This window comes from Lepisma saccharinum, chromosome 1 (assembly GCF_977018435.1).
Source record: "Lepisma saccharinum chromosome 1, izLepSacc3.1, whole genome shotgun sequence".
NCBI classification, from domain to species: domain Eukaryota; kingdom Metazoa; phylum Arthropoda; class Insecta; order Zygentoma; family Lepismatidae; genus Lepisma; species Lepisma saccharinum.
The window spans coordinates 142,761,922-142,834,010 of record NC_139229.1 but is presented as its reverse complement, the minus strand read 5'-3'; the positions used below and the strand labels follow the sequence as shown (position 1 = coordinate 142,834,010).

General features: G+C 39.2%; 1 protein-coding gene across 2 annotated transcripts; it reads right to left on the bottom strand.

Annotated features, from left to right (window-relative positions):
- Positions 1-15,500: 15,500 nt before the first annotated feature.
- LOC145989234 (uncharacterized) lies at positions 15,501-65,560 on the bottom strand. 2 transcript variants are annotated; one of them, XM_083124558.1, is made up of 6 exons: positions 65,541-65,560; positions 45,410-45,595; positions 42,695-42,886; positions 40,266-40,642; positions 28,445-28,595; positions 15,501-17,859 (listed from the first exon to the last, which is right to left on the bottom strand). In XM_083124558.1, the coding sequence occupies exons 2-6, from the start codon at positions 45,588-45,590 to the stop codon at positions 17,597-17,599; spliced, it is 1,164 nt and encodes a 387-aa protein (XP_082980684.1). In that variant the 5' UTR covers positions 45,591-45,595; positions 65,541-65,560; the 3' UTR covers positions 15,501-17,596. The 2 variants fall into 2 exon arrangements, with proteins under 2 accessions (XP_082980684.1, XP_082980675.1); XM_083124549.1 differs by lacking the exon at positions 65,541-65,560 and adding an exon at positions 65,121-65,256.
- Positions 65,561-72,089: the final 6,529 nt, after the last annotated feature.

The window sequence follows — 72,089 nt, the reverse complement described above, 5'->3', positions numbered from 1 at the left end:
ATGACACCCTCCTCTATGCCATTTCTACAAGAACACGTGCCGGAGCCAAGAGTTGAAATGCTGTTGGAGCCACATAATTTATTTATTTTGAACAATTCCAATATTATGAAATATGAACAATATGTGAATTAAACCTGTTGAAATATGTAAAATTAAGTATATTTTCCTTAAATATGTAAAAGTAAGTATTTATTAAAGTTAGAAATTTGGAAAAATATTGACAATAAAATGTACCTTAAATCACTACAAACATTACTATTCGCAAAGATATCACAAAATTTCAGCGATATTTCGTCAAACTAAAAGCAGAGCGTATAGACGGAATAGTGTGCACACTCCCTGAGTTGCCGTGGTCCACCGCCTAGATGGCAGTGGTGACGTTTGAGACGGAGCGGAAGATGCCTGCGTTGCTTACATAACTAAGTACATAAGAAACAAAAATGCATGTTACTTACGTTTGGATAAGAACTCAGCGTGATTGTGAATGGTTTGCTTTAGATCAAATGCTTCCGAGACGATTTTGCTGTCTTCGAAGCACTTAATTCCTTCCTTATCTCCTTGGTGCGGAAGAAAAATCGACATTTCAGATAGTGAAATACGAGTTTAGGTAGCGTACGCAGCACATGATCTTCACAGCATCCTAATTGCGAAGTTTTTACAGCAATTATATTTAAATTGTCCGAACACTCAAAAAATATATCACCCCATAAACTATTAGCACATGATAACTTTTCTGCAACAACTTGTTCCACTCGTAACAGCACATCATAAACACTTTTCGATGCATACATAGGTAAGGTATTTACAGCCGTCGCCCGAACCATAGTCTTGGATTAGCGTAAGTGAGGCAGGTACATGAGTTGGTTCCCCGTGCAGAAAAGTTGTACACAGTTTACAATCCGTCACTTTTGAAATATACCGCACTATGTATCCTGCCAAATGATACACCAAGTATTCTTTACCAACACTTTGTTCATTTAAGTTCGGTATGTTGTTTTCCCAGTCCGGTATTTGAATTTCACCTTCAACAATGGAAATGTTTTCCCTTATTTTATTTTCAGCTTGCTTCTTCACCGAAAGATTTTTATTTTCTCTTGCTCTTCCCAGAGTTCGCATTTGATTAACAAAAGACGTCAAAGGAGATTCAGTCCTGTATTCACAGTTTCCGCCCGAAAATAAAGCAAGTTTTGCTGTTACGTAAATTGATATCAGCATATGTAAGTGCAGAAAATCCACAGTGGAGGGATGATCATCGCAAGTGAACGACCGCAATATACCAAAATGGAGTTCTAGGGGATCTTGATTAAATTTTCCTGTCAAAACGTACTTGTAATTATTCTTCCACAAATATTCGGACACTTCTAAAATACTTTCTTAAGTCACTCTTAAGGACTCTAGCGTTTTTTCTGAAGCGAAGGAATTTCGATTATCTCTATGGACAGCATTCCATTTTATTAAAGTTGTATCTGCTTCTGATCCTTTATATACTAGTACCTGTGCAGGAGTGAATGAATTTAATGCGCCAACCAGGAAGTTTAGGTCCCTTGTGAAATTTTCCGTTGTTTTACTGCCTTCTAACCCCTCTGCATTAATACTCCGATAAAATTTTATTCCATTAGCCACAGATCTGCTGAACATCTGCAGTGCGAGTCTTACATTCATTCGTTGGAACGAATTAGGATCCAAATGAGCAAGAGGTCACTTTGTAGCAAGCTTTCATACCGGAAAATTCAGTAGATGAATCATGTTCACACACTTTTATGTAAAATGAATAATCAACAATATCACCATTATAGTACACCTGCACTTTATGATGGAAGTTATTCCTTATGCATTTAAATATATGTGGTGCGTCTGAAAATGCCCAAAGCTTTCTACTAGAGTCAGCTGGATTGGGTATAGAGCACTTAAGATTGTTTCTTTTTCCGGAAATTCCTAAGCATTTCCATAACTTTTTGTTAGATTGGCTACCGTCAGATGTATTACCAATAATTCTGATCCTTTCTTTTTCCAAATGTATGATAACCTGGATAAGTATTTTTGTGAGAATGTCACCAGGGGTGGCATTCCTGCTAGCATATACTGCTATGGGTTGAATTTAATTATACAGAAAAGGAACAATCATAATTGATTGATTGATTGATTTGGTGTTTTAGATCCACTTTATGCACAGTAAGGTTAATCGGGACTGGACCTACAGTTTAAAGTGGGATCCGAACCACTGTGCCATGTGCCTCCGCCAGGTATCGAACCCGGAACCCCTTGATTACAAGGCTACGACGCTACCACTGCGCCATCTGGGAGGCCCTAGGAACAAACATAAAAACTAGAGCATGATTTGCTAATTGATTCTTGCTTTCGTCTGGAGTAAGATTTCCCAAATCAACAAAGCCGTCTATGTTTAAGGAATTCGAGTTAAACTGAATTGCTTCACTAAGTTTGGTTTTAATTTCCACCTTTGTCGTGGAATTTCTACTGTATCGCCATCCACTATGAACGAATCCACTTTCACTAAAAGGTCAGTGGAAAAATGAATATCACACACACATAGAAACTGTGACTTAGTTTTTTATATTTTCTAGGAATGGCACTCTCTCATTTTGAGAAACCATTACTGTCTTTTGGTGGCCTAAAAAAATGTCTACTACCTTAAGAACCGCGGTCATATCCAGATCTACAGCCGGGTACGAAACACGTAGGCATCTTGTAGTTTTCGATCAAACTAGTCACAACGGATCAATCCCAAATCTAACGACACTAAACTGAATAACGTAACAACGTTGTCATTAATAAAAGTACACAATGTTATTCTAGCACAACTAAACACAACGCTCTACATAAAGCGCGGCCGCACTGCAAGCAGAAGACGCTCGTCGCAAGCGAAGGTGCTGCCAGTGTTTCGGTGGGGCACCGCTCTATTCACTTGGCTTACGGGAAGAAACCGAAGTGCGCACACTTTCTCTTGTATACGCTCTGCTAAAAGTATGTATTTACCTATAAATCCTAGCCCTGATTATAACCAGTAGATAACATTGAACACATCTATGGGTTCGGTAAATTGTCTACAGTTCAGAAGCACTCGCACACAACGTCAAACCGGTCAAATACTTTGTATAAAATAGAAATATGGTGCTTCCAATCCAACAAAACTCACCGTCACTTTATCTGCCTTTCCCCTTCCGTGACAGAAATAGTGCTTCATTATTACAGTTGGCAACACTAGTTACTAGCTAGCCAATGAACATGCACTTCATAAAAGAAGCAACCACTACGCCGTGCTATATTGCCACATTACCGTCCCTGCCGAACGGTGTAAACCGCGAGCTGGAGCGCTATTCAGTTGTTTTCAATTATGTTTACGCGAGTGTGTCCAGGAATGGAATGACAATATGGCAACAATAGCGAAGGTTAGCGAGCAGGGTAGAACACGTGATGCTAAGAGAGAGGGAGACGAAACGAAAATTGGTATCTACGCAACGGCAACGATATGTGTGTTGTACTCTACTCGCCACGTTTTAAAGAATAGAAAAACACATCTGAACACAAAACTGAATTTGTTGGATAAATACGTATAAGCTCATTGTTGACGCGATTGTCGAGCAATTGCACCCATGTTTTAATCTTGATGTTACTCGTACTGGCTATGTTTTAAAGAATAGAAAAACACATTTGAATACATTGTTGATCTGAATCTGTTGCTTACAATACTGTATAAGTTGATTGTTGACAAGATGATAGATATTGTTGAGCGATTTCTTACATACCTAGCAGAGGAACGACAGAGGAGCAACAGAAAAAAATATGAAAAACTTTGAAAGTTCGTGTTAAATGAGATCTAATGACGCAAGGACTAAAAAACAGTTCGTAATTTGTGGTAACCGAAATTCGCGTTAACCAATAAAGCTTTCTATAAGATATAATACATCTCTGCTGGGACCAACATTTTGTTCATGGTAGCCGAGTGTTCGTCTTAAGCGAGTTTGTGTTAACGTGGGTTTACTGTAGTATAGTCCCACGAAACCACAGGTTAGGTTTCGAATTATTGTTTTTTCACCCATCGTGAAGGTTAAGGCAGCATAGGAACTCTTTCTGCTCTGGCTAGAGCGTAATAACTCCGTCGAGGCCGTCCTGGTCAATTTGTCCGAAGACTAGTGCAGCAGCACCTGTTGATGCGAAGGGCGATGACTCGCGAGCATATCGCGTAATGGCGGTTGGAAGAGGAGTCTGCAATCATTGCTAAGAGGATCTAACCCGTTGAGTTTGAAAGATCATCCGTCATGCAAATCTCACAGGCGCTGCACCTGCCATTGGCATCTTAACTATGGCCCTCTTCCGAATCTGTTCCGAAACCTGTTCCTGGTGGATACGATGCAGGTAAACGCTTCCAGGAGCCGAGAACGAATGTCGTCATTAGGCAGTGTTCTCGCGATACGATCATGAAAAATATACACTAAAATGGAAAAATATGAGCGCCAGATGTGCGAGTAGAGGAGAGAAAGTTGGAGGTGCAAGAAATTCGAGACGAAGCCGAGACAGCCTTTTAAAATTCGAGACGAGACTAGATCCTTCAAGATTATCGAAACGAGACCAAGAATGAGGCAGACCTTCCATTGCTGTGAACATTTGACTGTATATTTTATGTTGTACATTTTCCAACATATCGCAATGAAAAATTGAAGATGCGGATATTGAAAGAAAATCTTGTCGTACCCCACTCCCTTCCTCCCCTCTCCTGGAAAAATATATTTCTTTCCCCTTCTTGGAAACAATCCTGCGGACGTCCATGACCAACATTGCAAGCTCAGAAAAGAAGAAACAACTTACGTCAGGAAGATGCATTCCTATTAGGTAACAATACAATGCCTGTAACTGCATTCTTTCACATAGGCGACGTCACGATAGCCAGTTAGTTGCCTGTGCCTATTCAGGAGCAGAGCAGTTTTCAGTTCAAGGATTCATTGGCAAATCAGTGCCCACTTTGGTATTTATGAACATAATCTGAGGAGTCACGATTGGATAGATTTTTCCAAGGACAGAGACAGATGTAATCCTCATGATGTTTCAGCTGCGCAGCCTTCGGGTTTGAAAGCATCTTAAGGCTGCACGATTAACGATTAATAAATTTACAATTAGTAACAACAGCTCTCTCATACATTTGCTCGTAAAAGCGAGACATTTCAGATCTTTCAACTTGTTTATTCCCTTTTTACTGCTTCTTATACACGCAAGACTGTAATGAGCTGTTAATTCAATAATTTATAGAACGTAATACTCATTCACAAATCACCGACTTTCGTGACGAAGTGTTTATCACTGCGCGCTACGACGTCAGGAGTCCCTCCTGTCATCTACTGAAGATGCTGTTAAACTCTGACCACTTATGTCACCTCAGTAATGCTCGAAAAAACATAACACTACATTCGGTTTCCAGTCATAGGATCCACGTTCGACTCCTCGCACCAGTCCTGGAGGAACTAAAGTGTCAAACAGCTGCATCTTGATGCTGACCTTATTTGACAATTTGAGCTTTGTTCCAAGTCCACTTTATGCACAGATAGGATAATCGGGACTGGAACTAGAGTTTAATCTGAGATCCGAATCACTAGGCGCCTCCATCGAGTATTGAACCCGAGATCCATTGATTACAAGTGCCACTAGTGCACCATTGCCACAGTGGTCCAAGTGAATGAAAGACCTGGGTAAAGTCCCAAAATTAAAAGTAAGTTTGGTACCCGGATAATTCTAGAGTAAAAGGTCCATTCTATAGAAAACTACCTGATTTTCCACAATAAGTGTCGCCCTCAGTTGGCTAGCAACCCTTGAAGTGTGGCTATGATGTGGTCTTTGTTAGTTTGTTGCAGAAAGGACTTTTCCACGTACATATACGTAGTTAGTTTTGTTTGTTTTGTTGTAAACATTTATCGGATGCCAATTGCGGTTTTAAACTTACTTTTTTTTAAAAAACTTGAATTATAAAGATATACTTTTGTCATCTTGTTTAAGCTAGTATTAAATTGTTAATGTGCCGGAACTCAAGTTAGTGCTAAAAGCAACGTATTTCTTATTTTTCGATACTTCTCGTTGAGTTACAGGGTTCGATACCCGGTGGAGGCACATAGTGGTTCGGATCCCACTTTAAACTGTAGGTCCAGTCCCGATTAGCCTTACTGTGCATAAAGTGGGCTTAAACCATCAAATCAACCCACCAAATCGTTGCGTTACAAAACGACTCAAACAAGCTCAAGTTAAGATTAAACCATCTTATGTTAGAATAATGTTTCTAATTCCAGGATCCAAAAGTAGTTTTTGCCCGTTCTTGCCCGTTTTAAAAAAAAAGTCGTAAAATGCAATTGGATACGCGATCTTCATTCTTCATAAGTTGGGTTGGGATGGACATTCGGCAATTTCAGTGTAAGCAGAGTGCCAAGGAAAAGAGATTTCAAGAAAAACATTTTCTTCACATCCCTTGTGCAGCTTAAGATACAATATGAATGCAAAGAGACTCGGAAAAGTTGCTATTTGACAAAATCTTTGACATTCAACGACAAGATTTTGTTGCCCGATCAGGCTTCAATTAAAAAAGGATACCACGGCTCTCACAGAAAAGTGTTATATGCGCTTACTTAGCCCAGATCTACACAATAGTGGTATGTGTGTGTGTGTGTGTGTGGCGCGACTCCCAAAAATATGAAGATAACTGATTTGACCAAGAACGAAAATCTGAACACATTCCGGATTAGCCTCTCCAGGTTACGTTACACTTCGTGGAACTGCATGGAAACCAAAGAATGGCAGGTGAGTTGAAAGGTAAATAAACAGTTGATGAAGAAAATAAAACAGAAGATACAAGCCGAGATGAAGATGGAATTAGGCATCATTATAGATGCACCAAGGGAAATGGGAAGTGCAACGACAAAAATGCCGAAAAAATATTTTTTCCCAGAACTTCAAGAAAGTGGTGGATATAACTGGAATAGACAGACACCTCCTCAAGAAACGTTCCTATAGGCACTATATTATGGACTGGGCCTTCACGTGGTGAAATTGGAGATGGGGACTAAGCAGAATATTGAGCTGCACTTCTCGCTCTATCAACATGTCAGCTTCCATTCACAAGATACTTGTCCATGGTCCAGAGATTATTTCTGCTGTTCAAGATGCCGGAAACAAGCATGTATTATTATCCGTAACACCATACTCGGACCAATTCTCTGGAGGAAAGAAGATGATGCATGTAATTCTTCGACTCCTTAAATCCAGTCATCTCCACAGAGCAGTCTGAGATAGACACTTCAGAACGATGTATTAGACTTCCTTAAACGTCCCCTCCAGTCACTGGCTGATGTTGAAACCGATCGAGATTGAAATTGGAAATAAGTTGAACAACGCATAAGTCGTGGTTTACTGTATTGTGAGTGCAATTGGCATTAAAATATCATAAGACTGTCATGTATTGTGTCCCTTCCCTAAAATGATAGAATATATTTTTTAAAAATCTGCATTCTGAGGTCACAGACCAAAAAAAAAAAAGAATTTTTACTAGGTTTCTGGTCCTCCGACCATATCACTACAGCTTCGATTGGATTGGATTGATTTGGTGTTTCAAGTCCACTTTATGCACAGAAAGGCTAATCCGGACTGGACCTACAGTTTCGAACCACTATGTGCCTCCACCGGGAATCGAACCCGGGACCCCTTGATTACAAGGCTACCACTGCACCATCGGGGAGGCCACTACAGCTTCGAAAGACACTCCGTACTATAGTTGTCTGTGCTTGGCGGACGGTATAACCCGCAGGCTGTAAAGGCCTGCTTAATCTAACTTGTCTGTGATTTCACTCTCTAAATAAGTACTATGATGGGTGCGAACCTTACACTTCGTACCCCCATGAAGAAGACGAAAGAGTACCACGAAAAGACATGTTGCGAGAAGAATAAGACGCATTACGTGTCAATGACCTGATATTCGCCAAAAAAAAGTAAAAGAACAAGAAGACAGAATGCAGGAAATAAGCGACGCGACGTCTGGCCAGAGACAGAAGAAAAAAATCAAGAAGAAAAAGCCCCTACCCTTTCTGGATTTAACTTTGATTCCGATACTTGGCAACACTGTGCTCGTCATTCTCTTGGAAAGAGCAGGTGAGACCAGGTGGAGCATGCGTCACACAGAGACAAACAACTGCCTCGCGGCACGCGGCGGGATGAGTGTCTCGTACTCCACATGGTGATCGTTACACCTTCATCCCCCACCTTCCTAATATTTCGTCAACAGGCCTGAAGAGCGGCTCAGCTGACGCTACGCAGACCAACTTTTACCTGCGAGGGCAAAGTGTGTGTGTGGGAGGGGGAGGATCGTTACACGAAAGCTGGAGTTAATGGGGTTTTTGGCGAATGTGTCCTGAAGGTAGAAACAAACAGCAAAGTGTTGCGAAATATAGACAGCAGCCGCTTATCTTTCGAACATCTGATTGCTGTGCTGTACATTCCTATCTTGTGTCGAGGTAGTCGCAGCTGACTAGTTCCTTTGTATCAAGAAACCTGAAAGCGATTATCGCCTAATTATTAGATTCTAAACCAAAGTTGCCTCTGGCGGAGTGGTTAGCACAGCCCGCTACGACGTCATAAGACCCGGGTTCGATTCCAGGCCTGGTCATTGTTGTTCTCTGTGAGTGTCCCCCCCTCGCTCATCTTGAAGGTCGCGATTAACCAAAGTGATAGAAAAGCGACGTCGAAAGCAAAGTCCTTGGATGTCATCAAGTCCGAGACTAACTAACTCTCTAGCCTTCTTAAACCCGAAGGATTATGGCTGTAGCAACACAGGCCTTCCATCTGTCCCTATCTTGAGCAAGATCTATCCACTTTTTTCCTTCAGGTCCATCTCAACGTCATCCCTCCATCTTCGTCTCGGCCTTCTTACAGGTCTCTTAACATCAGGTTTCCCAACAAGAATGTTGTAAACTCTCCTTTCCTCTCCCATTCGTACGACATGGCCTGCCCACCTAAGTCTTCTTGATTTAGCTTTGCTAATTTAAAAACTGGGACGAGAACGAGAAATCGAACCTATGAATGCTTATCCAGGTACAGTTCCCGCCAATGAATGGCCTGTCGTCTGCCGGAAGACCTTGTCAGCTATCACGCGGTTGCTCTCTGCCAATCAGAAGCTTGCCGTTATCTTTGTGGCGGGAATTTGAACACTTGGTTGCCACCAGCAGATAATACAGACGGTGAGCCGAAAAGAAGGGCTTGAATAATAAAATAACCCATTGATATTATTGCTTGTCCTTTCTATGGACTCGTGAAAAAGCACAGCCAGTCGACATGTTTGCACCAAATATATATTTGACAAAAAGAGCCCACAGACTTAGTGGCGTGAACAATACCAGAATACATTTCTGGCCTTTTATGTTATAACACAGATAACCTTATTATACAGTGATATGTTGACAGTGTGTCTAATTTTGTTTGCTACTTTAGTGAATTAATAATGTAAATGAACATTTTCGAAACCACCTTTCAAATTTCAAACGACCAGACAGACCGAGGTCTCGAGACGAGACTAGCGCTTAATTAGAATATTAAAGTTTATGAAAGTTTCGCATAAATTGACTTATTATGACATATCAAGTTACTGTGTGCGTGGCTAGGTTTCAAACTTTTAGTCTGCTCAGACAGACCTTTAGCTTTTTTGTAATGCTAACCGAGATAAACCTTTTATAACTCTGAGACGAAACCGAAAAAAGGTTCTTCATTCAAGACCCGAGACGAGAAATTGTCAAGTCTGCTCTCGGTACCACTCCTAAACAGTCTCTTTACTTCATTTATTCTTAAGGTGGACTGAACCTTTGACCAGGGCAGCTGTTACCAAACTTTGCACTCCTTTCAAGAAAACACTATGATATTCCGAAATGTGAAAAATCCGCCACTGCATAATGGTCGCACCGTATTTTTTTTTCAGTCCGAAAATTAGTTTCTTGTCATCGCGTCGACGCGTCCGATACGAAACCAATGATAGCGGCGCAGAATCTTCGGACACAGAAGATTAAACTTTGTAAGTCCGTACTTCGCAACACTGTATTATATTTTCTCAAGTGTAATATTTCGACCACAATGCACAAATCAATAACAACTCGCATGTTAAACTTTATAGACTGGAAAAATATTTGCTAAGATGAGAAGAAATGATGAGCGTCGATTTGGACTATTCGATTTTAACGTGTGTGTGTATACATGTATTCACGAGTATTACGTACATCGTAATCTTGCACCAAAGTCACTTTACCTAGTAATAAATTATTTTTAAGTACCGGTAATTAAGTGGCCACACCCCACTTTTTTTTTTAAAAAAAATTGCATAAAATTGCGCGGTGAAATAAGGTACGTTGCTTGAAATTCCTTATTGAGCGTTCGCGTGAATATTCGTGTAGTTTGCTTTGAATGTTGCCTACATAGTCTCACTAGTTCCATGGCTATGTGAACCTATTAAACTTTTGATAATATCTAGACAGCTGTCCAAATGTCCAGCCGATCCTTAATGTTAGACTGGATGATTAAGGAATGGTAATGCATGCAGTAAGAGGCTGGAAATTCCCAGCAATATTATTCATTTTCCAAGCAATCTTTCCGCAATGGATTTACAGCGTTATAAACGGCTAGTTCGCCTTTACGTGCCTGACATAAGGACATAAGTTTGCATGCAATGAAGAATCGAGAAAAATATTTTTATTATCCATAATTTCCGTGGCAATATACCCATTCTTTATTTTTTTAATATTCAACATTTTATATTTAAATTTGTATTTGCATGCATGTACGTACACGAAACAATTATACACACGGAGTGATCCTTCAGCAATGGAGGAATTTGTTGGAAAATTAATTTGTGTCTGCGACGACTTGGAATTGAATGATTGTGGGCGGGCGAGGACATACATACATACATACATACATGTCCGTTACTTAGTCATGCAATAAGAACATTTAACTGTTTACACATGTATTCCATCTGCTCTCTGTGGTGCATGCTTCACCAGTGTAACTTCATATGCAAAAGTTTTAAGACAACGCAAGAAGCATGTTTCGTCCAGGTAAATAAATCTTCCAGTTCGAATTTAATCAAGGTAAAGCAAAGTAAAGAAGTGCCCTTACAATTACTTGTGTGCTTTGGTAGTTTGTTACTAACGAAAGTACCGATAAAGTAACGATTTGCCTGCAACCTATTAACTCCCCAAATACGCGTACTACACAAAATATGTTGAGGGACTGGGCGGACTGGCCGATAAGGAGTCGCAGCCAGAATTTTATTTCTGGGGGAGACTCATCCCTTATTGGCAGCCGCCATCTTAAAGCGAAAAAATTAGGGTGGGTAAGAGCTACGAGCCCTGAAAATGAATTTCTCAGTATATTATATATTACAACTTATTTTACAAGATGTGTAATCCTACTAATGAAGTAAAATTAATAACTGCTGTACACTATTTAAATTAGATATTTGTAGGATTTCGGAGGGGGGTTCAGCCCCCGACATTATTTTTTGTATGAAACTATAAGCACTAGAGTGCTTACACACAAGTAAAAACCTGTCCAAGAAAACAATAATAAAGCGTGAGTTCAAAATGCCACGTACGATACTTGCAACATTAGCAAATTATGAACTTCGATCTTCGCTTACAGGAAGAGTGTTGAATTTTCACACAACTCAGGAGTAATTATCGACAAATGTCTTTTCTGTTTGCCAGCAATAAATTTACCGCAACAATTTTCTAATGCTTTGCGGCTCCACCCATTTATGTGCCAATTTGTACATTTTATTTGTGCGGGTGTAATTAAATCCAGACAAAAGAACCTTCACACTGCAAGGGATTGTTCTCTTAAAGAAAATGACGACGTAATTATCGCAGGAACGATTTCTATCTTCGTGATTGCTCACTACCAGAGATTAAAAGAAATTGCAAGGAGGATGAATCAAACACGAATCAAAAGAAGGCTGTCGATTTTTTGGTGTTCATGTAATCGATTGTACCTCCACTCCCCACACACATTTGCTCTCTCTCCTCTTCCAACGAAATTAAAGTTGTATTCCGGAAATTAAACGTACGTTCGTGATGGCCTTCAGTAACCGTATTTCTGTATTGCACATCATGTGTAGGTCACAAGACCTTATTATGTATTAAACCTTAATTTACACTGATTTTGACTGCCATATATATTTTCTGCTTTTAGTATGCAGGGGTGGATTAAGGCAGCAGTGGAAGATTTATCTCCCTTTGACACTTAATTCATCGCTGATACTGTGTGTAAAAAATGTCCGTGCAACATGTTGATACGAAGGTAGAAGTTTCAGACTCAATTCTCGAGGCATGCCAATTTCATTGCGTTTGTTTCTCATTAGTTCATTTTCATCCTGATTAACCTATAAACGAAGAAAGCGATATAAAAATAAACAAGAGAACATATGCTACTGTTTTTATTGATCGATAATGGTACAACTTGCATTTTTGTCGTAAAGCTAACCGTGATGAGGCAACTTGAATTTATGAATGGTAATGAAATGGACGAAAGGTAAAATATAAATCGACAGGTGTTCTATTTTCGAAGCCTAATAATACTAGAGCATTCCCTGACATTCGCTACGAGACTCTGCGAGAAGCGGCCCGCCGTCAGCGCTTGTCTTTCCCGGTGAACGGGTCAGCGACAGTCGCAAGGATTTACCTTGTCGAGTGTTACTTCGGAAAGAGGAATTGTGGAGAAGTGCGACGACGTTTTGCAACGAAATTTCCTGGTGTTCGCGTTCCACATAGAACCACTATATTAAACCTCGTAAAAAAGTTTAGAGTATATCTATGGTCAGTTCTGAATAAAAGTGGAAAGAAAAACCCACGTTTACTTACTGAGGAAAAACTCGATGAGATAGGACAAAGGTTAGAACAGTCTTCTTGCAAATCTATCCGCTGCCTCTCACAAGAAACGGGTGTTTCAAAAACCCTCTAGGTCCCCCGAATTGTCAGCCTGCGATTTTAATTTATGGGGAAATCTAAAAAATAAAGTATACAAAGACAATCCGCACACCATCCGTGAGTTAAAAGAGAGTATTGTACGAGAAATCGGGACAATTACAGTAGACGAACTTGCACGTGTAAATGCGAGTTTCCTTCGGAGATGCCAGGAATGTGCTGCAGCAGAGGGACATCATTTTCAACACCTTTTGTAGTCAAAGGTTAGTACACAATATGAAAACTGTAATTTTAATAGCCGACTGTCGCGGACCCCGTTCACCGGGAAAGACAAGCGCTGACGCCGGCCCGCTTGCCGCCGAGTCTCGTAGCGAATGTCAGGGAATGCTCTATCGGTGCACAAGACTGGTCCCTGGAACTGCATCTTCGTGTTGAAAGACTGAGTCCATAGCTCATTTAAAAATATATCATGACATTTGATGAGCAGTAAACACAGGCTTGCTAAACTTATTCGTTCCAAGGAGGAAATAGCAGAATGAAAGCTCTATATGCTGCAAAGGCGAATTATATATCTATTTTCTTCTCCTATATCTTGCCATGTTTGCTTTCGTAAACTTTATTGATAACTCTTGCACAGTGGCGGCGGTTTTTTGCCACTTTTGTTCCCGCACCAAGCTAAACCTTATCTACCAAGTGAATGTAAACTGTTCTTGCCCCCCCCCCCCTTCAGTTTTGGAACCCAGTCGCCGCCACTGTTCTTGAGTAATTCTGCAGCCCGATAGCATCTCTCTTCTCTTGATCGAAGTATTTCAAATTTGTGAAAAAATCATATTTTTAACATTTTTCATGAAGTGCAACTCTGCCATAGTCTCATTATCAGTGAGAGTTCATAACTTGGGTTGCCAATACATTTAGCATCATGTACGCAAAAGCGGGGTATGTATTGAGAGGGGTGATAACACTTCTTCTGGGCGCAAGGAAGAAGCGCACACCCACAGAGCCGGACCATCAGCCCCTACTGCATAGAAGTCATGTTCAGTTACGATAACTGCAAGTAAATATCACCTACCATCATGGCTATGCTAGAACATTCATAGGCGGATGTAGAAGTTTTTCCTGGAAGGGGCACAGAAAATGTTTATAAACATATACGACGTAACGCTGGAATCAATATGCAGATTTTTCGACACTTGTTCAGTGTGTATTCAGGTAAACACAAGTGTTCGTTTTAGGGCCAATATGTGGTCAAATAAACTAATCGTGAGCGAACCTTCAGAGTGGAGTCCGAACCACTGTACAATGTACTCCCACCAGGAAACGAACCCAGAACCCTTAGATTATAAGCTTATGGTATTAGTAAATTTCTGTGACATAGTACTTCTACTTTATTTTTATTAATAGGGATAATTGATTGTTGAATTTGTTTTATTTTACTTCGCTTTCTTCCACTATTGGCTAACCGCGAAGAGGATGAATGGCGATAAATGGAAGAAATGACGAACACAAACACACGCTGACAGGACGCAACACAGGCCCCACAGATGATTATACTGGTTGTAAGTCGGCAATACGGTAGGAAATCCTTCCCTCAGGCAAAACATGGGACATATTTTATCTAGAATATACAGAGCATTCTCTGACATTCGCTACGAGACTCGGCGGCAAGCTGCCCGGCATCAGAGCTTGTCTTTCCCGGCGAACGGGTCAGCGACAGTCGCTAGAGTCGGCTATTAAAATTACAGTTTTCATATTGTGTACTAACCTTCACTACAGAAGGTGTTGAAAATGATGTCCCTCTGCTGCAACACATTCCTGGCATCTTCGAAGGAAACTTGCATTTACACGTGCAAGTTCGTCTACTGTAATTCTCCCGATTTTTCGTACAATACTCTCTTTTAACTCACGGATGGTGTGCGGATTGTCTTTATATACTTTATTTCCCCATTTTTCTTTCCACTTTTATTCAGAACTGACCCTGTTACTCTAAACTTTTTTACGAGGTTTAATATAAGCGACTGTCGCGGAGTCGTTCACCGGGAAAGACAAGCACTGATGCCGGGCCGCTTGCCGCCGAGTCTCATAGTGAATGTCAGGGAATGCTCTGTAGAATGCTATAGCTTTCTGTCCATCGGTTAACGCTATTGCCCCGTATTCGATTTCCGGTGTGGACTTTTTAGGTGTTTAGTAAATCTAGAACCTATTAATGAATTTGTCCTAAATTTTTCTTTATTCTTTTAACTATATGGAAAATAAATGATCGTTCGAACACTTTCTGTTCATTGTACTCTTTTTATGATACGCAGTCATTCCTTTTTGGATGAAACGTGCCCCCGCTAAATCCGCCACCGAGAACATTCATTAGTTGAATCACTGATTCCTTAGAATAACTTCTAGGATAATGTGAATAGAGCGATGTGAACTTAAAACACAAAATTACCTCTGCTTTGTCATTTGAGACTTAATATTGATGAGTAACATGAAAAGAAACAATATTATATATTTTTACAAGAATAACTTTTATTAATTATTCAACGACAATATTAGTAACCAAGTAATTTTGATGCAATTTGAATGCCAGATTATAAATAAACAACTGGATTTCCAGGTGTTTTATCGTTTTTCTATTTTTAAATTATACAATATAAAATCATACAGTATAAAATGAGCTTACTACAAAGATATACAACCTCTTTGGTGACTAGCTGTCTGCAGACTCCTCTACTAGAATAAAAGGGTGCGATATAAAGATAGATAAAAAAAATGTGCATAATAGCCTATAAATACAAAAACAAATTACACAAAAGTGCATTTACAGATTTCTTACATCTTAAAAAACAACATACATTATGAGATGGAACAATTAAAAATGATGTAAAATGATAAAGTACAACAACAAAAGAGGCAGATAATTTTGAACTAGGAACACACGCTTGGAATGGTTTTCAAACAATTGACGAAACGGAATGTTGTGCTCACATCTTGCCATTGAGATGTTCTTGCTATCAATCAAACATAACAAATTTAGGCGAATGTATACATTTTTTTTCAGAATCAGTGCTGACTTTGTGTATACGTACCTCCAAACACATACCGTTTGTATGTGTATATATGTTCAACAAAGTGGAAAAATACTGAGAACATGCTGAACCAAGATTACAATTTAGAGAACGACTGGCTATTACATTCGTTTTACTTGCCATGAAGCATTTAGGAGGGATTACATGTGAGGAATATGAGGGACAAATGAACATTAAACTTTGAGATGTTTTTAAGTTTTCAAGTTGTATTACGAATGAAAATAATACACTACACTACAGACCGCAGTCTTCAAAATACTCAGCTAATGATAAAAATTCCACAATCTTCCTCACTTATTAATTACTTGAAAGTATCGCAATTGAGGTTTTATTTGTTTTATCGTGTACGTCATATTTCCAGTATTTTATTATTTTTCTCAGCTCTGAAACCGTTTCTAAATTGCGGTTATAAGTATCTAAAATTCACAATAATACTTTGGTTCAGTATGTAATAATTTAATAAAGTAAAAATATATTCAATAACTAATACTGGCTAATCGCTGAATTCAACAGCTACTACATTGCATTGAGGATGTTTGGACCCAATTCTAACAATGACTATATACATACTCAGACATTTTTTCTTCCTTGGAAAATCATTGCCATTACAATTTCAACTGATTTTTCATTATAGCTTAGACTTTATCATGAGATGATATGTAGCTATTTGACTAGAAGCTAGAACCAGACATAATAAAAAGAATTCGCTTCGTTTTCTGAATGGACTAGTAAAGGACAAGAAGAAAACGCAATATCTCATTGCCAAAAAAAGATTATTTGGTACAAATGACAAGAAAGAAGGGCAACACCGCAATCACTTTGCAGATTATGTTTCCAACTCTAAAAATTCCTGCTTAACATCATATTTTCATTATATTTACATTTGTGCTCAACAAACTGTGACTCATCACACGACACTGGCCTTTACAAACCTTGACATAGGTTTACACGCACCTTGAATTGTTCCATTTACTAATGGAATGGACAAATTTGTTGCTATATTCATCCACATTTTACAGAAAAATATCTTTGAACTAATTGAAATCCTTTTCTTTATATATTATTTTATAGTTGTAAGTTGTATTAGAATATACGTATATGGCACACTTCATGTCATTATGTTGATCAGTTAGAGGTCTTGCGGTTATTTTCAAGGTACCTGAAAATACCTTTGTAAGGTGTTTTCCTTATAAAAATTTAAGCATGAAACCACGAACAAGGTGCACCAATAAGGCTAGTTTTTGAAATGTTGTACTAATATTAGAGAGTTGATTTACTTTGAAACAATTCATGGGTCGTGAAAGCTAGCCATTTGTTTTCAAACATGTCTCTGTGCTTGCATACTCGTTCCTACAGACAAACTAAGACGAAATAAAATTATCGTAAAAGCACGATTAAGGCACACAACATCACAAACATGCCGTACGTGAATTTGAGTATCGTGTAATTGTAACCTACTCACACTGTCAAGCTTCCTTGTCATAATGACTTTTATTTTTATCACAACGCTTGGACGGGATCATTTTGTCAACAGACACGAACCAAGCAAATAGTCTATGAACTTCACAATCAAGTGCTCACTTCCTTTATAAGTTTCAGGGGCGGGGGCAATTCCACTTCAAGGCGAGGCGTCGTCTGGTGAGTTGAGATGTGCGGCGACGTTGGATGTTGGCTCTCACGGTGCCTTCGAAGATCTACCTTCCTTTGGAAAGCCTTTTCGCACAGCCCGCAAGAAAATGGCTTGTAGCCTGTGTGTTTCCTCATGTGGGTGATAAGGTTCGATGATTGACTGAAAGCCTTTCCGCAAACGATGCATTTATGAGGCTTCTCTCCTGAAAATAAACAAAACGAAAATGTTGCAGTCACAAAAAAACTATCTCAAGCATTAGCGTTCATTACGCTTTTCTGGTTAATATCGCCAATTGGCAAGATAAACACATTAAAATTTCTCAAATATTATTGATGCATGGTTTGATTTGTAAGTAGTGGTGTTTGAAGAGTTAGGGAAATACTAAAGAATACACGAAGGGAAATGGTACTAAGAGCAAAAAAGATGGTTGAACTGCTTCAAAGACGTTTAGAAAAATACAAAGAGGAGTACAAGTTTGACATCAGTAGCAATAAATGGCTTCCTGATCAAAAATTAATAAAATGAAATAATAAAATTAACAAATGAAACTATTCGTGCATAATTGGAAACCAGCTACTATATGGGTTGTGGTATAGGCCTATAGATGCATTTTTGCTGGGTTTTGTAGGAAGTAGCAAAGGGCATTGTCATTCGAGTTGAATTAAATTTAGTATTAACTCCTGAAAACGTTATTTGAGATACAGCTATACATATGTTTGATCATCGTTTCAGACACTGCATGGACATTTGCATAATCAGTAGCCTAAGTTCTGCCAAAGTATGACAGCATAGACAACGATTGAAATTTGCCGAGTGCTGAAGTTGAAAGCTGAGAAGCCTTGATTTAGTTTGTATCTAAAGAAAATTCTGGTTGAGAACATCATATTTCTGTTTGAGATTCGAACAACAATACTGATATCAATGTAATCGAATTAAATTCAAGGCTGATATCGTTCTGTACAACTATGAAAATAAATTTAATTGTGCCTAAAGAATATAGAATTTTAATTGACGCAGAGAATAATGCTGTTGACAAAGGTTTAATTTCTATCGCTGAAGAAACAACAGAATCTCTTAATACCAATCAAGCAAACAGCGATTTTGAAAAGAAAACAAATCCAAAATAACTTCAATAAACACATCTTTCTTTTCCTCAAACTTCCTCCCAATGGACCCGTTTGTATCCAGTGGCCCATTGTTCTCCTAAGGCAAACACCATTTATTGTCAAACGCAGGAAATGATTGAAAGCAGTGTATGAAAGACAAAACAAGGTCCTTCAACCACATAATGAGGCCGTTCTATGAAATGTTCAGCACTTGCCAGCTTCTACACATGGCCACACAATTCATTGTATCGTTATTGGAGACGGAAGAACGTCTGTTGTCTTAATCGTTCCCCGCTTCAAACATACGCCAATCACTTTCTCGAAGCTCTTCCCTCCAAGAATGTCTTACTTTATAAGCACAAAAACATTCGATATACCTGTGTGTTCATCAATTAGTGTAATTATAGAGCTTTTAAAAGTCTATCGTGCATGTTTTCTTTCATGACCAATAATTTCCGTTTGTTTTTTTAAACGTTGCGAGCTTCAAGGAGAAGTGAGTTGAAAGAAAGGACAAAGTGATTTTTCATACAGCGTCCTCACAACGCGCAAGCTGAAAAGGCTCAACATCAATGTTTTCCCGAACTGTCGTCTCCCCCTCACTTCTTTTCGGAACGATGATTAAGAAGAAAAGGAAGATCGTTAAATGTGAAGCTTGAATAGCATGTGTCTTAGCAAGTTTTCAGTTGCTTATGTACTTTTTTACTTCGGGTTTTTATAACCGCACATTTTCCCTAGGGTTTTTGTTCGTATCTACCACAGTTTCATTTCCCCAAATGACAAAAATGGACTTACTTGTCGATAGAATTAGGATGCAGTCAATCATTTTGTAGAAAAAAAAACGATGCCCTTGAACGCTTTTTGGAACATTAGAAAACTGAATGAAAAAGCTTTCACATAAGGTTTTACCTAAATTAATTGCATTTATAGGAATTTCGCTTATTGGACAAGTTCTTTCAGTTTTAGTATACACACCTATAACGGAAATGTTGAAAATTTCATTGTGCGAGAACAGAAAAGAAAACAGAATTTCTACTACAAAAAATATTGAAAGAAAATGAAATACATTGATAATTTTCTCTTTTTATTGTACCTCACCGATGTTTATGGAATTTAAGTGTACTACGATACCGAAAATTTAATTTACAATATTGAATTAATACTAAATTACAACTTCTGAAAGAAACTTCATTAGGGAATTCATCATTCTGGAAACTAAAAAAATGTTCCCAATACTATCCTTACGAATTTATTGCACACACAACTTGTTTAATAGGATATTGTAATATAGTTTTTAAAGAAGGTAGTACAGTAAAATAATTGATTGATTCGATTGTTTTACTTCGCTTTTCTGCAACTTTTGACCTCTAAGATTAGAATGAGTGTAAGATGAAATTGATGAAAGGATAATCATAAAAACAAATGGATCGCACAGCAACACAAGTACCAGGGAGAATTATACTTGCTATGAGTTTAGATGCCAGAGCCTTGTTGTCTGCAAGAGGCAGTCCAGGGTTTATACTACGTGAAGGAGAGGTGTCTTTAGAAAGACCCACCGTACAAAAATAATTGTAATTTTAATGAGAGATATGTTTCATCTCACTGTATACTTTGTTTAACTTTGTATATTTTTCCATGTGTAGAATCATTAAACGAATTAACATATAATTTTGCATTAAAGTCAGACAAAACTGGACATCATCTTTCATCCTTATGTCATTTTCAACACAACACTATACATATACGCAACATTACACAACTACTTCATCTGGTGTTATTTGTTATTAATTTAGAATTAGTGCTTGTTGGGATTTACTTCTCTCTCTCTCTCTCTCTCTCTCTCTCTCTCTCTCTCTCTCTCTCTCTCTCTCTCTCTCTCTCTCTCTCTCTCTCTCTCTCTCTCACTCACTCTAATATGGGTTTCTTATCTCAATGTCCAATTGTACAATGGCATACACAAGTATTGCTCTCAAATTATCCATGGCTCTTTTTATCAATGTTCGTCTTGTATCCTATGTGTTTTTAAATAATATATTTTTACGTATTCTGGTGTAGAGGTTATCAGCAGCTAGTTTGACATTTTGTTTCAATTCATGAAGCTCTCATTTGGTAAAATAAAGTGCAGGAACATGGTAATGGACAATTTTCTATGTAATACTTATGCATCCCACTGCACCAGTAGTCTACCAGTTGTAAAATGAACCCCACTGCTCTTCCATTTGAAGAAAGGTGTTGCTTTATTGTTTTGGTACGTGACATAAGCAATTCATTGAAGGTAAACATTAATTGAATAGATCGCGCAGAGCAATTTTGCCAAAATGTATTTTCGCTTGTACGCCTTCTTTCATCAAATTCTTTCAGTGTGAGAGCACAAGAAAAGTAAAAAACGTAGATCCAAAGAAAAACCTGATGTGAATTGCAGATAAAGTGGAAGAAAACTGTAGTATAGAATAAGGTTTGATAACAAAAGAACGCCCCTTCCGTTAATGTACAAAATCGAGTTTGTTTTACTCGAGGAACCACGAACATTTATATTTCTGTAGATCATGATCGATTGAAAGTTGGCAGGCTGTAAGTATTGTTCGCCGCGACGCTGATAACAATAATTACTGTCGGACACATGCAACAGTAGTATTCCAAGTGTTAAAGTACGTGTTTGGTTATGTATGTTCTAATCGATAGCCAGTCGTCGAAAGACGACGGGTGCTTAATTCAAATAAATTGATATTTATGACTTTGGTAACATTGATGGGTGCTATGTTCGTAACACTGTGAGGGATGGGGAGAAAGGGACGATGAGAACTTGGCAGACTTCCGAAACACAGGAGCAAAATTGAATTTGAGGGTCCCTAGTCCGTAGCTTTGAGAATTATGCTTTGATTTGTTGTTATTTAGGGTCGCTTTTTCGCTCTTTGGCTAATCGCGACGATGAGGATGAGTGATATTACGATGAAATTGACGAAAGGAAATTCACAAAGAACACCCTTCCCCAGGCCACGATTCGAACCCGGGACCGCTGGAGGACTAATTATGCATTTTTAAGAATGAAAATCTTCTGATATTAATGCAGATGGTCCCAACTGCTTTTCCGGTGTTTTGTCTCAATTCACACATAAAACAAAGCGAACGAACATGGCAATGGAAAATTTACCTGCTATCCCACTCTAGGTAGCCTACAAAAGATATTGTATACTCGCATAGGTAACACACAGATACAAAGACGTCGTAACCCATAAGCAGCGCCACAGTGGAGGAAACGAGAACCTTTGAAGTAAAGAGTGAAGTGGGAGCAAGATCGATGTGCTGAGCCGTTTGAGAACTTGAAAGAAGCTTCTTCGAGATGTCACTTGTAGTGAAACAGCTGCTTTGAGAAATCCTTATGATGGCTAAATTGCACGTAATCCATAGTTGTAAATGTTATTGAAGGAACCATGGAATGATGGAAGAGGATAACGTGAAAAGGATTCACGTTATACGATTTCAACTTCAACAATGCCAATTGGGATCAAATGAAAAGATCTATTGATTACTGTGTTGAGGTTTTTTGTATGCTGAGCCTACTTTATCTGAAGATGAATGTAGAGTGTCAACATACAAAAGAATGTTGTTAGCAGCAAATTGTATATACTTGTAGTAAGTACTATAGTGGCATCATAATCAAAAGGGTATCGGATTAGCGCTGGCCAAATGTTAACATCATAAACGTGTTTGTTCCCCATCTAACAAAAAATATAATACTAATACACAGCGCTAAAAAATTGAGCAGAGTGAGATAGGTCGGGTCTTTTTCGAATTTTTGAAAGTTATTTTTACCCCCGATGACGTGATGGTAACACTGTTGCCGTATAATCAAGGGCTCCGGTAGAGACACATTGCACAGTGGTTCGAATCCCACTTTAAATCTTAGGTCCAGTCCAGCATTTCTGAGCTGAGGTGGATTTAGAACAAACTGTTTTAGGTCTCCCTACACCAAAAAGATTTATTGTTTTTAGAGTGAAATGAAAGTTTTCAGTTAGGATTTTTATATTTTACGTGAAATCTTGATTTTTCTCACGAACTTCTGACGTAAGTTAGAACGTAACTAGTACAGTAGGTTGTACATTTTTTTCCTGGCGAACTGTCCATTACTATTTTAATCCTCATACATGCTATCCGTTTCTAGGGGATGTAATTGTGCTCAGGCAGGAACAATGTTGTCCACAGCTTTGGCGATTTTGTTTCAATTTTTAAACCTCGTATTGGGTAAAGCAAAATTGATATGCACAGCGATTGATTGATAATATGCCTAATAATATTTATGCATCTCACTCACAATCAAGGAACGATTGGTATCAATTAACGCTGCGATAACTGGGAAATATTATTGCACATTTGTTAATTACAATGCAAAACACTTGCATATATTTAGGTAGTTGAGGAAATGTTACTGTTGCCTATGAGAACTGAACACGTTACAATTGCCTATGTGATAAGGGAGAGTATAAGCAAGTTGAAGAAGATTTAAAACGTATTTTCTTACACTGTCCTAATTTTTGTTACCTAAGGAAAAAACTTCAATGGAGATTAAAAGTAATATACTCTTACCTGCAGAATAGAAAATAGGAAACAGTATTATAGATTTATAAACGAAGCATACAACTAAGTTAAAGTTTACTATCATTTTCAAAGAAGGTAAAAATTTATTTTTTAATGAACTTTCCTTAATACATTTTATTTGTATATTAATGTAATTTATGTAATTAAATACTTTAAATGCAAACCATTATTTATCTTTATGTATTGTTTGGCTTACTCTGAAATGTTACATTTATTGATTGTAACCTTTTACATAAGTTAATAACACCTTGAAAAAAAATATGTAGATGTAATCCCAAGACACATGTAGCCTACTTATAAAAGAAACACTGAAATACGTGTTCAATACAAAATCTTTAACGAGGGAAACAGAATATTTCCATGCGTAGTAAGGTACGATTACGGATTATCCTAGTCTTGTAACGTGGAAAGAAACGCCCGCGAGAACTTTGTCAAAGTTTTTAATAAACTTTCAGCCAAGTCCTGCATATTTACAGTCCAATGTAGGCTTACACAGGCAATACTTTCTCTGTAGCATTCAATGGCTATCGAACAGAAAGTGCTAACATTATTACCTTTGATTTGAACAGTAACTACCGAAACACGCGCTATTCTTACTCGCATAGGGGAAACCTCCAATGCGAAAAAGACGACGGATTCACTGAATTATTAAGCGGTTACTACCGGGCGTAACTGACGCGTATCATACTTCATCCTGTCGCGTGAATAAAATTAATGAAGCGACCACTGAAATCACAGTGGGTGTTCCCCACCCCCTGGGCAATTCCACGCTGTTTCAGAAAATTCACCACAGCTTGTTTACGATAGGAACTTTCTTATTCAACAGAAGAAAAGCCGAACGCTGTCTAGCCCGTAAATTTCACCTCAATAGAGGCAATGCTTGTCTCTTCAGTTCACAGCTGATGATGACACTGAAAAAAAAAATTAAAAGTCGCGTTTGATGCTGAGTGACAAGTGACACAGCACCACTACTGATTCACAACTCCAGGGGGTGTGGCCTTCCATGCAGCTAATCAATTACCTGTGGCTGGTTGTTGTTTGTAAATCTTGCAGAACGTCATTTAATTAGGTAAATTCGCATTTTTCGGATATCTCGTTTCAGGCTACGACTGACGTAGTTGAGGTAACTTCGCACAAAGTACGTTTCAGTGTTATGTTAAATGCTTTACACTTTACTGAAAGAGAAAATTAATTCACATATACCATCCCGAGTCTACAGTTTTCGAATGGCGGAATGGTTATCGTAGCTCGCTACGTCCTCAGAGGTCGTAGGTTCGAATCTCGGTTAAGAAATTCATATCACTCTTGGTGAAGCAGATATGTACAAAAACGAATCACAAAAAAGTGTTAACAGTGACGGGTTGATATTCAGGAGTACGCAGGTTCGAATCCCATGGCCTGGCACTTCTGACTGACCTTTTCTGCGTGTTTATCTTCAGTCACTGTACATGAATGCTGGGATGGTGCATTCAGTGAAGGACTCGGACGCCTCATCACACTTTCCTCATTCTCATATCCTAGTCGCGACTAACTTAATTACATTCATACTAACGTAAGTACTAATTTTATAAAAGCCATTCAATCGCAAATGTGTACGCTATTGTGCTGCAGAGTGGGGATTTCTCTCGAGCGCTAAATAGTTCACACAGGCGACGGTAGATAGGGCACGGAATTTAGCGGTATGCACTCGAAGCCCAGTAGTACAGGTATAACCGTAATTTTTCTGTAGTAGTGGATCCTCAAATATGGATCGTCAAGTGAAAGACGCAGTCAGCATAGTCATCATCTCCATGTTAAAATGTAGTTTAGTTTATCTTACCAATACACAGTGATATATGAAAATGGAATACTTTAGATGTTTGTGGGCTGAAACTACGAAGGCAACACACACACACACACAAGGTATTTTATAATTATGTCCTGAATGATTTTCGATATGTTGAGGCCAGGGGTTAACAATATCGTGAGCCACATATCTGGAGCAACTGTGACCCAGTTGGTAGAGCGTCTGACTGCCGCGCAGAGTAGGTGATCTCATGTGGGAGTTTCTCTGCTTAAGGCGGCTCTGGGGGTCACTATGTCTCTTAATAAAATGGGTATCAAGGGGCGACCTCGAGAACCAAAGGCGGCCGGAGCGTGGTGCTGACCACGTCACTTATACGGTGCTTGAAATATTGATTATAAGGGACACTCACGTGGAACACTCATGCCCAGGCCACGATTCGAACCCGGGACACGTGGCGTCGTAGCGCTCTCTGTGCTAACCACTCCGCCACGGAGGTCATTGAACACAGAAAACAGTTCTGATGAAGCCAGGGCAAAACCTATTGAAGATATGCTCCGTAATGCAGAACTATGCACGGCCATGAAAATAGGCGTCTGGGCAGAATTGCGCTGGTGTCACATATGGGAAAAGCAAAGCGATATCGGGACAAAAGTCGCTGGTTCCCGCGCACTGTGTGGCAACGTCAACCGGCTGCGTTGTCTACTTTGAGAGTCAGACCGATCTCTCTCCGGGTCATACAGTTGTCCTCACTGACCTTTCGAACAATACTGTCAGTTTGTATCGAATGGATTACAAAGACCAACTCTACAACGTGATCTTTCATTCTCTTTAACCTCCGAACACTCGGGGTTGTGCTTCTACGTGGCAACAGCGCGAACTTCTGCCACCCGCCAAATTTCATGGCCGTGCGTTTAGTACCAAACAATATCCGCGAAATAGTATTTCTTTTCTTTTCTTTTCGGATCCATTCACACCAGCACGGTTGTGATCGTTTCACCGTACAGCGTTGTAAACAAAAGGTATCTTCCGAGCTTTGAGAATGGAAACCAAATAAGACAACAGAGTGACGTCGAAGGCAAGGAACCAATCGACAATCTACATCTTGTATTTGCCGTACAACGTGCACTTTTTTTCGTACGTGGCACACACGTGAGCTGCTTCCCGATGGAGAGGGAAGGATTGATAACCGCCGCACCTTGTGTGCTGATGTTATCGCTCGGAAGACTCCAGGGAACAGTCTTTGTCAACAAATTTCTTGTGTTCTTTCGTTTCACCGAGCCTTTCCAGAGAATCAATATTACGAAAGAGTTTTATTCCAATGTGACAGAAGAGGTTAAACTGAAGCAATAGCTTATTAGATTGGTGAAAGAGACAGGACTGAGACTTCTATTTTTCTTATTTCGCGTCGCTTTCTGCCACTTTTGGGTAGCTGCGAAGATGATTATGTGGAAGTGACACTCCCAAAGGACTGGAACAAGAACCCAGTCCCTACGACGGCTAGATCGTTAGTTGACTACTCCGTCGCGAAGGCAGCTACGTAGGAAGGATAGAAAGAAAGCTACGCACTATAGCTCGATGCGGACTAGGAAGGTGGTGATTGGCTAATCAGTAAAGATTTGCGTTTTCACAGCAATGTGGCTAACTGCTACATAATATATTCATGGATCTATATTCTGGTCTAGCTAGACCAGCGGTTCTTAACCTTCGTGAGCCCGTAGCCCGGTATATTCCCTTTCTTATACGTTGATGCCCCTATCTCGTCCATTTTACTCGTAAATAGTTTGCTAATTGTATAAACTTTACACGTTAGTTAATACGTACCCTGGAAAGGTAATCTTTCCGTGTGGTAGCCAGCTAGGGCTGCAAGTCGCTTCACCCTTCCGGCTCTGACACGAGAACGGCCAGTCCGTCAACCTCCAAATTTGGAGGCGAGAAGCAATGCCCCGCCCCAATTAGACCGTTCGATCAACCACCGCCTCTGTCAGGAAAGCATTTTGTCGAAACTGGACGAAAGGCCATCTTTCCAGGTGGTATCCAGCTCAGACTCAAGTCGCAAACTTCTGGAGAACCTCACGCGGCCATGCGGTTGAGAAACACTGACTATCCGCGAAGCCCGAGGCTCTCAGTTGGCTACATTGCTACACATATGCATGCAAGCATAGATATAATTGCTCGAACACAGAAGTACTTTGGAAAGGCGTTTTATCCATTACGTTATTCCCCATTACTCTGATTTATAGTGATTACTTAGAAACGTTCCAAGTAAATGCCACTGAAATTTATGAACACCCTGTACCAGACCTCTAGCACTCCCACTTATCGAATAATCTCAGTGGAACTCGCACTTTCCGTTCTTGTTTTGTCTTCCGAGTCATGTGATAGCGTTTGTCGCAGGAAGTTCGGTTGAGATTGAAGTTAGCAAAGTGAGTGATTGCTTTGGTAACCCCCTCTCACATCTCTCTTTCGCGTAAGGGGGTGGGGTGTAAAACCAATGCCCTCTTGAGGACGAAAAAGGAATTATTTATGTGTCCCCCTCTAAAGGTAGAGACTGAAAGGGGGTTAAGGAAACGCAGAGGTAGAAAGGATTGGCGCCCCCCCCCCTTCCACGCACTACCTTCCATGCTTTGATGTGGAAAACATCATTAGACCTAAAAAAATCTGGCAAGTCGAGGTTGGAGTGTGCGTCCCCCTCTACTTTCAATCTTTACCACCAGATAGCGTGCTACGGCCGAATATTTCACGATCTTATCTGTATCAGGCTATGTGGATAGATATTGAACTGTCGAGGGAGAGAGAAGGGGTGTGTGCACAATCTACCTAACTTCCTCTGTCTTTTTCGCAGACACACACACACACACACATACATACACGCGCGCGCAAAGAAACACGTAGAGGGAGCATCGATTTCTATTGATCTAACACCCACTTGTACTTTTGTTGTGAAAGCAATCTAATTTGTAGATAAAAAATTATGTCTTACTTCCCTACCTCGCAACATGTAGTCTCTTAAGAAATCACTTCAAAGTTAGAAGTGATTCAGAGGTGGACGCAACTGTAATTGTCGCCAGAGCTCCTTCCTATCGATATCTTCACGGAGAGGTCATCTGGGCAAAACTATCTACATGGATAGGTAATTTGTACATCAATATCTTCACGAGAAGGTAATATTGACACTGGTTTTGTAACATCTTCATGTGCAGATAAAATCTACTTTAATCTACACCACTGAAATTTTTGGAACAGTTTGTGCTTCTGAGAACTTTACAAAGAAAATAAAAGTGCCACTATATTCTATGACTCACCCGTATGTATGTACGTGTGCTTCTTCATGTCCGACTTCTGGTGGAACCTCTTCCCGCAGTACTGGCAGGGGTACGGCCGGGTGTCCGAGTGGATGAGGAGGTGCGTTGACAGGGTGGAGGAACGCTTGAACGACTTTCCGCACTGTTTGCACTGGAAAGATAAAACGACAGCGAATAATGAGATGCAGATCAGGGGATGCATATATAAAATTATACTTGCTTGGAGTAATCCAAACAATTATAGCAAAAATATATATACAACATATACAGGAGCAAAATTGCTCCCAGCACTCGCAAAACCTATGTAATCAGTTTCCTCAAGGACGCCTATGTAAATATACGAACTCTTAGGCTTGTTTTCAGTAAAAGAAGGGTTGATGGGTGACCATAAGCGCTCCAAAGCTCGCGCGAACGAAATTCAGTAGCCATGGTTGCTAAGTGTTTCTTTTTGCACTTACCTTTCTATCCCTACACTTCCCTCTGCCTTTCTTTTCTTCGTTCCGCTATGTTTTTCTTTTTTCTTTCTTCCTATATTTCTCTATCAGTTTTAGTATTTCTTTCTTTCAATGTTTTCTATTTTTTATTCCTCTCTCTGTTTCTCTTTGTCTTTCCTTCTGTCTTTCTCTATCGCTCTCTCTACTTTCGTCTCTCATTAATTTTATCTCCTCCTTTTATTCCTCTAACGGTGTGTCTGATTCTTCCTTTATTATAAATGAAAATTAGGTATTAGGGTGGTCTCAGAGAAACTCACGGTGGGCTGCAGCCCACCAATTGCTGACAACTCATGACATCAGGGCGCCTATGACCCAGATAAAATCCAAGTTGTGAAGAAGAAAGAATAAAAAAGGGTCACGAATACTTCCCAAATAAGATTACAGATAATAGGAAATCATTGTCTTTAAGAACTGTTAACATTAATATTGGCTCATTCTTTAAAAAAAACTGAAATTTAAAACTATGGCGATATATTTTGAACAATCCTCGTATAAAGGCAAAACAAGGGAAGTATCTCTTCGTGTAACAGGGCATTATCATAATGAAAACCATAAACAAGGGGAAGAGAAAAGACGTCTGCTGGCCGCCTGCCAAAGGGAAGCTACGTGGCACGCTACTTCCGGCTAGACCGGAAGTACTCGTGCCACCAAACACAATACACACTTATTGCCACGCGTCGTGGGAGAAATTTACGCATTCACGTTACGATACGCTGAATTCTTAAGCGCGTAGCCTTGAAAGGACGAGGGTGATGTAATCATTACATGTGTCTTACAGCTGGAAACAATTTTTGTTTGATAATGAACGGCACACTTCTGTACTCAAATTACTTGTCTTTGTTTTGTGCGTCTTGGCGACACCATACGGACTGCATGCACTAGCGACCGTTAACGGTTGGCTGAAGACGAGCTGGTTAAAAGATAACGGACTTGCATTCCGGAAGCCGTGGACTACTCTTGGTAAATATCGGTTAGTATCTTTGAATAAGGCCAGGTCCAGATTCCTCATTAGTAGTGTGCAAATTAACGAGTGGGGGAAGAGGATTTCTCCAGTGGCGTTCTCATATTATTTTGGTTGAAGAGGGCTCAGCTTTGGGTTTCGTGGTTAGTAATATTATCTATCTCTATTCCTTCTGCGGATTTATAAGCACCTACAACTTTTAAAATAGGCAAGGAGACACGAAGCAGTGTTAAAATAGGCACTTAAGAAGACATTATGAAATAAAAAATTGTACCAAAATAGACAGTTAACTGAACTTATTATTAATTTTCTGCACTCAGTTGCACACTTATTAAGTGTTCTAGTGTTGCCCTTCGTGGCGGAGTAGTTATCACAAGAAGCTACGACGCCAGGGGTCCCGGGTTTGAATCCCAGTTAAGACATGGATGTTTGTGTCCGTCTGTCCTGAATGAGAAAGAGATTTGGTATTAATTGATGTGTGTGGAAAGCTGCCACTTAGGGGTCTTCCTTTCAATAAAAAAAAAGTCGATTGGGTGTCTGACTGCCACGAGGGAGACCTGGGTACGATTCACAGGGTGGGTGATTTAAGGTCGGAATTTTTGTGGTCTTGTCTCCGCGTAAAGCAGTTCTAGAGCTCACCCAGCCTCAAATCAGTGGGTACCTGGGGCTACTCTGGGTGGGTATAGGCTGTCGGAGCGTGGTGCTGATCACATCACCTCCAAAAATGGACGAGATAGAGAATATTTGGGGCCCTACCCCCACATCCCCTAAATGTGCCTTCTAGGTCTGGTGCTATATGAACAGGAAACTTTACTATGTTTGTATTGTATTTTTGTCATTTTGGTTACTTTTCTATTTCTTTTGGCTAATCGCGACGATGAAGAGGAATTAAGATTATGTGAAATTGATGAAGAGACAAAGAACACGATGATACTTACAGAACACGGTGTTAATGTGGAACTGGCGTTTTTAAGCACCATTTTTGGTGTCTTGTTACACCATCTGCTGTCAACCCACACCAAGTATGGAAGCTTTTAGCACTCTAAATGGTTTTACCAGTGGTATCTGATAAGCCGTTGACAAGTTGTCACAATGTACAGGATTGCGCACAAAAAAATGAGGCGATGTTGTCAGATATAAATTGTTCTCAAGGCATTCTCACTTCTCTTGTGTGTGTGTGTGGACTTACACATGTTTTTGCAGTCATTAACCTAACCTAACCTGACCTGACCTAACCTAACTTTTGAGTTTGAGTACATTGGTATGATTTACTATTTTATTTCTAATTTCTCTCTCTCTTCTTGTCTAAAGAAAAAACAGTTTTGCGCACAGACTTTAAAGCTATCAAAGTGGCGACGTTCGATCAAAATCTGTGCGCAAAACAGGTCAGTGAGATTTGTGCGCAATTCGGTTGCGGCGCTCTAAATAGGTGTTGTGTTACACCACTTTTCGTTGCAACTCAGTTGCACATTTTTCACAGTGTACAGTCAGAGAAAGTAGTTCTTGGGCCACGAGACCTACGATATCATAACATCTTAGAGCCTGTTGTCTATGCAACCCAACAAACAAAATTGTCACTTAGGTTTTCCTGGTGAACCTGGCTTCTCGGGAACGATTGAATAGCTATTGACAGCAGCGTGAGTCATATTCCCAGGCCCAGCCATAACAAACAACAGCTGGTTGCAGTGAGACCAGCAGAAAAAGTTTCAGGAATTGGTTTCTTAACAACAGCTACTCGTAAGGATATGTTCTCTTTACTGATATTAGAGTCATTGTCAAGAAAGTTCACTGAAATTGTGGTTTTCATCGAATCATCATCGCGCAACACACATGCTGGAAGTCCTTGAAAAAGATTGGAGTTAAAAACAACTACTTGACAAATGATAAAACGAATCGATATTCATTAGTCCCAACTTAGAATTTTGTGTAAGGCATGGATCATCATGTCCTATTATCCATTTCATAGCTTCATTAATTATCCTCATCGCCTTTGTTGACGCAAGTGCTAGAAAAGCAATATGAAATAAGCAAAATGAAGAAGTTACATTTTCATCGATTTCACGCGGCGATAGACAAAGTTTCATTAATCGGAAACCAAGGCCCTCCTCGTTCTGCTTCATTGTCATTTTCCCTCCACTTTGCCTGGCGCGATTAACCTGATGTTGATTAATGCAACATTAATTAAAATAACCAACCAACGAAACAATACACAAAGTGCACCAAAGCGGCGCATATTATGAATAGGTAAACTGTGATATTATGCTAATTTAGAATTTAGTAATAAAATGGGAATTTTGGGGCGTTCAGTTAAGTGGCTGCACATCCATTACGTTATCGCGATATCATCAAATTGTACGAAGCGTGTCTACACCTACGTAAAGTGCCAGTCCCCGTGATGGAATATTTAGCGCAAAGCCAGGGCTTTAAGATCAAATTTGTTTTGTTATTGTTTTTATTAGTAATTTTCTCAGTTTTCTTCCTCTGAAGTTAAATTATTCATGACAACGATTTATGATTACATTAAACACATGAATGAACATACACAATGGACCCATTTTGGTCGGAACTCGAACTCGGAACCTTGTTCGGCAAGAAATACAAATATCCATAAGGCATGAGTGTTTCATTGGAGATGTTCCTCTACTTCCGTCATTTTATCACTAATATATTTCTTTAATATACAATAATAAATCACAACTACCTAAAAATAAATATTATTTTGCATTTTCACGTGCACATGTTTTTTTACGGTTAGTGTGTGAACTGGCACCTGTTTATTTAGATTGTTCATTATGTTTCGTGTGTAGTTAAAGATAGGGAAAATGCTTGTGGATCGATTAGGGCAATAAGAATTCCGTCCGTGACGGAGTGGTTAGCACAGTGTGCTACGATGTCTGATGTCCTGGGTTCGAATACCGTCGTGCGTATGGGTGTTCTTTGTGAGTGCCCCTTCATCAATTCTATTATATCACTCATCCTCGTCGTCGCGATTAGTAAAAGGTGAAAGGAAAACGACACTAAATAAGAAAATAAAAAGAGGTTATAAGAAGCATTCTTATTTCCGGACGTGTCCTAGATTTTAGATTTGTGTCTGGCCTCCGGAAGAATTTGAAAGAAATCACAAATGTCTTATACGTATTTTGGGCATCACGTAACTTCAAATTAGATGGAGAAACAGAAAATCTGAGGGAAGTCTGAGATAACGTGGTTCCTTGAAGAAGTATGCTTAAATCAAAGAGTGTGCATGGTTGCTACTGGATATTCGGAAAAACAATTACAATCCCAGCTCAGAAATTACTTCCCGATTTTCTAGATCCGGAAAAGTCCAGATATATGTATAAAAATGCTTACTTTGTGAAGTTTTATCGATACAATAAGTGTCGGTAATTTGTTCGAAGTAACAAGTTTCATTCCAGAAATTACATAAACAGTCCTTATTGGATTGATTGATTTGGTGTTTTAAGTCCACTTTATGCACAGTAAGGCTAATCGGGACTGGACCTACAGTTTTATAGTGGGATCTGAACCGCTATGTGCCTCCACCGGGTATCGAACCCGGGACCCCTTGATTACAAGGCAATGACGCTACCACTGCGCCATCTGTGGGGCCCTCAGTCCTTATTGGTAAAACAAGGCACAAAATTCTGTTTTTTTTCAGTGTATAGCAGTTTTTTACATTTCAATAAACAAGAACTTCCAGACTTTGTTTACGAAATTGTGAACTTTTTCCTTCCCGAATTCATGGATTGTTTTCCCTTCCTGGCCCCGTCTCGACGAAAAACGTTCTGTCTTGCATACACAAGTTGAAATCACGTACGGCTGTGCTATTAATTAGCAGTTGAAGAATTTTTAAATCAACCGTTCACTTCAATATTAATTTTTGAGCTGAAGATGTGTCATATTCTCGTTATATGTTAAGATGTTCTAGTAACCTATTATATTTACTGGAAATGCGATCGTGTCCAACATTTGGAGACAATTTGTCCTACTTTCCGCTGAAGAGTGATCTGATAGCCCTATGTGTGATAAGAACGGTTTTTACTCAATTTCTGATATAATTTATTCCAGCATTTCCTTCAACTTCTATTACCTTGTTATTACCTTAAATGATTACACAACTTTTCCTTCGTGCTCGACCTTTGGGTTCAGAAATGTTTACAACACCCCCATCTCCCGCATGTAAATAGCAGGAGGCAACAACACTCTGGAAGACCATAATGTATACAACTTGTTTACTACATATTGTAGAATGTTAGCTTGATATAACTGTGGATTGGAACGAACGAACGAAATAAAATACCTGTTTCATACGCACACTGGAACGAGCGCAGGCCTGCTGTGAGTCACTCCGGCAGTGAAGGTCACTGATCGAAGCAGTTGTTGCTTGCTTGCTACAAGCAGGCGCCTTATCTCTGCTCAAGGAAACACAGAAATGTTCGTTACTTTTTCTTTCGCCAGACTAATGGTGAACATTTACAGGAACGTAAGGAGTAGTATCGTATTTTATTGGAAGTATGTTTCGTGACGTATAAAAGATATCATAACAATATGTAAATCTCTTTTGTGGCCTACACTAAACTTATGTTAAAGTTTCATTGACATGTGAAAGCGGAAATTTAGAGATCCTTCTTCCTTACATTTCTAAACAACCGAAGAGTGGGGTGAACGTGAAACTACTTATTGTTCGCAACACCGATATGTATTATACAAATGGTCTCTAATAAAAAACCCTATTACATCACAGGAAGTGATTTTAAGACAATTCTACCATGTATCCAACGTAACCAATATTCAGATTGATTCCAATCTTCTGTTTGGCTTTTTTTGTGTCGCATTTTTATCTCTTGCGATAATCGCGACGATGAAGATGATGGGTAATGATGCGAATGCAATGCTACATCTAAGCCTCGACAGGTTTCGAACCTGGATCCTCTGGCTTTGTAGAGAGTTACGGTGATTTTTATTTTTATTTTCATTTGGTATTTAAGTCCACTTTATGCACAAAAAGGCTAATCGAGACTGCTTCTACAACTTAAAGTGGGATCCGAACCACTATGTGTCTCCACCGGGTATCGAACCGGGGTCTCCTTGATTACAATGCGACTCCGCTACTACTGCGCCATGGGGAAGGCTAAGAGAGAGAGAGAGAGAGAGAGAGAGAGATTTACGGTGACTACGGTAATGAAGAATTGAAAGTAGCAGAACGACTAAGCTATTCTTTATTCAATGAATATTATGAATGTCAGTTCAAATTGGAAAAAAAAATAATTCGAAATTTCCAGAGTGCGTTATAAATCGTAATTTTTCTCTTTCCACACATTATTTTGCTACTAGATAATTGCATGCTAAGATGTAGAAAATGCTACATTTTCAGTGTGTCGAATTGAGATTTATTTCTGAGAATGGAGTATTGGGAAAAGGATCACCTCACATGTTTAGATGATACCCTCCCACCACACACACACACACACACACACACACACACACACAAAGGATAATGTCTATTGTTCTTATATCGAAATATAACATGTATAAATTGTGTCAAGAAGAATTGGAGCCTATTCACATCCCTACGGAATTTGGAAGAAAGCCCACGTAGAGATTGGGAAGTTCTGTTCCGACAAAATCGGGATGTATGTAATATAGTAAATTAGAAAGCAAAGTGCTACCTTGTGCTTTGCACCAAGCCGTTAAGGCGTATAGGGGGTGTGGGGTTAGGGCGCCAAGATTTCTTCATCAGGCCGAAGGTGGGGATGATGTGATCAGCACCACGCCCCTGGCCGCCTTAACCCCCCACCCCAGTTTCCTCCAGGTACGCACTTTATACGAAGCTGGGTGGGTACCAGAGCAGCTTGAACAGATGGACAAAATTCCGATTCTCCCCCGTCGGTGATCGAAGCCAGATCTCTCGCATGATATTAAAACGCCCTAACGATTGAGCTACTGCGGCACATATAGTGTAGTAGCCTATATAATTAAGGCAAGAATTGTTTTAGTGTTTCGTTCAACGTTTTTAGGCGAATCATTTTCGGAGATATAACGTGTAGCTCTTGTCGGTTGTGCGACCTGGCTTGAGAAAAGGCGATTTTCTGACGAACAACATTCAACCTGACAGGTCACGTGACTTTCCTACATTTCCTGTGCCTGTTGGCTTTTGCATGAAAGACGAGTTGCTCTTGAAACAGACAGAATCACCCGATCACCTAAAGGTGCAATGTGTGTTGCCTACCCTTCCGGCATTATTTACTGCCATTGAAATCTTATGGGGAAGAACTTTTTTCCACCACTGTACTGTGAAGAGACAAAGTAGTTTTAAACGAGCGGGACTTAGCAAAAGTTACCAAGAAAGCCATTTTAGGCAAGATTATGCAAGACAAGAACCAGAAACAATGCGTTCAGGCTCCCAACACATCAAGGTTTATGTTTCAATACAAACAAATAAATACGGAAAAGAGGCAAACATCTTCACCTTATACATAGCATTATTGCACGTAATGAAAGCTTATTTCCAGGCATAATCTGTTGAAATATAAGTTTGTATTGAATTGTGTGAGGAGTGCAGACGAGTTACTGTTGATTGCCGCGACTGCGTGATTTGGGTTCTTGTTAACGTGAATGTATGACGTATGAGCATTTCCACATACTACACACATGGTTCTCCTCACGCAACGTGACATGCAAGCTTCAGCCCAATCAGATATTGGATAAAAACATTAACTATTAACAATAAGTTAGTTCCTTTCTCCCGCCATAGTTCTGTCCGTAAATTCTAATGGATTTCTAATTGTCATTGCCATTATTCCTATGATTATTATTTCATATTGTTATTTTTTTTCAAGGTTTCGCCTAATCAGGTGAATGGCATCTGTTTATCCGCCAGTCAATCATGAACCAAGAGTGTCATGAAGGATGACTAATCGACACGTGCTTCCTCCCTTGCTGTAAAGTGTTAACACTTAATAAGTGTTTTTCTACAGGTGTGTTTCCCGGCTTGTTCAAACGTGCCAATATTGTACCTATCTACAAATATGGAGACAAAAATTCCACAAATTCGTACAGACTGATCTCTCTTTTGTCACCTCTCTCCATTGTCTGTGAGAAAATAATTAAAGACAGGTTGCTAAAGTTTACATCTCCCCTTATAAATACTGCTCAGCATGGTTTCCTTCCAGGCATCTCTTGCTTGACCAATCTATCGGTATTACTTTCACATGCTACTCAGTCTATCTCAAATAATTCCCAGCTTGACGTTATATATTTGGACATTTCAAAAGCCTTCGATGAAATTATTCATAATCTCCTTCTTCATAAATTACAATCCAGATTTAACATCCATGGGAAATTTCTATCCTTACTACAAGACTATCTGATTGCACGTGAGCAGCGTGTTATCCTTCCTGGCACCTCTTCCAGCTTTCTTCCTGTTTTGTCTGGAGTTCCCCAAGGGAGCGCCTTAGGCTCACTTTTGTTTCTTCTTTACATGGATGATCTCCCCGACAGACTGTCCTCTCTCCCTATAAATAATACTTCTGTTTGCTGATGACTGTAAACTCTTCACAGAAATCTCATCAGAACACGATGCTTTAATCTTACAGCAAACTCTTACAGAACTACTTGTGTGGTGTCGCCAGTGAAAACTTCAATTGAATCCAAAGAAATGATCCTGTCTCACCATTTCCCTAAGAAGGAACAAACTCGATTCTGCTTATTATCTTGAAAACAATCCCATCCAAAAAGTTTCCTCTCAAAAAGATCTCGGAGTTATCATCGACGAAAAACTAAACTTTAATGAGCACATTACGAACACTACTATAAGGGCAATGCGTCTTCTCGGTCTTCTGTACAGGTTCACTGAAATCCAAAACCAATCATCAATCAGCATATTTTACAAATCCCTCATCTCCCCTATTCTTGAATACTGCTCTCCTATCGGGACCATGGCTTCAAAAACAAATCTTTCCCGGATTGATTCTGTTCTCAACTTTTTCCTCGCCATTGCTCGCCACAGAATACCTTCTCTGAGGCACCTTCACAAAACAGATATTATGTCTGTCTTCAATATCCAACCACCACACACTCGTCGCGAATTAGTAGACATGAAATTCTTGCACAAAATCATGAATGGTAAAATTAAATGCGAATTTCTGTTCAACAAATTTCACCTTTGCGTCCCCGCACGGCCAACCCGCAACGTTAAGCTCTTCCACAATCCCACCACAAGGCTCGCCCTTCTACAGCGGTCTCTTTTCTACAGACTTCCTCACTCATATAATAACCTGCCTCCAAATGCGTACGTATTCTTGCCAGAACAAAGTTTTAGAAAATTGTTAACGATGTATGTACAGGGTGATTTTTTTAAAACTCATGGTTTTCTTTGTTGTGTAAAATTTGTAAATGAAGTATTATTTCCATGCGGATTGTGGCAAATGAATAAGGAAGGATGGGAGATTTATTGGAGTATGTTTACCGGTTTATATGCATCCCGGGTAATATCACCCACGCCTCAACAAAAACAGCAAATATTCACCAGTGTACCTTTCGCGTCTATATGGTCTGGGGGTTTGGATGCAGTGCGGAGGTTTAAGTTTCCTCCTGTAGATAGCACCGTTGTCATTGTCAACAATAACCAGGAAACTGAGCTGTACAGGGCAATATTCATGGAATTTGTTGAAAGTTTGGACGACATTGAACTCACACAGGGTTATTTTCAACAGAATGGTGCTACATGCCATACATTGCATGACAGTATGGCACTGATTGAAAGTTTTTTTGCGAATAGGGTTATTTCAAAGGGATTGTGGCCTCCGAGGTCTCCAGACTTAACTTCACTTGACTTCTTTCTGTGGGGCTTCCTAAAGGGACGTGTGTACACAAACAACCCTACATCCCTGGAAATGTTGAAGCAGAACATTATCACTGAAATTGCGAACATTAGCGCAGAAACACTTTGTCAGACAGCCCTTAACATGGAACGGCGTGTTCGACTTTGTTTACAGGAAGGAGGCACCTTACTTTCAGCACCTTCTTTAATGGTGAGATGTTATGTCATATGTCTGTGCCATAATTTTTATGTTTTATTTATGTTTGAGTGAATACAAAAAAAAGAACTCATTTTCATTTTCATTAATTCAGTTTAGCAAAAATCCAATACTTCAATGTGATTGTAGGGTACACTGATGAATATTTGCTGTTTTTGTTGAGGCGTGGGCGATATTACCCGGGATGCATATAAACCGGTAAACATACTCCAATAAATCTCCCATCCTTCCTTATTCATTTGCCACAAACCGCATGGAAATAATACTTCATTTACAAATTTTACACAACAAAGAAAACCATGAGTTTTAAAAAAATCACCCTGTATAATTTTGATTTGTTTTCAGTGCCATCTTGTTGTTGTTATTGTTATTTTCCTGCTGTTACTGTTTCAGTGTAAAATGGTCATTCAGTACTGTACCTGAAACTTTAGGTAAAATAAAATTAAAATAAGTACAAGCACTGAGGGAAAATCATGCACCTGAAACAAGAACTAATTAAGGAAAAATAATAATTGATGGCCTAAGGTACAATTAACTGTTAATTAGCTAATTATCAAATACAGCTGGTACAATTAACTAAAGACTGCAGATCCGATGCTAGTTAAAATCAAGTCATGAAACGTGTTCGATACTTTGTGATCACTCTGTATAAATCACAACACTGAGTTATGACGCAGTAGTTAGCACAGCACGCTATAAGAGCAGGGGTTCCGAGTTCGAATTCCCGCCTGGGCATGGGTGTTCAGTTATATCATCACTGATCCTCATCGTCACGATTAGCCAGAAGTGGCAGAAAAGCGTCGTAAATGATCAAACGAATCAATCAATCAGTTAGCAATAAAGTTATTGAAAACGGTTCACAGTAAAATAAAGACGGACTTGTTTGAATTAACGAAACACGTTTGGTTAAGCTTTTTGGTAACTATAAACGAACAATTGGTAGCCTTTACGAACTACTTTGTTGTTGTTGTTGTTCCAAACAAACCCTTTTCGCCTTCGTGTATCACATTTTCGTAATGAACTGTGGTAATAATTAAATTTAGAGATGAATACAGTATTTGGTTTTCATTAATATTATATTATTAAGAACTTTATTGTTAAATTCATTGTTGTCCTATGTGATTGTATTTTTATTTCTTACTTTCCTTATTGACCGTTGCTTTTTTGCCACAGGTGAACTTAAAATCAAATTCAACAACAATATTAATATAATAATAAATATCAATTAAATATACTATAAACAATTAATTGAATTGACTTATTTACAAAAGTAACTGGTACCGTTACTTCAAAAAGAGACTGACTTCCAAACACTGGCAATAACTTACTTGGAACGTTCTCTCGCTGCCCGCACTCTTGGCCTGTATGGGAGCTGATGGCGACTTCTCCTGATCGCGGGCAACCCACTCGACGCATCTCTTGGTGTGGACGTCCAAGGCTTGTGACGTGGCGAAACTCGCCCTGCACAGAAGGCACCGGTACAGGGGCGGGCTGGCCTCCAGCTTGTAGCCGGGGTAGCACCTTCCGAAGTGGATGCGAGTGGGCTCGGCGCTGAGCATCGGAGCGGTGGGCTGTTCGTCGGAGGGCGCCGGGCTGAGGTCCCCACCCTCGCGTTCGCAGATGCTCGCAGGCGACCAGATCCCGTTCGATCTCCTCGATTTGATGGACAGGTTGAGGGGCACATCGTTGTTCCGATCATCGTCGTCTGAAAGAAAAACGTATCAAGTAAAATTATTTTGTTTTTAATGAATTAAAATTAGTTTCATTTTATTTTTAAAATTAATTTTACTTTTCAAATATATAACTTTAAGAATTAGCGAATAAAATTTCTTTTCTCCAGAGCGTATTCAAGGAGAGGACTCTTGTTAATGTATCAGAAACGATGACCGAACAGCAATAGCAAATCGCAAGTTCCGTTTCCGCCTTAGAGTTAGGCAACACAACACACACAACGCCATGTGGGGAAGGGACCATTTCAGGAATTAAGTGTCCTTTTTTTATTGCAGGCGACTGTACGTATCTACAAACATCTACAGCTACAAAGGTATCCCCAGGGTGTTGCACCATGTCTTGAAAGCAACATGTTGGGGGTTGGAACTAACCTCCCCCCCCCACACACACACATTCATGATTTCGACCATATTAGAGATGGTGTGATTAGTACCACGTTCTGGCCTGCTCAACTTTGGCCCCAATGATTAGTCTTGGCGAGACTCGAAGTTGCTTTATCTTATGGACATTTCTCGAAATATTCTCTCCTGAGATCAGCCACTCCGGGATTTGAACCCGGGTCTCCAGGGTGTCAGTCCGACGGCTTCAATTTACTATATTTTGATGCATATAGGTAGCAGTTTTCTTCAACTGAAATCTAAAAATAACAAAGAATGCATTCTTAAAGCTTGTCCACTTCCGTACAGCTTACAGTTCACGAGCTGGTGGAGACAGGTTAAATTTCGTGTACAGGCGTGTGGGAACTTTTAAAATGAAGCGATGGTTGGAAGATTAATTTCATCTGTTTTCAGCTAGAGCTAGACGATTTTACTATAATATAAAGCCAGTCCCACGCGGTACCTACTTCAGTCCTTAATACTCGTATCAACGACGGAATATCTGCGTGAAATTTCCATAACATTTGTATTCGAAAACCTTAAGAAATCCTGCCTAATTGTAAGTTCGATTCTCATTACTAACTGTACACAAAATAGGATTTATAATAAAATTTGCCAAACTTCTAAAAGATACGTAAAAATTTTAAAAGTATTACTTCATAAAACTTGCATATATTGTCATATGATTTTAAAATAAAAGTTCACACAGCATGTAAGAAATGTTAATTGATTTCGAGTTAATGTAATAGAGAAAGTATGAATAACGATATGAAACAGATATGTAAGACATATGATGTGATTCCAATTAAAAGAGGGGTGTAAGGGGTGCTCCTTCCAAGTAGGCGCCCAAAAGTCAACCTCACTTCCACGTAGTGCACCCTGGACTAAAGACTAACGAGGCTCTGGCGACTGGCACTGTGGCCAGTATAATTTTGTGTGTGTTGTCCTGTTTTTTGTCCTTGTGTGTGCTGACTGCCCGTTTACAGCCTCAGCTTTTAACAGAAGTCAGAAGATTTTAGGATTTATAGTTATGCAACGTTAGAGTTGTTATTTGTAATGATAAGGGGCTGGCCCCCGTATAATGTGAAGGGTGCAAAGTAGCCTAAGTGCTGACGCACCCAAAATTTTAAATTCAAATTCAAATCCAATTAGAAGATTCGTAAAACTTTGGGAAAATACGAGATGAACGTCAATGAGTGAACTACAAATCGCGTTGTTTGATCATAACAAATTAATTTGCAAAATACAGGGTGTCCAAAAAGTAGTGAAACTTTTTAATAAAAAAAATCGTTTTCTCCTCGTGTCCCTCTGTTTGTTGGTTGGTTGGTTGATTTGGTGTTCTAAGTCCACTTTATGCACAGTAAGGCTAATCGAGACTGGACCTACAGTTTAAAGCGGGATCCGAACCACTATGTGCCTCCTCCGGGTATCGAACCCGGGACCCCTTGATTACAAGGCGACGACGCTATCACTCCGCCATCGAGGAGGCGCCCTCTGTGTGTGATTGTTGGCGTGGCTTGTCTTTATGCCTACGATAATGACACGGGTACTCTTTTTCCTAGCTCTTTCCCAGCTGATGTTAACATTGAAAACTGCAAACACTACAACCAACTATAACTATAATTTGTAGAACTATAGTACAAACTCACCTATCCTAGCCTTCTCCGGCGTGTATCCTCTGTCCAATGAGGTCCCTCTCTCAGGCGATAAAGCTTCCGGTGGGCGAGGTATGTGAGGTGAATATGGCATCAGTAGACCAGGGAACGGTGGCCAGAGGTACGGTGGGTATGGGACTGGCACCAGAGGGCTCAGAGGGCCGTAGATCACTGTAGGGCTGGGTTCTGGAAGAATAGGAGAAACTCTAGATAACATGCGCATGTTGAAATTCTTTTTTTTAAAAAAAAAGTAATAATAACATTATACATGTAGTGTATTATACACTATCGAAGTTCTGAAACAGGACGTGGGGGCTAGTAGCCACTGTTTTATAGATAGGTCGTATATTTTGTTTGTCTTAACTGCAAAGACAATGCATTACAGGCATTTTTGTAAAGTTGTACGGTATGGTTGCATGCATTCACGACTATTTGGGGGGGGGGGTGCTCGTGGCGTCTCGTCTTGAAATCATCCCTAACTATGCATGACAATGAAGGGCGGGATAGCAAGGCACTTTAAAACTGGAAGGCCGCATGTAGTTGCTTGATTTGCTTTATTTTACTTCGCTTTTTGTGCCACTTTTGGATAATTTGCGAAGGTGGGGAGGATTGATTATGATGAAATTGATGAATGGACACTCACAAACATCCATGCCCAGACCGGGATTCGAACACGGAATCCCTGGCGTCGTAGCGCGATGTGCTAACCACTCCGCGCCGCATGTAGTAAAAGGGAATAATGCTGTGATTAACACTATCGCTTAACAGTGACACCGCGAGAGGGGGGAGGGGGATGAGTCCTCTCAAATCGACCAGCCCATCTCCTTACGTTCTTTTACAAAATCTAATTGCTCCCCATCACTGCCGTACGCAGAGGGGGGGTTGATGTGATGGGACTACAGCCCCTCCAGAGATTTTGAAAAAAATAAACATTTTCAAATGAAAGCAGCAAAGAACTCTGTAAAAACCAAAGTGGTAACTGAAACTCCGCTTTAAAATGACCCATCTTTTCTTTTTTTTGTCTTTGAATAACGTTTAAGAATAACCCTCCCCAAGAACACACCTATGTAATATCCATCTCTACAATTGTATCCCCCTACGAAAACAAAATCTTGCGTACGTCAGTGCTCCCATAAAATATTAGCCCCCCCCCCCTACTTCTCTCTCCTCGGCCATCTTTTCTGTTGTCGACACTGCGATACAAGATATGAATGTTCACACTTGAAACCTATATAGACCTAAACGACCGTAACTCGTGCATTATGATGCGTGTGTCAACGCGTTGAAGAAACTAGTCATTTCCAATAAGAAATGGTCATGCATCGATAATGCCAATAATTATATAATCCAGCTCAATTGCATTGTTCCAAGGTGTGTATGTGATCCTTTTAATTCGAACAAAGTATATTGTAACAATTTTCCACACATTCGTTGTTCATTTTTTTTAAATAATTTTGCAAGCTGGCCCAACAAACGTCCTGGGAAACCTTCTTGACAATACCACAAATTAGGCTGCTTCATTGTTGTTGTGAATTCTAATGAAACATATTAATCATTAACAAACTTTTACCATCATGACTATCCTCAATGATACAAGCAGTCGGTCTCGACCGGAAAACCGGGATTCGAACACGGTACCTGCGGTAGTGAGAACATGAATGGATCTCTCAACGCGTTCAGATACTGATGATTTTTTTCCTTCACATTCAACAACACACATTTTTTCGGGATTCGCTGTAAAACCGGATATCACATAGTTGCGTTCTAAGTAGGCGAGGGGATACACTATAAAATATTTAGTAATTGCAATTTATAACCTTTGGTTTAAAAGTTGTGCAACAACAAAAAGGTAATTGGAAGTATTTATGGGAAGTTTAGTTTTTCCTCGAGTTCTTTACTACTTTCATCTGGAAGTTCTGATTTTATCAAAATTTCAAAGCCCCGTCAGCTACACGCCAGTGACAACACATATAACCTATATACTAAGTAATAATACTAGCTGCCATCTTGGTATATTTCAATAAGCCTTTCTTAATACAGTTTTCTGTTTGACGTCCCGTCATACGTTACGAAGACTGGAAAAACGAGATTTATACCCTGAATATTTATGCAACCACGCCGCACAGTCTCATAATTGACATTAATAGATCGACTATGCTATGACTATAAACTATGACATTTCTGTATACATTGAACAACTCTTATAACACAGGTTAGTACTCGTTATGCAATATAAATATAATTGTGTGCATGCTAAAGATATGTGCTTAAATAAGCGTGAAGTTACAGATCGTGAATGCCTGCATCTGCGCCTTGCCTCGCCGTCTGTAGCCAAACTGAACGCATTGTATAATCAGGTACATGTCCGCTTGGTATGTTTAAAGAAACAGCAAAGTTAATTTGGTTTAGGTCTTGATTTTATAGAACTTTCTAGGTATAGTCTCAAACAAGTCTGGAAAGTCATTTCGAAATTCGATACGAGACCGAGACTTGCATTCACTGCACAACGCAACAACAGATGTCGCAGTGTAGCTTTTAAAAGCATCAATGAGAGATCAGGAAGATTTGTATTCCAAACTTTAGCATTTGATACGAGACAACTGAGACGAAATTCGATAAAGATACGTATGTTTCACTAGCAACACTAGATAATACCAATGTAAGAATATGTGAACCTAACTGTGCACGTTGCTGTGAAACTACACTCACCTCTCAATGTAGTTCCTTTGGCGTGCTGGTCCCGTGGCGACACGAGGGAAAAGGCACTGTGTCTCTCCGAGGAACACGGAGACATGGATCGCGGCGATGGAGCCATGGCGGGCGAGGTAGGTGGGGGCGTAAGAGGCGGCGATTCTTCACGTAGGTTCTTGATCAGGAAGGACCTTGGCATTGCTTCTGAAATGACAGCAAAAGAAACAAAATGACAACATTATACTATGTTACTTACTTTACACTTCATTTTCTTTAGAATGAAAACTGTCGTTACGAATATCTTGCTTAAAGTACATTAAGTATAGGCGAGATATACCCAATGTATTGATTTGCACCTTTTAAGCTAGTAGTAGTAGTTGAAATTTTAGTTCTACAGCTACATTTTTTAATAGGGTTCTATATGTGATAAGTAGTGCTTTTCACGGACAAGTCGCCCGTGGACCGGCGGAGAGCCCATCTTCCGGCAAACTGGATGCAACATCCGCGTAACTGGAACCGCAAGCTATGTAATGAAATAAGCTCGTGCAATTACATTGACAGTTACAATAAAAATGAGCACGCACCTTGATACAAGAGCTATTGGAAATATTACCGTCCTGCTTCCACACATTTACGGCATTTTTTAAAGGAATTTTTTACTAACACGTATCAGTTCCTCTTCCGAAATTGCTTCAATTTATCTGCTGATGTTTTCTTTCAATTCTTCTAATGTATACCTTCAGGTTTAAAAGCTTGGTAGCTCGCCACGCAGATGGCATGAAAATGTATGTTTCTTGTGCAAGGCGCCGAAGAGATTTGTGAGGTGTATGTCCAATCGTGCTTCAACGTCGTCTAGTTTCTTCACTGTAAGCACACGTGATTCTTATCAAGAACAGACCCTGTTTCCCTAAATTTGTTCACAAGTTTCCGAATACTGTCTGTGTGTGGAACGGGAACATCTTAAAATTCTGCTGCAAGACGCCTTCTAACTTCCCTACAAGAATTCGTAATGAGGTAAGAGTCCTACATAAAAAAAATCGTTGTTTTAAATTTCACTGCGTAGAAAAGCACCAGTAATACGTAAACTAAAACAAAACAATCTAAAACATTTGTAAACACCTTAACACTTCACAAACACGTGCTATCAGATGCGCTCTCATTGCCCGGCGCTCTAGCTGCCGCTCCACGGACGACTTGACAGTGAAAAGCACTGTATAAATAGGACTGTAGTGGAGGTTATACGGCGTATATCCTCTGATTAACCTTACTCACGACAGTATACCTTTTTCTACCTTCTACTTTCATTTCTAATACTAATTTATGAATTTTGTCCTTTATTCCAGTGAGACGGTCAGATACTTCTGGTTTCACGTGGAGGGAAACAATGTCGAGAAAGCCCACTAGTTGATCAGTTTAAGCATCAGAAATATGTGAAGATGTAGCTGCAGATGACGCCAATTCAAGAATTTGTGGAAAACGTTCTAGTGACAAGTGTGGTGACGTATCGAAGAGACACTTTGGATTGTTTTTCTGGAGATTGATAGAAACAGCCCAAGAAGAAGGCGAATATTGCTGAAGGTAAGTATTCTACAATGTATTATTTTTTACAAGCGTTTTATTTTTAATATTATTAGCACTACTATTAAAGATATTAATACTGTACATACACGCTGACAATTCACAAAAGCAATATCAACAAGAAAATAAAATACAAGATTGCGTCTAAATGAAATCATTAAACTGCGCGATTCTATTGTAATATGTAGACCTATATTGCAATATGCCCTTAGAAATCACTTAGAAGTTAAGTGATTTCGTCCTTGTATTTAATGGAAACATAATACAAAGTTGATGGAAAAGGTCTCCACTTAACATTTCATGCAACTTAACGTATACCTTTTGAAAATTTTGGGAGTACAACACTAAGTATAAATGTTAATAAAGTTCATTTGAATCAATAATATGTTGTTGAACCGCGGTGCGTAGATTAATATGCGGAACACGATAAAATATGGGGTCTCTTAAAACATTGACACTCCTACAATCGAAGAAACTTGCAAAATGGACACCGTCTTGTATAAATGTGTGACCTGTAATGGCAGTGGGAAGAAAGTGAATGTGTGGTGGCGGTTTATTTATCACTTGCAAAAATGTGTATTTGAGGCAAAACTTTTTCTTGCCTGTTCGCAGGCGGTAAGGCTGACAGAATAGTCGATTTGGTGTCGTCACCGCGTAGGTGAGATGATGTGATACAGGTGACCACGTTTTATTGTATAAGAATATTTCATTGAAAAGTTCTCCGCTACAGTTTGTAGTTGCTTGTAGTGTTCAATCTTTTATTGCGTCACGCACGCAAATTAAAGCAGGGCTCAATTGCAGGAACATTCGACTGTCTTGCAGCTATGACATTTACGCAAAGTAACGTTTGTATCGCGACCAATGAACGCGGTTCTACAGACTGTGGACAAACCTTGTTAGTATATCTTGAAACCCTTAACTTTCTGTCAATGCGGAGAAGCTTTGCAGTCAATTAACCATTTATTTTTTCAATGCCATTTACGGCAACAACATCGTGAAACTTTACATAAAAATTTGCAACGTTCAAAAATCCCATTTCCAGTATCCATACACTTATTTCTGAACCTCAAACTACGATCATGTGGATCTTGTATGGATTTGCCCTGAAACATAACTTCTACTTCACAATGTAAAAATGTTCATAACCCCCAGAATAAACTATACAAAGATAAACCATAACATCTCACTATGTCTTACGAAGAAAGGATTCTGGTTCTGAAAAAGTGACAATGGGGTATATAATTTCTTGAGGAAAGTGATTAGCATATAGATTACTGTGCTTGGAACAAGATCAAAGACATTAAAACCAGCACTCGGCAACTTTGGCTAGAAATCGCTTTAAGGCGTGTGAGCCAATAAAAGAAGATCTTGAAACCAACATGCCGAAATGACAAAGCGCACGTTCACAACAGCAATCTGTGCTATTATCCACAATACAATCTCCAGTATAAACAAACTATTAATAGTATAGCAAATTAATAACTCCGAGAAGGAAGAACCAAGTCAACCAGTTGTAGAAAAACCTCTGCGAATGAAACGATGCTAGGCGGCCAGTAATGACTCATTGCCAAGGTTTGTCTGTTTGTTTGTGATAATGATGACAGATAACCCACTCGACCTCATGGAAGAAAGCGTCAAGTGTACCTATCTGGTACTGAATTAGTATTAAGGAAGAAAAACACACACCCCTTTCATCTGATACCAGAAGCAATTGATAAAAGTAGCAAGATATATGACGCCAAACAAGCTTCAATCTAGCTCGGAAATCTCTTGCCCTTTGGTGACAATAATCACAGACCGCTATTAATAATGCACACAAAGCAGCATGAAGGTCGAATTAGTGTCTTACAATGTCCGCACGAAAACTCAGTTGTGTCTACAGAAGAAAAATGTTTCGATATGTGCGCCAGAACGATCACAGAGAAAAATTGTCGCAAGGCCTACGTGCGCTACAGTGACCAAATGATCTGACTACTGTATACATTATCAGGGTCTTTCAGTTCCACTGATTTGTATATTTGTAATTTTAGTTGTTCCTGAGATAATGAAGGTTAAATGGATAGCGATCTTTGACTTTTTAATTGTGTCTCACACACACAGTGCAGATAGATATTTGATTCTTTATACTCGGTGCAAGATAAGGTTGAAATCGGAATTAACTGAAAAAGAATATTATATATATATATATATATATATATATATGGGGGGGCTGTATATAATACATATATACATGCGTCGTCGCCTTGTAATCAAGGGGTCCCGGGTTCAATACCCGATGGAGGCACAAGTGGTTCGGATCCCACTTTAAACTGTAGGTCCAGTCCCGATTAGCCTTACTGTGCATAAAGTGGACTTAAAACAACAACTCAAACTACATATATACATACATATACATATATAAATATATACATGAATATTCTCGAAAAAAATTAGTAGCTCGTCGCGATTAACCAAAAGTGTCAGAAACGTGACGTAAGTAAACAAATTAAATCAATCAATCAAAAATCAATTATTGATTGATTGATTTGCTTTATTTTACTTCGCTTCTTGTGTCACTTTTGGCTAATTTGCGAAGATGGGGATGAGTGATGATGATGAAATTGATGAATGGACAGTCACAAACATCCACGCCCAGGCCAGAATTCGAACGCGGGACCCCTGGCGTCGTAGCGCGATGTGCTAACCACTCTACCACGGGGGCCGCCTCATATATCATAAAATACATCAATTTACAGTTCAGAGAATTGATTCTTAATTTACCAGCATATCTTCATTTCACGCACATTAACGAGCACCGGCACAGCTACTATACAATGACTACAAACAAAAGAACCTCGGCCAGAAGCCTTCGCGCATCTTCCCCTCCATCCCTTCAGCTCGGCCCATGGTGAAGCGTGCTCCCATCTTTCCCTCCCTTCCATGTGCGAGTACGATGCACACGACACGCGGTTTTGCGCAGGTTCATTTGCATGTGGTCCCACTATACAATCATATAGCATATATAAGCATACTCGTATATAGCCTATATGACGCAAGTTTCAAAGCTTGCTCGATCATTCGGAACCGAACAGCTATTGAAGAACAACTCTGGATTTTTTAAGGTACAATTGCGTCCATCTCCCTAGTCTGAACCAAGCCAATCCAAATCTCATTTGCCCATAGTGATTTTACAGGCAATGCGTTTACCAGTTAAGATTTTGCTGACGACACTTCTTACACTACAGTTTCGAAACACGAGTATCGAATTACCAACAAAGAGAGTTACACCGTAGTGTACTGATTCAAGCCGCAGACAAAAAGAAAGAGACAAACGCCCAACCCGTGTCACGCCACACAATAACTGGAAAACGTGTCCATCTGATTTGACGCACGGATCGAAGAACTTATCGCACATCGTTTCCCGAAACGAGCTAGGAAAGCGGTAAATTAATTATGAGCCCACACCGGGAACACATGCAGGGTTACGTAGCAATACAGGGAGCGATCTCATCGCCTCGCTTTCTACCGTGACACATATGACGTATACCGGACACACATATCTCTCGCGTATCGAGTGTGGAGTACTCCGACGCACGAAACTTTATTATGACCATTGAAATATGCATAGTTCATAGTCGTAGGTTGGCAGTTCGATATAATCGTGATGTGCGTTGCGTTTGTCCGCCCATCCAGCATTGAACTACGCAATCATGCGTTGGTGAGGAAGAGGTGGGGGGGGGGGTATTACTTTTGCTTTTACCTCCGATACGAGACTTTCCGGCTGTATATTTCACTTCTCTTCTTTATGTAGATACACTTGCACAATCTCGTCTCGCCTCGAATTCAAAATTCTTTACTCGTTCTCTGTCTCTCGTTTCGTCCTGCCGGTCGCCAAGGCAAAATCTCAATCATGTTTCGATCTCGAGAAAAATACAAGTAAACAAAGGTAAAAAAAAACGTCATGAAACTAAAAACGTAACATCTTACACAGTACTCCCTATCTTTGATTTGGTGTTATTTAAGTCCACTTTATGCACAGTAAGGCTAATCGGGACTGGACCTACAGTTTAAAGTGGAATCCAAGCCACTACATACCTCCACCGAGTATCGAACCCGGGACCCCTTGATTACAAGGAAACGACGTTACCACTAGGCCATCGGGAAAGCCAGTACTCCCTATCTGTAAATAATACAACAGCCATTTCCTTCGTGTAGCTAAATAATAAGAATAGTACAGTCATCTCGATGTCGTCCATCCTCATTCAATTCGTTTCTCCCTTTTTTTTCGATCCATTAAAGCCTATTTTCAAATTTTCTCATTTCTTTTATCATTCCACTTTCTATTCCTATTTTTTTAAATGCATTTTCTTATTTTACATAGCGTTTCCTCCTCACTAGGATAATCGCGACGATGAGTATGAAATCGAAGAAAGGAACACCCGTGCCCGTTGGACTCGTACCTGGGACCGTAGCTATCGAGATCGTATTATTATTTAATTAATTCGCTTTCCTTATCTTTATATAGTTTTATCACTAAGCTAAGACTGTAACGGAGCACTCAATTAAAATGAAGACAAAGAACAGCTGAATTAATATTTTGGCAGCAGTACTGTGCGACAGAGCTTCGTTAGCAAATTATGCATTTCAAAGGATATGCTACTCTGAAGAAATCCATATTGGTGCTTGCATCTTTTCTGAAAAAACACACTAGATACATTCTGTTCATACTTCGAGTTCATAAATATCGACAATTGCTCACAACGTAGTGGGAATACAGCGTGTTTTCATTTACTCAGGGTACGCTTCAATATTCAAAGGAAAACGAACGAAATTCTACATATGCAAGTCCACAACACTAGACGCGACGAGGTGTAAATTTGTATTTGCATTTGTACAATACGGACACTTTTGGCTTTTAACGATTCCATTGAAAGTTAATGGAGTTTTACAATCCAGAAGTGACCATAACTGTACGTATTTGTAATTTTGTTATTTAGCGTCGCTTTTCTGCCACTTTTGGCCAATTACGACGATGAGGGTGAATGGTAATATGATGAAATTTAAGAAAGGACATTCACAAAGAATATCCACGCCGGTATTTCAACTCTGGAACTTACGAACATGTAAAAAAAAAGTACACGTAAAAAAATACTTATTGGAACAATTTAAAGATCTTTTTGTACATTGAGTATCAGGTATACCCAGTGGCGACAGGGGGCGAGGGGGGCAGTTGCCGCCACTTTTGCCCCCACTTTTGCCCCCGCACTATGCTAAAATTATATACAAAGGGAAATATACTGTCTTTGCCTCCTCTATCATTGTCCCTTTTTAATCTTCTTTCTGCTTCTCCGTGTTTCCTTACTTCTCCTTCCTTAACTCCTGCTTTCCCAGTCCTCGTTTTCCCCTCTCGTTCTCCTTTCTCCCCTCTCTCTCTCTCGCTTTCCTGTATTCTTTCTATTCTCTCTCATTCACTATCTCTTTCCCTGTCTTTCTCTACGGATGATGTCGCGACGAGACGAAAATTGTCAGTCTCATTCCCGTCGCCGTCTAGGGAAAAAGAAATTTTGGACTCCTGTCGAATCTTGAAACGTATACTACGAAATGTCCTCTTCTTTCATGCGTTAATTTTGGCAACGTCTTCTGCTTCTCACAGTGTCCAGCAAATTCAGAATCGTGAAATGACATCAATATTTGAGATCTGTTCCCTTCTCAAAGTACTTGCATTCTTTAGATCTCCTGCGCAAGACTTCTTCCTCATAAAAAAATGACTGCTTGGGTAAACTTGCTATTTTCTCATTATTATTCACAGAGAACTGCTATTGCTTTATTATATCAGATAACAAAGTTGCTCTGAAACAAGGGAAGATGTATTCTGCAGCCTATACGATAGAGTACTTCATAATCTTCCTTGTCCTCTAGAGCAAAAGACAAGAATGAAAATATAGTCTTCTCATCCGCAGAAATGAAAATTTTACGGAATAAAATTGTTTCTTTTCCTTTCAGTACATCCGTTCTCCCCTGTCTACATCTTTCTAGCTCTGCAAAGTGCACAATGCACTAATGTTAGGATTCTCCTCAACTTTGAGATCTTAACCCACTTATTCGCCCTAAGTAACTCAGATTTTGCGTAACCCTCTACGCAATAAAGCTTTATGGGAAATGCATCTCCATTCATAGACTTCCTTCATAACTCTTTTGCATGCGTGTTGCATCCCTTCAGGCGCGATATATCTGAAGAGTTATTCTTTCCCTGTTCTTAGTTATTTCTCTACATAACAGTAATATAAGGTTGAATTTTCTTTTCTCTCAGCGCTTTAAAAACGTTGAAAAAGTCGCTCTCCTTAATGTGCAAGACAATCCACTCTTCCTCAGAAAATACCTTCCTACGATCAAATAGCCGAAACATCTCTCAAGAATAACAAATGCATGCCTAAATACCATGTCGTCTAAAGGTCAGTGGTTCTCATGTTTCGTGAGCCCGGAATTTAAAAGTCGATGACAAAATCCCAACAATTTTACTAGGAAATAGCTTACTATCTTATTTTAACTTTATACCTTAATTAATTTGTACCCTTGAAATTTAATATTACTGAATAAAGTATGCCATAGATAATCATAGAGAGTATTATTTCCATTATGTTCAGGCACGTAGCCAGAGGGAGAGCTAAGGGGGCTGAAGCGTCCCGAAATCCTACAAATATGTAATTTAAGTGTTATTTTTATTGTTAATACCAGAAATAAAGTATAACCACAGTAAAAACTACATTACATCAAAGAAAGTTTAGTGTATAATAGAGGAACCAGGTTGTATTTTTACATTCTACAATTTAATCCAAAGAATAAACGGATCCACTGCTTTCAAAACTTAGTTTTCTTTGCGAGAGGTCACAGAATATAAACATTATGAGTAAAATTTACCACTGACTGTTATAGTTATACTAACTATGATTTTCAGTACACTAACTGTACAAAATATAAGAAAAATAATGAACAACAACTGTGTTAGATATTCACTGATACGGTGGATCGAGCATCAAAGACTCTCCATTTATGTAATAATAACAATAAATTTGGATTGAAATTAGTGTATTTTTAATAACTTATAAAAGTTATTAATGTAAAATAACAATAATTATTATTGTCATTATTATTTGTACTAATCAAGTTTTGTCTATGGCCTGACCCCCCTCTACAAATATTTCTGGCGACGCCCGTGCTGATAAGGGATGACCCCCCCACACACACACACCGAAATAAAATTCTGTCTACGGGCCTGATTATGTTAGGATCTTTGAGTAAAATTTGGTTTAAATTAGCTGGCGGCTGGATTTAATGGAATATTTTAATTTCTCTGCCCTGTTAGATCGTTTACCGCAACTGTCGCGAAAGGATTTCTGGTTATCGCAGTCAAAACCATATTTCCAGATGGTTACAAGTCGCTTTACTCTTTCGGCCATAACTCTAGAAAGACCTAACCGATTAAATTATAATTTCAGTCTCTTTGAATCCTAGCCAGCACTGGCAAGAAAGAATTTCCTCTTATCGCTAGTGAACGCCGAACAGAAGGCAATCTTGCCAGCTCGGGCTGCAAGTCGCAAACTTCAGAACCTCTCGCAGCTCGGTGTAATCGACCGCATGGGCCGGTACCGGTACACGAGCCCGGCGGTTGAGAAACGATGGGCTATACAAACAATAGCCGCCCCCTCATATTATGCAACATTTCCAGCAGCTAATCAAATGTTCCATTTCCTTGACCTAATAAGTTTATTTCCATCCCTCCCTAATAACTTTGCTGTTACTGTAGACTCAACGTCAAAATAGAAGCTCCCATGCGGCCGAATAATACACATGACTTCTTGCTGATCTTACAAGGAATAAGAGCTTCACTGTCTCTTTGAAAAAACATTTTCTTCATACAAAACCAGTATAAACGATATATACAGCACGTCACCGCACAATTCAACAATTCAAGGGATCCCGGGTTCGATACCCGGTGGAGGCACATGATGCACAGTGGTTCGGATTCGACTTTAAATTGTAGGTCCGGTCCCAATTAGCCTATCTGTGCATAAAGTGGACTTAAAACAACAATTCAAAAATTGAAACGTCGCCGCACAAACTTCTACAGCGTATAAAGATAATTCAGACAAATCATTTTTCTAAATAATGTTTCTCTGTTTGACGCCTCCTTTTGGCGCTGCTAACATGCCAAAAATAGACCTATTGTTTTACTTCGTTTTCCTGCAAATTCTGGCTAATCGCGAAGATGGGGATGAGTGATGATACGTTGAAATTGATGAAAGGACACTCACAAAAATCCCCAATGCAAAGGCCGGGAATCGAACCCAGGACCCCTCGCGTCGTAGCGCGCTGTACGAATATATGCAATGTCACACCACAGGCTGCTAAGGGATTGTCTTCGTAATTAGCATAAATAATGTATGACGTGTTTATACATAATCAGCTACATATCCGCTTAGTAAGAAGTCGTAAAGTAAATAAATTTGGTATATACAAATTTTTCAAATGTCATACCAAAGTCTCGAACCAGACGAAGAGTCTCGAACACTAAGTCTCGATCTTATTTCGACAATTCTCGAAGTAACACACCTATCTATCTCTCCCCCTCCCTCTCCCTCTCTGTGTATTTGTCTGTCTGTCTTACTTCTTCGCTCTCCTTTTCTCTGTCTTTCCTCATATTTACTTCTCCTTCTCGCTATTCTGTTTTCGAGTTACTTTCTGTCTCTCTCTTTCTCTGGAAGTGAAAAGCACAATTTACCATGAACAGGTAATTTACAGTTTCCAATTTCCATTTTAAATATTAACTTGAAGTTATCACTCATATACTGTATGTGTCACTTCAAAATGTAAAGAGTAACATTTGTAAAATAATAATAATAAAAAGGTTTGGTTATTCACGGTGACGTACTGTTACATGATTTGGTTATACTTTCAGAGAAAAAAAAAATTGACCATAAGTATAGTTACGGGAAAAAGTGCGTTCCAGTGATCATACGAAAAAAAATTCTCGTCTCGGTTGGGTCGCTACTTGTCTACTTGTGGTAAATAATTTCAATGTCTTGCTCCCATCCTGGCAGACTATAACTATATTGAATGCTTGTGGATAGGAATGCCGCGTTAAAATCTTACTGCTAGTACGACTCAGGTTTATATACCTATATATAGTCCGCCAAACTGTCCGTCACGGACACGATGGCACGAAAATGCGGACTCCCTTCCTTCAAAAAAGACTGTTGCCTCTTTATCTTCTAAGTATGGATGGCTAAACATATCCGAAATCTGGATTCCGGAAAATTTTAAATCGAGATTCGGAAAATTTAATATCTGGTTTCGGAGTCATACCAGATTTCGGGCGTAATCCAATTTTTTTTTAGGGAAAATGGATTTCGGAGGCAATCCGGATTTCTGAGGGGAAAACGAATTTCGGAGACAAAACGGATTTTGAAGGTAATCGGGATTCATAATAATTCTTCCACATGCTTTCACGTCCTAATTTGTTAATGAAGCTCTTAATGTCCTTTATTTTAAACTCTCGTATCCTCATTTCACGATCATGTATGCATACTAGATTTTGACTTTATGACGCAATACATTTAACTCAGGCCCACAAAAATCTAGACCTTTCTATTTACCATTGCATGGGATGCTTTACTTGCAATTTAAGTACATTATTTTTGCCAGTAGGATCACTAATCATTTTCATGGTGAGGCGTCACTGTGTTAGAACAATTCAAGTCTGGAGAGTTGGACCAAAATTTTGACGCCATATAGTCGCGAGGATATCGTGTGGCCTCTTGCAAATACACGGAGCGATGCGCACCAGAGAGACCTTGTTACCAAGTCATGGCATGGCGTGTTTTAAGACTACAAGCAAATTTTGTTGCTGTGACTGTGTAGTACGAGGATGTACGCATTTGAAGACGAAGTTATAAACTTGAATATAGTTTATTGTTGAGCTGCAATTAATTTCGTAATTTACTGTGGAGAGGCACATAAAAAGCGACTGTAAGTAACCAAATTGAAATAATCAACCCCTCATACTCGCCATAATTCAAGACCTTGAATAACCGCCAGACAAGAAACGATATAGCCACGAACTCTTCAAAATATGGTTCATATGAACAGGAGCATATTCACTCATTCGAGGGGCCTTTCCGATGGGTAACATCGTCGCCTTGTAATCAAGGGATCTCTGGTTCGCTACTTGGTGGAGATGAAGTCATAGTGGTTCCGATCCCGCTTTAAAATGTAGGTCCAGTTACGATTAGCCTATCTGTGCATCAAGTGGACTCAAAATAAAGAAAATCAAGCAAAGAAACAATTCATTCCACTCAAATTGATCACATCAATTTGCTCGAGCAAAGCAAAAATGGATCCGAAATCCGATGCCTCCGTTTTTGCTATACGGATTCCCAATTTCTAAAAATGCGAATTTGACCATCCCTACTTTTACCCATCATCCCAAATCGGAGTAGTCCATAATTTGATGTGGACTCCCCGATGGCGCAGTGGTAGCTTCGTCGCCTTGTGGCGACTTTCGGATCCGGATCCGAAAACAGTTTTTTAGCCGAAACAAAAAAAAAAAACCAAAAAAAAAACGCATTTCTTCCTTTGGCTCCCTTTATAGACCTGCAAAGTTTCATGGAAATCGGAGGGGGACACAGGTGTCAGATCCTTACTTCAATGTGTCCTCATCTTGACATTTGAGAGGGGTTTTGCCCCCTATGCCTTATGTTTATATTTAACTTTTCTTGTTTTTACCTTAAACCACCTTGACTTGTTCTTGTTATTTGTTAGAGTTTTCAGTGTAAAATGGCCTTAAAAGTGCTGTATCTGAAACTTTGAATAAATAAATAAATAAATAAATAAATAAATAAATAAATAAAATATTTTTTTAGCTGAAACAAAAAAATCACTTATTTCTTCCTTTGTACCCCTCCATACACTTTGTAATATATAATACTGCATATATTATAATGTTTTATTTTAATTTGTAAAACTGTAACTGTAGAACAATTGTATATTTTTTGTATAACATTTCTATCTTGTTAAATGTGTTAAAGGTTTCATCCTGGAATGGAATGTCTCACATTTATGTGTGTTTCCATTTCCAATACATTCGAATGAATAATTACATATTCGTTTCAATGGCATTTACAACCTCTGACATTTTATGTTAAACAAGTAAGATTATTTTTGTGCACGAGTGTGTTAGCCGATGCGTAGCAAAGTATTTTAGGAACAACACTTAAAAAAAAAAATCTTGGACTAACTAATGAAAAATTTCTTTGTAATCGAAGATCATAATACCTTTTAAGGTGTGGTAATATTATAATGGGATTGAGATACAAACTCTCGGATCCGGATCCGGATCCAGATCCGTAACTTTTGGATCCGTTTGGCCATCCCTAGTCCAGACCCGATTAGCCTTACTGTGAATAAAGTGGACTTAAAACACGAAATCAATCAATCAATCAATCCATAATTTGGTTTGATTTCTGTTTGCCACTTTTGGTTAATCACGACGAACATCCTTGTCCAGTGCGGGATTCGAACCCGGGACCACTGGCCTGGTAGCACACTGTGCTAACCACCCCGCCACGAAGGTCAGCGAGTAGTCGATAATACCAGGCAAATTGTCCATCACTTTTTTCATTCATTTCTTTCCCACAGCTTATTTGTTTCCAAGTAATGTAATTGCACTGATGCTTGTGCAGAGATTCTCAACTGCTTCGTTCAAGTCAGTCTTGCTTTAGTTCTTGAACCTCGCGTTGTATAGAACAAAGTGAATGAACGTACCAATGGACAATTCACCTGGTTACATTTATACAGGCCACTATCGTGAGGCGAGATAAAGGCTATCATTTAAATCTCGAGACGAGAATGAGACGTCAGTAAAATCGAGACTTCCCGTTCAAGAGTCTCGTCTCATGGCACATTTTACCTAAATCGAAAGTGCCTTAGAATTGTGCATGTTATTTCTAGACAGATATAAAGTGTTGTTTAACGTAATCGTAAAACGAAATGGACAACAGACTTGTTTCGAGACTCAAGAAGAGTCTGAGTATTTTAAGTTCACATTATGCACATGAAGGCTAATCGGTACTGGACTTACAGTTTAGAGTGAGGTCCGAAGCACTTGTGTCTCAAACCCGGGTGTACTTGATTGCAAGGCGACGACGTTACCACTACGCCATCGGGGAGGCCCCGAGACTCAAGAAGAGAACGAGACATAAAGCAAAAGGACTTTGTAAGTCGCAATGAGACAATGCAACTCGAGTCAAGACTATGAAAAATATGTTCTACATAAATTTCATGTAATCCTTATTCATCTTCAACGTTGCGATTAACCTAAGAATATAGAAAAGCGACGTAAAACACGACTACCATAGCTATCACTAATTTCTAACCACGTCTCGGCAAAATTTTTGGCCAAGAGTGCAATAACCCCTCCCCCTTCTCTCCTCTCCCCGTCCCTTTTTTGGTCAATATCGTAAGATATAGGAGTCCATGAAAGTTTAATGTTCGGTACACCGTCCCCACACATGCAAGAGGGGACAAGTGCGTACGAGGGTAACGCTGAATGTGTATGTGCGTGTAAGTGTGGGAGTCCCCCTCCCCCGGCTGTCACATCTGACAATGTATTTCTCCTCGTTACAAATACCAGACTCCCCTCCTCTCCCCCCCTCCGTCTCGATGCGATGAGTCGATATTGAGATAATGGTTCTTGTACTTGAGACGAGAATAGGAGGAGGGGATGGTTTGTAGGACACACTTGGGTTTCTGTCCAGAAGAGATCTTGTTCATATTTTAACGGATATTGTTAGCCATCCAGCTCTTGTGTCGCAGGCGATGTTTAATTTATGAAATAGCGGCTTTATCAGTGCCTTAATTGTTTATTGAGAGTGTAGCCGATTATAGAAGTCCATTCGAGTCGCAGAAAAACCTTGTTGAACTCACATCAACGTTATTTATATAGCGCTGCGATCTTATTTAATTTAAAAGTGGAAATTATACAGCTGGATCCGTCCAGAATATTCACCAAGCACGATGACATTATCACGCGTACGCCCTAGACTTTCTTTACAATCTTAACGATTATATGCAATTAATTTACAACTTACACATTAACCAAGATGGGATTATCTTTCAAAGACCATAACTGAGAAATGGACGCAGCAGAAACGTAGTTCAGACAATTTTTTGTTGATCTCCAGCAACTTACGTCACATGAAAAGAAGTACCCGATTGACCTACCTGTATATACTCAACTATGGGTTCAATTGGTTACGAGATTCCACCAATTCTATGAGAAATTAAATGCTTCACCATTTGGATATTTCATTACGTGTTGTTCATACACAACTCGGAGTTAATCATGTCACTCGTTTGTTGATTTAATTAGTGTCACACACACCGTTGTGTTAATCGTAACGTAGCAATGTGAGAATGTTAGAGGAAAATGACAGGAAGAGTAAAAAGCCAGACTCACCATACACAGTACTTAAATCAATCCTCGATTTAGGCCTGAAACTGCCATGATTCTCGTCATTCCTAGTTCAGTAAAGCTGTACCAGGGCTCTCTCAAGCTCAACGTTCATCATTTTGCGACTCCGTGAACAATTCATATCTGGGCAAGTTTAAATATTAGAGACAGGGAAAATAATTTTGCCACGAGCAAAGAAAAGAACAATAACATGCACTATTTCGAAAAAAATGCATTGTTATCTCATAGCAATGATTACACAGTACATGAAATTATTTTTCACGTAAGTTACAAACAACTCAACTTTCCTGTAGTTAAGATCTAACATCTCTTCTCCCTATGTTTTTATTCCATCTTAAGAACTAGTCGAATAAATTTCGCTGAAATATTCGAAACCAAACTGCAGATCGACTTAACTCTATACTTAGCTCTTTCTGATCATATACTTTGCATTATTAAATTCGTAACTTGAAATACAATCGTCAAGATATCATGATGTCACCTCAAGTTATCTCCTACACTACTGTACAAAGTACAGCACTTACTACTTCAATACAGGTGTTTATTTCACAATATTCGTATATTTACCGTGAGAACAAAATATGATAAGAAAATCCCGACATCTGTAATATTTAGATGAAATAATCATTAGTTTGAGATTCTTCAATCAGAAATAATTTTCTGTCAATCAAGTTTGAAATAATCTAGAAAAAAATCCACTCTTAATTTAGGAAGGACGAATTAATAATCTGATCGTATGAGTCTGTCTTTAAATATTGTTTCTTTTTTTACAGTTGTCTGTTGGTGAAGTTAGAATAGGGGCACGTGTGCACACGCCCTTACAAAAGGGAGTGGCTATGTAGTAGAAAAAAGTAGCGATATATAATATTTAGACAATAATGTTTCAGGCTATTTGACACTGATAACAGTTTCAGACCCGCCACCATCGATTCGAGGTGAAATTGACTAAGTTAGCCCGGTAACCGCTAGAGTGCACGAACTTGAATCGACATTACTTATTCCATGGCAGATACAATGAAGCGATGAAGACATGTATTGAATGGAAAGGAAATTGCTAGTTTCAGTAAACTTGCATTTGTTGTAGGGGTTGCCAAGTTTTATTCTCGCCCCAGGCATAAATATCCTTATTGGTTGCTCTGTTAGGAACCCAAGAGAAACAAAATTCTATTCTGAATAATGACTTTGCAATTACGATAATAGAAAAGCATATAAATAAACAGGTACATATTTGCTTCGTTTTCACAAATATCACAAATTATAGGTTGCGAAAATCTCGTCTTGCCTCGATTTAAAAAGAGTCTCCTCGGTAATTCATAGTCGCCGCAAGTTGAAACAGAGTTTGGTCAAACATCTCAACATCTTGTGAGTTCCGTCCATGTATTGTAATAAAGAAAGAACAAGCCTTCTCTCAATTATGCATACACGGATACTAGATTACGTTTACAATTCACTAACACAGAGAGACGTACTATCATAATTCACTACAACTAATCGCTTTATTAAAGACACCGAATACATGAGTGAATGCTGGACCAAACATCACAATACTTTCTTGCAATCTTTGAAATCAGAAATTATGTAATAAATGAGAACTTGTTGATCAGTAATTGAAATCAGGAACTCAAGGTCAATAAATGATATTCTCTTATAGTATCTTCGTGACACATTATCTGCAGTTATCACAACTATTTTGCATTTACAAGACTTTTGAAACAAAATTTTATACATACATATATTCTCGGTTAAATAGGTTATTTACTGTTCGCTATTTTTCACGCTTAGAGATGAGAAAGAAAATACATTAACGAGCCAACAGCTAATAATGACAATTATTCATCAGCACACACTTTGGACAATCATTAGATTTACACGAAATTAAAGTTCAATCTTTATTTCTTTTCACTCCACTCTTTCCCGGTTTATTCTTCGTGGTTTTCCGTGAAACGTATATTAATTGTGTGCTAGCTTCTCTGTTTCTCGGACAGAAGCTAACAAATTAGGTTTTGAACATTACTAGCTGTAGAATTAAAGTGAATTAATTTTTCGACACAATGAAGAGGCAAATCTGTCTGAATATTTGATTCATTGCACAGGTAATTTCGTGGCCAGTAGCTTGTCGTAATTTATTGAAATTATTTGGTAATTCAAAGGTTTTTCGATTTTTTCTTATTTGCAGGATGTAAGGTTGTTTTTTAGGGGAATGTAAAGGTATGTTAATTGTGTGCTAAACCTAAAATTACGTCGCATATTTTTTACAATATAGTGCTGATTTCTGCAGTTAACATTTTCGTTAATACTGCTATATTTTTGGATCAAGGACTTTTTCGAATTAGCAGTTTTTTGCACTTTAATTGATTTTGATTTGGTTTTTGTTATTTAGCGTCGCTTTTCTTCTACTTTTGGGTAATCGCGACGATCAGGATTATATGAAGAAATTGATGAAGGAACACACAAAGAACACCCATGCCTAGGCCTGGATTCGAACCTGGGATCATGGCGTCGTAGCGAGTTGTGCTAACCACTCCCCCACGGCGGTCGGTTCTCTACTTTTCCAGCTGCGTCTAATTATTTGAAAACTGAGGTGATTTTGGCAACTATAATGTCTGCGAATCTTGCTTCTTTCTGGACTTAAGTATACCTATTATAAAGTAAGCTATCGTGAAAACGAAAGTGATTTATTGCGCGATTTCTTCAGACCGTTGTTCGAAATTAAGGATCGCAAGTCTCAAAATTCGATTGTGATTTTTATTCTGGCGTTGCTGAATTCAATAGGTTGCCATTTTTGGCGATTATGCAAGTCCGATACTTAAACACATGATGGAAAATCTGAATACTATCTTCAATTATGTCAATGCAGGAACATGAAATAATTAATTTCGCAGAGGTTTACTTCCTTTATCTTTGTTCACTAGTTCATATCTATCTTGTCTCGAGTCTCGAATTATATATCATGTGAACAACATGTAGGTACAACGTATTACCGCACCAACTTTCACAGCCAGCGTATAGAGATCACAAAGGCGAAAACTCTGTCTCGTTTCGACACTACGAGCGCTTGAGAAACGATTTTTTTTATCCTGAATGTGTATGCATCCACGCAGCACGGTCACACAATTGCCGCTAATGTATAGCCTTTGTAAATAATATAACAATATACAGGGTAGCCCAAAAGTCAGTTTCCCCTAGGAGAGAACAAAATTATTATACTTGTAGTAAGGAAATGTGTATTTATTGTTGGAGAAAAGTAAGAGAACACAATCTACCGTACATGCTCAACATGTTTCCCTTCATTTGCAATACATTCTAACCCCGTTTGCCCGGTGGAACTCTTAACAACACTTTAAATTTAATTCTTAGAATTACAAATACAATTTCTCCCAGGGGAAACTGACTTTTGGGCAACCCTGTATATGGCTTATCTATAAATTTCCAGATAGATTTCCGCTTGAGAAGAAGTCTAATAGTAAAGCAAATTTGTATTAGGTAGTTTTCAAACATCATACCAAAATCTCAAACGAGACCGAGAATCTCGGTCACCAAGTCTTTCTTGTCTCGATTTTAACTCTGCCGTCTCTGTACAATCTCTAAATGTAACACAGTATTACCAGAAAAAAATCTGGATTCAAATCCAGTTTCGAATAACCAATCAATTCGTGTTCTTTACATTTTCAATCATTTGACTAACACATCGTCAGGGTTTCGAAGCATTTTGCTAACCAAAAAGTGAATAAGGTTTTTGTCTTAAGTCAACTTTATGCACAGGAAGGCTAATCGGGAATGTACCTGCAGCTTAAAGTGGGATCCGAACCACTAATGTGCTTGTACCGGGTATCGAACCCGGGACACCTTCATTTCAAGGCGACGACGTTACCACTACACCATCGGGGAGGCTAACCAAAAGGTGTCGCCTTATAACGTTTCAATGTGAAAGTAAAGAAATGTTATAAATAGATTCCGATTGTATTTTATTCCTTGCGACACAGTCTTGTAAAGCGCAAAATGTATGTTTCTCGGAATTTTTCAAGAAATGTGTAACCTATGACACCTAAATTACGCTTAAATATCGGAGTCTAGTTTCGACTCTTGTTTTAGACCTACCAAAGAGTGTAGCTGTGTGACTAATTATATTTTAATTAGTACGTATTAAAAGACTTACGGCTTTAGTTGGCTTGAAATACTCCGTTGTTACATTGTTTTCACCATTATTAGGAAATCGAGACGAGAACAGGACAGATATTTTCAAGTGCAGAAAAGACTGAGAAAGACCCGGATATTTTCTACTCGAGACAGTCTCGAGAACGAGATGGATAATTTCAACTTGACATACTCAGAGAACGAGATGGATATTTTCAACTCGACACGAGACCGAGAACGAAAAAGGATATTTAACTCGATATAAGACTAGGAACATGACGGGTGTTTTCAGCTCGGCGCGATACCAGTACAGTTTCAACTGGAGACAATCGAAAACGAGAAAGATTTTCTTGTCGATGACAACTCTAATTTTGTTACAACCATTTATCAAAACAGAGACACCACTTAATTTTCCCGAAACAATATCATGTTTCGAGAAGAGTAAGACGGATCAAAGTCACATGTCAACATATTCAAAGTTCGTCCAAACGTACGTAACATTCAGCCTACCTGTTAGCTGGAGTTTCGTTGTCCAGGAAAGTCCACCCCGTCGGAGTCGCACATGTAAGAACAGGTTGCGAGAACAACGACTGGCCTTCCGACCGTGAGCGCCAACACCTTGTAACTGGCCAAGGATCAACACGAAACCTCACTCTTGCATTTTCTTCTCTCTCTTTTCTTTTTTGTCGTTATTTTCCTTTACTAGATAACTTCTCCTCTCCCCCCCCTCAAATCAATAGCACATGTAGCGTTTTACAAAATCTGCACACCCGATGATTTCTCTCCGAGGCAGTGATTGGCGCGAATTAGATTGGTGGGGGGACTCCTCTCCATAGCAACAACCTCAGTCGACCAATCGCGACAGGGGCACTGACTTGCTCCAAGAACGGAAGGTGGAAGGAAAGAAGAAAAAAAAAGTATTCTGTGTACCTGTGCCGGGGCACCTTTTCTTTGGCGGGAAATGCACTGTTGGTTCCCGAGTTGGTCGTCTAGCGGCGCTGTCTACGCCGCAACTGTCGCCTTGGGGAAGAGTCGGTAAGGGCTACAGGTGCTGCATTCACGGCGCGTGCGCCGAAAAGCTACATTAACCGCCGGGCGCGTGCTGCTCGCGTGTGCCCGGAAGGGGGAAACGAAAGTGAGACGACGACTGCATAATCGCGGGAATTAAATTTCGCGAACTGATCGAACCGATGATCTTTTCGAAGACTGAACCTCAATCGCAAGACAGACCCGAACTTACGTGCTACACAGCACAACAATCAGCAAAACTTAAACAAACTCTTCAACGGCACTCTGAAATTAGGAAAACCGCTAAATTAAAACACCTTAAACTGCAAAAATTCATTTTTCCTCGCCTTTTAAGTGGCTTGGAGTGCTTTTGAAGGTGGTTGTCGAGAGATCGAACTGTTTCAAAGTTGTCCTCCCCCTCCCCCCCTGCGTAACGCACTTTTGCGCAAAAATCAAGAACACGCTTTATGAAAAGCCGATGAAATATTGCAAGAGCACATATCGGTTTTTGGAGGCAACTTTTATGAGCATCGACGAGTCAACAACAAGAACATGACCCCCTCACGTCACGAAACGATGATCGCAATTATGATGACGATAATATTGAAATTTTCATATCGAAGTTTGAGGTCAAGTGATTGATTATTTACGCGCGGGGTGCGGTTCCGTCATTTCTTCTTCAGAATTCGCGAGTCGCAATGTGCTGAATCTCGACATCATAGCGATGGCACGAAGACGAAACTTGGTAGCGTCGTCGCCTTGTAATCGAGGGGTCCCGGGTTCGACACCCGGTGGAGGCACACAGTGGTTCAGATCCCACTTTAAACTGTAGGTCCAGTCCCGATTAGCCTTACTGTGCATAAAGTGGACCTAAACACCAAATCAACCAACAAAATAATTATCAATTTGAGCTCCATTTAAATCAATGCAAGCTTGGAGACGTAATTGGATTTCCTTATATCTGTTCGTGGCTTAACGGATTTTTTAGGTCTGAAACACTTCCGGTTGCATCAAATAACTTGTTGATTCTTGAGGTAGTGTCACTTTTAAGTGCTAGAGGTCCATGTTCCTGCAGCATTCGTCGCTGAACTTCAGCTACACGTTATTAGTAATGGAAAATACACGTACACATTTGACACGCTGCTCAATACTTAGGCGACTTGCTGCCATTCTAAACAACATCCACTTCTTCCGCCATGCCGGTTACATGTTACATACGTGTAAAGAAAGATAAAAAGGAAAGAAAAATACTAGCTTAATTAATAAAACATTTACAGTGACTAAAGTTGCCCCCTTAATTAGTGGCCACCCTGTATATGTTTGTAGTATTCCAGGGTAACGTGCAGTAACGATAAGGACCTCTCAGAAACTAGTCCTTACCTCCCCCCCCCCCTAATCTGAGGCAGCGGTTCCTGAGTTGGGAACACTTCAAACTTTCTACATAAAAGTATTACCAGTTCCTGAATTGGAACGTCCTGAGTTGGGACATCACCAATTACCTATTACATTTTGACAGGGTGAGCTAGCCTGATTTTGGGTAGGTGACGGTCCACTCTGGCTCGGCCGCGAGCCGCCCCTGGTCTTGATCACCCCTCGGGTCTCGAAATACACAGTACATACATATGTATAAGCGACATATACAACGTGTCACCACATGAACTTTCATTGAAAGCCCCCCCCCCTCCTTTCTCTTGTTACGCCTATTTTGGTCAGGGGCGGTATCGAGACGAGACTTGTCAGTTACTGGATGTCATCTCGAGGTACAATGTACATAGGCTAGTGTAAACAACATATATAACGTGTTACTTCCACAGCCAGGTTATAGAGCTCATTAAGGTAAACAAACAACTCATCTCAAAGGTTTGCTGTTTTACACTTCGTTTCGAAGCTACAACCCTTCGGAATATGTAACACAACACAGGCTCATAGTCACCAATGGGTTGAGTTGATTGATTGATTTGTTATTTTAAGTCCACTGTATGCACAGTAAGGCTAATCGAGACTGGACCTACAGTTTAAAGTGGGATCCGAACCACTATGTTCCTCCACCGGGAATTGAACCCGGGACCCCTTGATTACAAGGTGACGACGCTACCATTGCGCCATCAGGGAGGCCCTATGGGTTGAGTTGACGATTGCTATAAACGAAATATGAGACTTAATCTAACTGTTATAAGTAATCAGGTAGATATATTGATGTCTGAAGAAGTGTCATAGTAAAATCAATCTGGTTTAGGTAAATTTTCAAGCACCATACCAAGTTTCCAACTAGACCGAGAGCCTTGGACACTGAGTGTCGGTCTCGTCTCGATTTTATAGAGATGTCACAAATTTTGGAGTGTTTGGTCTCGTTCTCGTAGTTAAGGGGTCACGGGTTCGATACCCGATGGAGGCACATAATGGTTCGGATCCCACTTTAAACTGTAGGTCCAGTCCCGATTAGCCTTACTGTGCATAAAGTGGACTTAAAACACCAATTCAATCAATCAATCAACCAATCGTCTCGGTCTCGGAAATCCTACCATTAGTGTTGCCCACGGGACGAGACGGGACATACTTTTAAAAATTCGAGACGAGACGAGATTGACCATGTGTCATAAGATAAACGAATATTTTCGAGACGAGACAGCATTTCCACGAGGCTCCACGAGACGAGACAGGCCAAAGTCTCGTCTCGTGGGCAACACTACCTACCATGCCTACGTTATCCTCGTGAATTTTTCTGTGCTTTTTTTCCTCAAATTTGGTGTTCTTATCGTCAATATTCTCGTTTTGATTTTATCACACTTTTCTTCCAAATACATCGTCAATTCTATCTTAAATGCATTTTAAAATTTTCCTATTAAGTGTATAATTTTAATAGCACGATACGTAAGTTTCTTGTAAACACATGAAAACCGTGTAGCAGAAGAATGATCATAAAGTCTCACTGAAGCATGATTTTTAGTGACTCATTCAGTCGCCTACTTTGCAGCTAATTTTTAAAGATATTATTAAAATGATCGTTAACGTTTTACTTTTCCAACTCATTTCTGAAATGTGAATGCGATTATAAACATGAACCATGCACTCCGTACGTGATTGTTGCGAGATTTAAAGTTTAAAAAAAACCTCAAAGACAAGGGTATGCCAGAGGCCCAGGTTTGAGTCCTGATCAAGTCTGAATTTTTCGCTTAAATTGCTACGTATAACTTCAACAATCACGTGTAGATTGTGTCCCATTACGTTACAGAAAATTTTCAAGTTGCGTGGAGGACATCAAAAAGAGCAACTTTTCTCATTAACATTTTGCTCGTTCAATGGTACAATCACGCATATCGTTGATTTTGAATAGGATTGTTATAAGCAGTGATGTGCCGTAGACTATAAGTTTACGTCTACATGCGTTGTCTACACGTAATCTACGCGTAGATTACATTGGGTTGTAGTTTACATACACTACGTAGACAATCTAAAGAGCATTAAAATTAATTTTCAAGGTTTTCATGAAAGGAAAGTGACATTTTCAACTATATTGGTTCCTAACGAAATGAAAAGAATCCTATTTACAACAAAATTTCTCTTCTCTTCTATCATCAACTATGGAAGAAGATAAATAGTATGCAAAAAAACAACAACAGATGGCAGTCGTGAGGCAAGAGTGGTCTTTTTCCCATAAGACACTAGAATATTTCATATATTAGGTTTCTTCCTAGGTGAGAAATTGTTCGAATTTGGAAGAAAGAGTACGAAAAGATCTCTTCACACATCAGCAACTGATACGCAGTATAATTTTCTTCTAATTCCACGGTGCTCTTTGTTAAGTTATCACCTTTCGCCATGTTGTTTACATAGATTACCTACTCTACGTGTATAAAATAGTCTACGTGTAGAATGTAGACTATCGTTGTTTACGCGTAGACGCACATCACTGGTTACAAGTCAGAAGCGTCCGTAACTTTACGACTTCTCGAAAAACATTTCTATCCTGTATTTATGCAGCCATGCAGCACAAATTCATGATGCCGAATTTTTGGTAAGTATGAGCTTACCACAGGTTCATTCATTCTAATACGCATTAATACCTATTACGTAATTCCCTTTCACTCAATCACACACTCATATTCGTTGAAAGATAATATATCCAATAAATAAAATCTAAAAACATCATACAATTCTCACAGCCTGTTTTGAGCTTAAAAATTAGAAATTTTACCGATAAACGTAAATTTATCAAATCTTAATGTGAAAAGTAAATAGTTGCCTTCATTTTTCAGCGAGTGTTTGCGAATCAGAAGGATTTCCCGCCGACTCAAATATGTCGATTACAGCAGTAACAAAGTGCATTCAAATGCATTGAAGGTTGCTACTGCTCTTTGTGTTGAACCAAAAAAATGCATCAAATGAGAATATCGGACACGATCGTTTCAAAGAAACCAAAATTGCAAATTTAACTGTGTCAATTGATGCACCAATAGTGCACCAAACTTGATTTGGTGCGATCCGAGTTCTGGGTGCTGATTCGAGTCCTGGCGTTGACACTGTTTCTTTGAGTGTCCTTTCATGAATTTTATACAGTAGCCATTCATCCTCATCGCCGCTATTAGCCAAAAGTTGCAGAAAATCGGCGCTAAATAAGAAAAATGCACAAAAGTAAATAGTACACAACGCAATGTACGGTTACTGACAATAAAAATGGGACAGCTACATCCTGAAATGCTCGCTTTCCTGGAAGGCGTTATGCGTGTTGCCTAACTCGACGGCGATAAGTGGGTTTTAATAGCAAATCTTCAATGGCAACTTCTACCACCGCCGAAGAGTTAGGCAACACACATAACGCCTTGTAGGAAAGCGAGCATTTCAGGATGTAGTTGTCCCATTTTTATTTCTGGCCAAAAGTGGATTAATTTATGAAAATAATTAAGTATACAAAATTTCGTTCACATTGCAAATTAGCATCAAGTTGTCCTGAACTATGTATTGCTTGTGTACGCTATTAAATATTGGTTATAGCGACGGGAAAATGTTTTCGGATAAACGAGTTCTTAAGCTGACCGTACACGATGAAATAAAACACGAACAACACATTGAATTCCACTCTTATAGGAAGTGATGTCGGAACACACGTCATGTTTCTTCTAGATTTCGTGGTAAATGTCTAAAAATGTTTGTTTCGGAGCGGTTGTAAATAAAGCCTTTCATAACAGACTGTTGACCAACAAGAGAGCATGCTATTGAAATCAATTGTCGAAGAAAGTATCGAGGTACAGAATGCTATTCTATGGTGAAGAGGAAGCGGCGCGGAAAGGAAAGGAGGAACAGTGGAACATTCTTGTCTAATAGTAACACGATTAAAAGTTGTTTCCATGATAAAAAAAAGACAGTAAATGTGGTGATGAAGGCAGTCTCTATTCCCTTTGAACACTTAACACTTGAAGTCTGAGAAAGTCACCGATAGAGGGTTGAAACGTCACGTGTTAAGTGTTTAAGGAAAATAAAGGCTGCCATGCTCAGCATATTTAGTGGTTTTTCATTACTGTATGTATATATTTAATCGCAATTAAACAACAAAGAACAATTTATATTTCTACAGCAGTGAACGATGCAATAATAAATTATATTCAACAACCAACCATAAAATATAATTTGTTTGTGCTGATCTTAAAATTGTAGTTTAGATAAAATTAAAAGATCGTGGTTGCTGTGGAACACCTATTTTAAGAAATTATATTTTGTCAATATGATCACCGAGATTCTCTGGTGTCTCAGATTACATTTAGACACTAATATCGAGAAAATACACTGCACTTCTTTTAGAGTTTCTGATTCACATCTGCCATTGGAAAAGAGAAATATTGTCTTCGTTACGGATAATTTATTGGTTTCTTTTCCTTGCCATACACACTGCCATCTATAATGAGATATTGTTGTCAAGTTTTTCTTTGATCGTGTACGTGCGCAATTTCAGACCCTTCAAGATTTCTTGGTCCTATATGTGGGTGCGGGGCCAGGGCATTCAATGTACTCGGGGCCTATAACTAATATCAGTCTGTCTGAAAAAAAAAAAAGTTCCTTAATCTGAAGTTCACATGTCCTGATCTCAATTTAAAAATTATTGCAATTAATAAACAATTATTTTATAGATTTGTTATTATTATTAATCGTATTATTTTATATCATAATTCACTTTTGTTTACTTTTCATAAAATTTACATTGTTTCGTTTAAAATTATATTTTCATTTCGTGATTTCATTCTATAATAGTGCATATCAACTTATGATTTCAGTAATTTTGGATATTCTTAAGTATGAGAGAACAATCCATGAAGTCAAATCTAATTAGTGGCCTAATTGGAACATTCAGCGTCTTATAAACTCCTATTACACCGTACCAAAACAAGTACTTGTATATGGCGCGAGTTGCCCCTCCCGAAGGCCGGCCCTGCCAATAAGAACATTGTTCAACGGCTTTCAATTGTCGATTTTGTTTGG

What these genes read in the sequence shown, in the direction of transcription:
- LOC145989234 (XM_083124558.1), bottom strand. Translation starts at nt 45,590, where the DNA reads ATGCCAAGGTCCTTCCTGATCAAGAACCTACGTGAAGAATCGCCGCCT. An exon ending in CAAAGGAACTACATTGAGAG is followed by an intron (nt 42,887 to 45,409) that starts GTGAGTGTAGTT and finishes CTATTCTTCCAG; the next exon opens with AACCCAGCCCTACAGTGATC. An exon ending in GCCGGAGAAGGCTAGGATAG is followed by an intron (nt 40,643 to 42,694) that starts GTGAGTTTGTAC and finishes TTTTTCTTTCAG; the next exon opens with ACGACGATGATCGGAACAAC.